We start from the raw sequence: 72089 nt of genomic DNA, 5'->3' as shown, positions 1-72089 counted from the left end.
ATTTCCATATTTGCCCAGATTGCAGTGTAGATATTTCCATCTTCACACAGATAGCGTTGTACATATTTCCATGTTTAAACAGACAGCTGTGTAGATGGTTAAATGTTTACACAGTTAGTGTTGTAGATATTTCCATTTTTATACAGAAAGCGGTGCAGACATTTCCATGTTTATGCAGATAGCGGTGTAGATATTTCCATGTTTATAAAGATATCGGTGTAGACATTTCCATGTTTATAGAGATGGCTGTGTAGATATTTCCATGTTTATACAGATGGCAGTGTTGATATTTCCATGATTATACAGATAGTGGTGCAGATATATCCATGTTTATACAGATAGCGGTGGAGATATTTCCATGTTTATGCAGAATTCGGTGGAGATATTTCCATGTTTATACAGATAGCGATGGAAATATTTACATGTTTATACAGATGGAGTTGTAGATATTTCCAAGGTTATGCAGATTGTGGTGGAGATATTTCCATGTTTATAGAGATAGCGGTGTAGATATTTCCATGTAGATACAGATATCCGTCTAGATATTTCCATGTTTATACAGATAGCGGAGTAGGTGTTTCCATGTTTATAGAGAAAGCGGTGATGTTATTTCCATGTTTATACAGATGGTATTGTAGATATTTCCATGTTTATACAGATAGTGGTGTAGATATTTCCATGTTTATACAGATGACTGTGTAGTTAATTCCATGTTTATAAAGATGGCGGTGTACATATTTCCATGTTTATAGAGATAGCCATGTAGATATTTCCATGTTTATACAGATAGCGGTGTAGATATTTCCATGTTAATACAGACAGCATTGGAGATATTTCCATATTTATACAGATATCGGTGTAGATATTTCCATGTTTATACAGATAGCGGTGTAGATGTTTCCATGTTAATACAGATAGCATTGGAGACATTTCCATGTTAATACAGATAGCATTGGAGATATTTCCATGTTTATACAAATACCGGTGTAGATATTTCCAAGTTTATACATATAGCGGTGTAGATATATCCATGTTGATACAGACCGTGTTGTAGACATTTCCATGTTTATACAGACCGAGGTGTAGACATTTCCATGTTTATACAGATAGCGGTGTAGATATTTTCATGTTTATACAGATAGCGTTGTAGATATTTCCATGTTTACAGAGATAGAGGTTTAGATATTTCCATATTTGCCCAGATTGCGGTGTAGATATTTCCATCTTCACACAGATAGCGTTGTACATATTTCCATGTTTACACAGAGAGCTGTGAAGATATTTCCATGTTTACAAAGTTATTGTTGTAGATATTTCCATTTCTATACAGATAGCGGTGCAGATATTTCCATGTTTATACAGATAGCGGTGGAGATATTTCCAAGTTTATACAGATAACGTTGTAGATATTTCCATGTTTATAAAGATAGCGGTGTAGATATTTCCATGTTTATACAGATATCGGTGGAGATATTTCCATGTTTATGCAGATTGTGTGGAGATAATACCATGGTTATATAGATAGCGGTGTAGATATTTCCATGTAGATTCAGATAGCGGTGAAGATATTTCCATGTTTATAGAGATAGCGGTGTAGATATTCCCATATTTATGCAGATAGCGATGTAGTTATTTCCATGTTTATACAGATTGCGGTGTGGCTATTTCCATGTTTATGCAGATGGCAGTGTAGATATATCCATGTTTATACACATGGATGTGTAGATATTTCCATGTTTACAGATGACTGTGTAGATATTTCCATGTTTTTACAGATGGCGGTGTAGATATTTCCATCTTCACACAGATAGCGGTGTACCTATTTCCATGTTCACACAGACAGCTCTGTAGATATTTCCATGTTTACACAGATATTGTTGTAGATATTTCCATGTTTATACAGATAGCAGTGGAGATATTTCCATGTTTATACAGATAGCGCTGTAGATATTTCCCTGTTTATGCAGATAGCGGTGTAGATATTTCCATGTTTATACAGATAGCGGTGTAAATATTTCCATGTTTATACAGATAGCTGTGTAGATATTTCCATGATTATACAGATAGCGGTGGAGATATTTCCATGTTTATACAGATAGCGGTGGAAATATTTACATGTTTAGACAGATGGAGGTGTAGATATTTCCAATGTTATGCAGATTGCGGTGGAGATATTTCCATGTTTATAGAGATAGCGGTGTAGATATTTCCATGTAGATACAGATAGCCGTGTAGATATTTCCATGTTTATAGAGATAGCGGTGAAGGTGTTTTCATATTTATACAGATAGCAGTGTAGATATTTCCATGTTTATTCAGATGTCGGTGTTGATATTTCCATGTTTGTACACATAGTGGTGTGGCTATTTCCATTTTTATACAGATGGCAGTGTAGATATTTCCATGTTTATACAGATGGAGGTGTAGATATATCCATGTTTATACAGATGACTGTGTAGATATTTCCATGTTTTTACAGATTGCGCTGTAGATATTTTCATGTTTATACAGACAGCGGTGTGGCTATTTCCATGTTTATGCAGATAGCGATGGAGATATTTCCATGTTTATAGAGATGGCTGTGTAGATATGTCCATGTTTATACAGATGGCAGTGTAGATATTTCCATGTTTATAGAGATAGTGGTGTAGACATTTCCATGTTTATACAGATGACGGTGTAGGTATTTCCATGTTTATACAGATGGCGGTGTAGATATTTCCATGTTTATAGAGATAGCCATGTTGATGTTTCCATGTTTAGACAGATCGCGGTGTAGACATTTCCATATTTATAGAGATAGCGGTGAAGATATTTCCATATTTGTACAGATAGCGGTGTAGATATTTCCAAGTTTATACAGATAGCGTTGGAGGTATTTCCATGTTTATACAGATAGTGGTGTAGATATTTCCATGTTTACACAGAGAGTGGTGGAGATATTTCCATGTTTATACAGATAGCGGTGGTAATATTTCCATGTTTATACAGATAGCGGTGTAGGTATTTCCATGATGATACAGATGGCATTGCAGATAATTCCATATTTATACAAATAGTTGTGTAGATATTGCCATGTGTATACAGATGACTGTGTAGTTAATTCCATGTTTATACAGATGGCGGTGTAGGTATTTCCATGTTTATAGAGATAGCCATGTAGATATTTCCATGTTTATACAGATAGCGGTGTCGATATTTCCATGTTTACAGAGATAAAGGTGTAGATATTTCCATATTTGCACCGATTGCCGTGTAGATATTTCCATCTTCACACAGATAACGGTGTACATATTTCCATGTTTACACAGACAGCTGTGTAGATATTTCCATGTTTACACAGATAGTGTTGTAGATATTTCCATGTTTATACAGATAGCGGTGTAGATATTTCCATGTTTATACTGATAGCGGTGTAGATATTTCCATGCTTATACAGATAGCAGTGGAGATATTTCCATGTTTATACAGATAGCGCTGTAGATATTTCCAGGTTTATACAGACAGCAGTGTAGATATTTCGATGTTTATACAGATAGCGGTGTAGATATTTCCGTGTTTATACAGATATCGGTGGAGATATTTCCATGTTTATACAGATAGCGGTGGAAATATTTACATGTTCCTACAGATGGAGGTGTAGATATTTCCAAGGTTATGCAGATTGCGGTGGAGATATTTCTATGTTTATAGAGATAGCGGTGTAGATATTTCAATGTAGATACAGATAGCCGTGTAGATATTTCCATGTTTATAGAGATAGCCAAGTAGTTATTTCCATGTTTATACAGATAGCGGTGTAGACATTTCCATGTTTATAGAGATAGCGGTGAAGTTATTTCCCTATTTATACAGATAGCGGTGTAGATATTTCTAAGTTTATACAGATAGCGGTGTAGATATTTCCATGTTTATACAGACAGCGGTGGACATATTTCCATGTTTATACAGATAGCGGTGTAGGTATTTCCATGTTTATAGAGATAGCGGTGATGTTATTTCCATGTTTATACAGATGGCATTGCAGATATTTCCATGTTTATACAGATAGTGGTGTAGATATTGCCATGTTTATACAGATGACTGTGTAGTTAATTCCATGTTTATAAAGATGGCGGTGTAGATATTTCCATGTTTATAGAGATAGCCATGAAGATATTTCCATGTTTATACAGATAGCGGTGTAGATATTTCCAAGTTTACAGAGATAGAGGTGTAGATATTTCCATATTTGCACAGATTGTGGGGAATATATTTCCATCTTCAACCAGACAGCGGTGTACCTATTTCCATGTTTACACAGACAGCTGTGTAGATATTTCCATGTTTACACAGATAGTGTTGTAGATATTTCCATGTTTATACAGATTGCGGTGTAGATATTTCCAAGTTTATACAGATAGCGTTGGAGATATTTCCATGTTTATACAGATACCGCTGTAGATATTTCCCTGTTTATACAGATAGCGGTGTAGATATTTCCATGTTTATACAGATAGCGGTGTAAATATTTCCATGTTTATACAAATAGCATTGGAGATATTTCCATGTTTATACAGATAGCGGTGGAGATATTTCCATGTTTATACAGATAGCGGTGGAAATGTTTGCATGTTTATACAGATGGAGGTGTAGATATTTCCAAGGTTATGCAGATTGCGGTGGAGATATTTCCATGTTTATAGAGATAGCGGTGTAGATATTTCCATGTAGATACAGATAGCCGTGTAGATATTTCCATGTTTATAGAGATAGCCATGTAGATATTTCCATGTTCATACAGATAGCGGTGTAGACATTTCCATGTTTATAGAGATAGCGGTGAAGTTATTTCCCTATTTATACAGTTAGCGGTGTAGATATTTCTTAGTTTTTACAGATAGCGGAGTAGATATTTCTATGTTTATACATATAGCGGTGGAGATATTTCCATGTTTATATAGATAGCGCTGTAGATATTTCCCTGTTTATGCAGATAGCGGTGTAGATATTTCCATGTTTATACAGATAGCGGTGTAAATATTTCCATGTTTATACAGATAGCGTTGGAGATATTTCCATGTTTATACAGATAGCGGTGGAGATATTTCCATGTTTATACAGATGATGGTGTAGGTATTTCCATGTTTATACAGATGGCGGTGTAGATATTTCCATGTTTATAGAGATAGCCATGTTGATGTTTCCATGTTTAGACAGATCGCGGTGTAGACATTTCCATATTTATAGAGATAGCGGTGAAGATATTTCCATATTTATACAGATAGCGGTGTAGATATTTCCAAGTTTATACAGATAGCGGTGGAGGTATTTCCATGTTTATACAGATAGCGGTGTAGATATTTTCATGTTTATACAGAGAGTGGTGGAGATATTTCCATGTTTATACAGATAGCGGTGGAGATATTTCCATGTTTATACAGATAGCGGTGTAGGTATTTCCATGTTTATAGAGATAGCGGTGATGTTATTTCCATGTTTATACAGATGGCATTGTAGATATTTCCATGTTTATAAAGATAGTGTTGTAGATATTTCCATGTTTATACAGATGACTGTGTAGTTAATTCCATGTTGATAAAGATGGCGGTGTAGATATTTCCATGTTTATAGAGATAGCCATGTAGATATTTCCATGTTTATACAGATAGCGATGTAGATATTTCCATGTTTACAGAGATAGAGTAGTAGATATTTCCATATTTGCACAGATTGCCATGTAGATATTTCCATCTTCACACAGATAGCGGTGTACATATTTCCATGTTTACACAGACAGCTGTGTAGATATTTCCAGGTTTACACAGATACTGTTGTGGATATTTCCATGTCTATAAATATAGCGGTGTAGATATTTCCATGTTCATAAAGATAGCGGTGTAGATATTTCCATGTTTATACAGATAGCGCTGTAGATATTTCCATGTTTATACAGACAGTGGTGGAGATATTTCCATGTTTATACAGATTGCGGTGTAGATATTTCCATGTTTATACAGATAGCGGTGTACGTAATTCCATGTTTATAGAGATAGCGGTGTAGATATTTACATGCTTATACAGATGGCTGTGAAGATATTTCCATGTTTATACAGATTGCAGTGAAGGTATTTCCATGTTTATACTGATGGAGGTGTAGATATTTCCATGTTTAGACCGATGACTGTGTAGATATTTCCAAGTTTATACAGATAGCGGTGTAGATATATCCATGTTTATACAGACCGTGGTGTAGATATTTCCATGTTTATACAGATAGCGCTGTAGATGTTTTCATGTTTATACAGATAGCGGTGTAGATATTTCCATGTTTACAGAGATAGAAGTGTAGATATTTCCATATTTGCTCGGATTGCGGTGTAGATATTTCCATCTTCACACAGATAGCGGTGTACCTATTTCCATGTTTACACAGACAGTTGTGTAGATATTTCCATGTTTATACAGATAGTGGTGTAGGTATTTCCAAGTTTATACAGATAGCGGTGGAGATACTTCCGTGTTTATACAGATAGCGTTGGAGAGAGTTCCATGTTTATACAGATAGCGGTGGAGATATTTCCATGATTATACAGATAGCGGTGTAGATTTTCCATGTTTATACAGATAGCGGTGTAGATATTTCCATGTTTATACAGATAGCGTTGGAGATATTTCCATGTTCATACAGATAGTGGTGGAGATATTCCCATGTTTATACAGATGGCTGTGGAGATATTTCCAAGTTTATGCTGATAGCGGTGGAGATATTTCCATTATTATAGATATAGCGGTGTAGATATTTCCATGTGGATACAGATAGCGGTGTAGATATTTCCATGTTTATAGAGATAGCGGTGAAGTTATTTTCATATTTATATAGATAGCGGTGTAGATATTTCCTTGTTTACAAAGATAGTGTTGAAGATATTTCCATGTTTATACAGATAGCGGTATAGATATTTCCATGTTTATAAAGATAGTGGTGGAGATATTTCCATGTTTATACAGATATCGGTGGAGATATTTCCACGTTCATACAGATAGTGGTGGAAATATTTACATGTTTATACAGATGGAGGTGTAGATATTTCTAAGTTTATGCAGATTTCGGTGGAGATATTTCCATGTTTATAGAGATAGCGGTGTAGATATTTCCATGTAGATACAGATAGCCCTGTAGATATTTCCATGTTTATAGAGATAGCCATGTAGATATTTCCATGTTTATACAGATAGCGGTGAAGACATTTCCATGTTTATAGAGATAGCCGTAAGGTTATTTCCCTATTTATACAGATAGCGGTGTAGATATTTCTAAGTTTATACAGATAGCGGTGTAGATATTTCCATGTTTATACAGTTAGCGGTGGAGATATTTCCATGTTTATACAGATAGCGGTGTATGTATTTCCATGTTTATAGAGATAGCGGTGATGTTATTTCCATGTTTATACAGATGGCATTGTAGATATTTCCATGTTTATACAGATAGTGGTGTAGATATTTCCATGTTTATACAGATGACTGTGTAGTTAATTCCATGTTTATAAAGATGGTGGTGTAGATATTTCCATGTTAATAGAGATAGCCATGTAGATATTTCCATGTTTATACAGATAGCGTTGGAGATATTTCCATGTTCATACAGATAGTGGTGGAGATATTCCCATGTTTATACAGATGGCTGTGGAGATATTTCCAAGTTTATGCAGATAGCGGTGGAGATATTTCCATTATTATAGAGATAGCGGTGTAGATATTTCCATGTGGATACAGATAGCGGTGTAGATATTTCCATGTTTATAGAGATAGCGGTGAAGTTATTTTCATATGTATATAGATAGCGGTGTAGATATTTCCATGTTTACAAAGATAGTGTTGTAGATATTTCCATTTTTATACAGATAGCGGTGCAGACATTTCCATGTTTATGCAGATAGCGGTGTAGATATTTCCATGTTTATAAAGATAGCGGTGTAGACATTTACATGTTTATAGAGATGGCTGTGTAGATATTTCCACGTTTATACAGATGGCAGTGTTGATATTTCCATGTTTATACAGATAGTGGTGCAGATATTTCCATGTTTATACAGATAGCGGTGGAGATATTTCCATGTTTATGCAGATATCGGTGGAGTTATTTCCATGTTTATACAGATAGCGGTGGAAATATTTACATGTTTATACAGATGGAGTTGTAGATATTTCCAAGGTTATGCAGATTGCGGTGGAGATATTTCCATGTTTATAGAGATAGCTGTGTAGATATTTCCATGTAGATAAAGATAGCCATGTAGATATTTCCATGTTTATACAGATAGCGGAGTAGGTATTTCCATGTTTATAGAGATAGCGGTGATGTTATTTCCATGTTTATACAGAAGGCATTGTAGATATTTCCGTGTTTATACAGATAGTGGTGTAGATATTTCCATGTTTATACAGATGACTGTGTAGTTAATTCCATGTTTATAAAGATGGCGGTGTAGATATTTCCATGTTTATAGAGATAGCCATGTAGATATTTCCATGTTTATACAGATAGCGGTGTAGATATTTCCATGTTAATACAGTTAGCATTGGAGATATTTCCATATTTATACAGATATCGGTGTAGATATTTCCATGTTTATACAGATAGCGGTGTAGATATTTCCATGTTAATACAGATAGCATTGGAGACATTTCGATGTTAATACAGATAGCATTGGAGATATTTCCATGTTTATACAGATATCGGTGTAGATATTTCCATGTTTATATAGATAGTGGTGTAGATATTTCCATGTTAATACAGATAGCATTGGAGACATTTCCATGTTTATACAGATATCGGTGTAGATATTTCCATGTTTATACAGATAGCGGTGTAGATATTTCCATGTTTATACAGATAGCGGTGTACGTACTTCCATGTTTATAGAGATAGCGGTGTAGATATTTACATGCTTATACAGATGGCTGTGTAGATATTTCCATGTTTATACAGATGGCAGTGTTGATATTTCCATGTTTATACAGATAGTGGTGCAGGTATTTCCATGTTTATACAGATAGCGGTGGAGATATTTCCATGTTTATGCAGATATCGGTGGAGAAATTTCCATGTTTATACAGATAGCGGTGGAAATATTTACATGTTAATACAGATGGAGTTGTAGATATTTCCAAGGATATGCGGATTGCGGTGGAGATATTTCCATGTTTATAGGGAAAGCAGTGTAGATATTTCCATGTAGATACAGATAGCCGTGTAGATATTTCCATGGTTATACAGATAGCGGAGTAGGTATTTCCATGTTTATAGAGATAGCGGTGATGTTATTTCCATGTTTATACAGAAGGCATTGTAGATATTTCCGTGTTTATACAGATAGTGGTGTAGATATTTCCATGTTTATACAGATGACTGTGTAGTTAATTCCATGTTTATAAAGATGGCGGTGTAGATATTTCCATGTTTATAGAGATAGCCATGTAGATATTTCCATGTTTATACAGATAGCGGTGTAGATATTTCCATGTTAATACAGTTAGCATTGGAGATATTTCCATATTTATACAGATATCGGTGTAGATATTTCCATGTTTATACAGATAGCGGTGTAGATATTTCCATGTTAATACAGATAGCATTGGAGACATTTCCATGTTAATACAGATAGCATTGGAGATATTTCCATGTTTATACAGATATCGGTGTAGATATTTCCATGTTTATATAGATAGCGGTGTAGATATTTCCATGTTAATACAGATAGCATTGGAGACATTTCCATGTTTATACAGATATCGGTGTAGATATTTCCATGTTTATACAGATAGCGGTGTAGATATTTAAATGTTTATACAGATAGCGGTGTACGTACTTCCATGTTTATAGAGATAGCGGTGTTGATATTTACATGCTTATACAGATGGCTGTGTAGATATTTCCAGGTTTATACAGATTGCATTGAAGGTATTTCCATGTTTATGCAGAAGGAGGTGTAGTTATTTCCATGTTTAGACAGATGACTGTGTAGATATTTCCAAGTTTATACAGATAGCGGTGTAGTTATATCCATGTTTATACAGACGGTGGTGTAGATATTTCCATGTTTATACAGATAGCGGTGTAGATATTTTCATGTTTATACAGATAGCGGTTTAGATATTTCCATGTTTACAGAGATAGAGTTGTAGATATTTCCATATTTGCCCTGATTGCAGTGTAGATATTTCCATCTTCACACAGATAGCGTTGTACATATTTCCATGTTTAAACAGACAGCTGTGTAGATGGTTAAATGTTTACACAGTTAGTGTTGTAGATATTTCCATTTTTATACAGAAAGCGGTGCAGACATTTCCATGTTTATGCAGATAGCGGTGTAGATATTTCCATGTTTATAAAGATATCGGTGTAGACATTTCCATGTTTATAGAGATGGCTGTATATATATTTCCATGTTTATACAGATGGCAGTGTTGATATTTCCATGATTATACAGATAGTGGTGCAGATATATCCATGTTTATACAGATAGCGGTGGAGATATTTCCATGTTTATGCAGATTTCGGTGGAGATATTTCCATGTTTATACAGATAGCGATGGAAATATTTACATGTTTATACAGATGGAGTTGTAGATATTTCCAAGGTTATGCAGATTGTGGTGGAGATATTTCCATGTTTATAGAGATAGCGGTGTAGATATTTCCATGTAGATACAGATAGCCGTCTAGATATTTCCATGTTTATACAGATAGCGGAGTAGGTGTTTCCATGTTTATAGAGAAAGCGGTGATGTTATTTCCATGTTTATACAGATGGTATTGTAGATATTTCCATGTTTATACAGATAGTGGTGTAGATATTTCCATGTTTATACAGATGACTGTGTAGTTAATTCCATGTTTATAAAGATGGCGGTGTACATATTTCCATGTTTATAGAGATAGCCATGTAGATATTTCCATGTTTATACAGATAGCGGTGTAGATATTTCCATGTTAATACAGACAGAATTGGAGATATTTCCATATTTATACAGATATCGGTGTAGATATTTCCATGTTTATACAGATAGCGGTGTAGATATTTCCATGTTAATACAGATAGCATTGGAGACATTTCCATGTTAATACAGATAGCATTGGAGATATTTCCATGTTTATACAAATACCGGTGTAGATATTTCCAAGTTTATACATATAGCGGTGTAGATATATCCATGTTGATACAGACCGTGTTGTAGACATTCCCATGTTTATACAGACCGAGGTGTAGACATTTCCATGTTTATACAGATAGCGGTGTAGATATTTTCATGTTTATACAGATAGCGTTGTAGATATTTCCATGTTTACAGAGATAGAGGTGTAGATATTTCCATATTTGCCCAGATTGCGGTGTAGATATTTCCATCTTCACACAGATAGCGTTGTACATATTTCCATGTTTACACAGAGAGCTGTGAAGATATTTCCATGTTTACAAAGATATTGTTGTAGATATTTCCATTTCTATACAGATAGCGGTGCAGATATTTCCATGTTTATACAGATAGCGGTGGAGATATTTCCAAGTTTATACAGATAACGTTGTAGATATTTCCATGTTTATAAAGATAGCGGTGTAGATATTTCCATGTTTATACAGATATCGGTGGAGATATTTCCATGTTTATGCAGATTGTGTGGAGATAATACCATGGTTATATAGATAGCGGTGTAGATATTTCCATGTAGATTCAGATAGCGGTGAAGATATTTCCATGTTTATAGAGATAGCGGTGTAGATATTCCCATATTTATGCAGATAGCGATGTAGTTATTTCCATGTTTATACAGATTGCGGTGTGGCTATTTCCATGTTTATGCAGATGGCAGTGTAGATATATCCATGTTTATACACATGGATGTGTAGATATTTCCATGTTTACAGATGACTGTGTAGATATTTCCATGTTTTTACAGATGGCGGTGTAGATATTTCCATCTTCACACAGATAGCGGTGTACCTATTTCCATGTTCACACAGACAGCTCTGTAGATATTTCCATGTTTACACAGATATTGTTGTAGATATTTCCATGTTTATACAGATAGCAGTGGAGATATTTCCATGTTTATACAGATAGCGCTGTAGATATTTCCCTGTTTATGCAGATAGCGGTGTAGATATTTCCATGTTTATACAGATAGCGGTGTAAATATTTCCATGTTTATACAGATAGCTGTGTAGATATTTCCATGATTATACAGATAGCGGTGGAGATATTTCCATGTTTATACAGATAGCGGTGGAAATATTTACATGTTTAGACAGATGGAGGTGTAGATATTTCCAAGGTTATGCAGATTGCGGTGGAGATATTTCCATGTTTATAGAGATAGCGGTGTAGATATTTCCATGTAGATACAGATAGCCGTGTAGATATTTCCATGTTTATAGAGATAGCGGTGAAGGTGTTTTCATATTTATACAGATAGCGGTGTAGATATTTCCATGTTTATTCAGATGTCGGTGTTGATATTTCCATGTTTGTACACATAGCGGTGTGGCTATTTCCATTTTTATACTGATGGCAGTGTAGATATTTCCATGTTTATACAGATGGAGGTGTAGATATATCCATGTTTATACAGATGACTGTGTAGATATTTCCATGTTTTTACAGATTGCGCTGTAGATATTTTCATGTTTATACAGACAGCGGTGTGGCTATTTCCATGTTTATGCAGATAGCGATGGAGATATTTCCATGTTTATAGAGATGGCTGTGTAGATATGTCCATGTTTATACAGATGGCAGTGTAGATATGTCCATGTTTATAGAGATAGTGGTGTAGACATTTCCATGTTTATACAGATGACGGTGTAGGTATTTCCATGTTTATACAGATGGCGGTGTAGATATTTCCATGTTTATAGAGATAGCCATGTTGATGTTTCCATGTTTAGACAGATCGCGGTGTAGACATTTCCATATTTATAGAGATAGCGGTGAAGATATTTCCATATTTGTACAGATAGCGGTGTAGATATTTCCAAGTTTATACAGATAGCGTTGGAGGTATTTCCATGTTTATACAGATAGTGGTGTAGATATTTCCATGTTTACACAGAGAGTGGTGGAGATATTTCCATGTTTATACAGATAGCGGTGGTAATATTTCCATGTTTATACAGATAGCGGTGTAGGTATTTCCATGATGATACAGATGGCATTGCAGATAATTCCATATTTATACAAATAGTTGTGTAGATATTGCCATGTGTATACAGATGACTGTGTAGTTAATTCCATGTTTATACAGATGGCGGTGTAGGTATTTCCATGTTTATAGAGATAGCCATGTAGATATTTCCATGTTTATACAGATAGCGGTGTCGATATTTCCATGTTTACAGAGATAAAGGTGTAGATATTTCCATATTTGCACCGATTGCCGTGTAGATATTTCCATCTTCACACAGATAACGGTGTACATATTTCCATGTTTACACAGACAGCTGTGTAGATATTTCCATGTTTACACAGATAGTGTTGTAGATATTTCCATGTTTATACAGATAGCGGTGTAGATATTTCCATGTTTATACTGATAGCGGTGTAGATATTTCCATGCTTATACAGATAGCAGTGGAGATATTTCCATGTTTATACAGATAGCGCTGTAGATATTTCCAGGTTTATACAGACAGCAGTGTAGATATTTCGATGTTTATACAGATAGCGGTGTAGATATTTCCGTGTTTATACAGATATCGGTGGAGATATTTCCATGTTTATACAGATAGCGGTGGAAATATTTACATGTTCCTACAGATGGAGGTGTAGATATTTCCAAGGTTTTGCAGATTGCGGTGGAGATATTTCTATGTTTATAGAGATAGCGGTGTAGATATTTCAATGTAGATACAGATAGCCGTGTAGATATTTCCATGTTTATAGAGATAGCCAAGTAGTTATTTCCATGTTTATACAGATAGCGGTGTAGACATTTCCATGTTTATAGAGATAGCGGTGAAGTTATTTCCCTATTTATACAGATAGCGGTGTAGATATTTCTAAGTTTATACAGATAGCGGTGTAGATATTTCCATGTTTATACAGACAGCGGTGGACATATTTCCATGTTTATACAGATAGCGGTGTAGGTATTTCCATGTTTGTAGAGATAGCGGTGATGTTATTTCCATGTTTATACAGATGGCATTGCAGATATTTCCATGTTTATACAGATAGTGGTGTAGATATTGCCATGTTTATACAGATGACTGTGTAGTTAATTCCATGTTTATAAAGATGGAGGTGTAGATATTTCCATGTTTATAGAGATAGCCATGAAGACATTTCCATGTTTATACAGATAGCGGTGTAGATATTTCCAAGTTTACAGAGATAGAGGTGTAGATATTTCCATATTTGCACAGATTGTGGGGAAGATATTTCCATCTTCAACCAGACAGCGGTGTACCTATTTCCATGTTTACACAGACAGCTGTGTAGATATTTCCATGTTTACACAGATAGTGTTGTAGATATTTCCATGTTTATACAGATTGCGGTGTAGATATTTCCAAGTTTATACAGATAGCGTTGGAGATATTTCCATGTTTATACAGATACCGCTGTAGATATTTCCCTGTTTATACAGATAGCGGTGTAGATATTTCCATGTTTATACAGATAGCGGTGTAAATATTTCCATGTTTATACAGATAGCATTGGAGATATTTCCATGTTTATACAGATAGCGGTGGAGATATTTCCATGTTTATACAGATAGCGGTGGAAATGTTTACATGTTTATACAGATGGAGGTGTAGATATTTCCAAGGTTATGCAGATTGCGGTGGAGATATTTCCATGTTTATAGAGATAGCGGTGTAGATATTTCCATGTAGATACAGATAGCCGTGTAGATATTTCCATGTTTATAGAGATAGCCATGTAGATATTTCCATGTTTATACAGATAGCGGTGTAGACATTTCCATGTTTATAGAGATAGCGGTGAAGTTATTTCCCTATTTATACAGTTAGCGGTGTAGATATTTCTTAGTTTTTACAGATAGCGGAGTAGATATTTCTATGTTTATACAGATAGCGGTGGAGATATTTCCATGTTTATATAGATAGCGCTGTAGATATTTCCCTGTTTATGCAGATAGCGGTGTAGATATTTCCATGTTTATACAGATAGCGGTGTAAATATTTCCATGTTTATACAGATAGCGTTGGAGATATTTCCATGTTTATACAGATAGCGGTGGAGATATTTCCATGTTTATACAGATGATGGTGTAGGTATTTCCATGTTTATACAGATGGCGGTGTAGATATTTCCATGTTTATAGAGATAGCCATGTTGATGTTTCCATGTTTAGACAGATCGCGGTGTAGACATTTCCATATTTATAGAGATAGCGGTGAAGATATTTCCATATTTATACAGATAGCGGTGTAGATATTTCCAAGTTTATACAGATAGCGGTGGAGGTATTTCCATGTTTATACAGATAGCGGTGTAGATATTTTCATGTTTACACAGAGAGTGGTGGAGATATTTCCATGTTTATACAGATAGCGGTGGAGATATTTCCATGTTTATACAGATAGCGGTGTAGGTATTTCCATGTTTATAGAGATAGCGGTGATGTTATTTCCATGTTTATACAGATGGCATTGTAGATATTTCCATGTTTATAAAGATAGTGTTGTAGATATTTCCATGTTTATACAGATGACTGTGCAGTTAATTCCATGTTGATAAAGATGGCGGTGTAGATATTTCCATGTTTATAGAGATAGCCATGTAGATATTTCCATGTTTATACAGATAGCGATGTAGATATTTCCATGTTTACAGAGATAGAGTAGTAGATATTTCCATATTTGCACAGATTGCCGTGTAGATATTTCCATCTTCACACAGATAGCGGTGTACATATTTCCATGTTTACACAGACAGCTGTGTAGATATTTCCAGGTTTACACAGATACTGTTGTGGATATTTCCATGTCTATAAATATAGCGGTGTAGATATTTCCATGTTCATAAAGATAGCGGTGTAGATATTTCCATGTTTATACAGATAGCGCTGTAGATATTTCCATGTTTATACAGACAGTGGTGGAGATATTTCCATGTTTATACAGATTGCGGTGTAGATATTTCCATGTTTATACAGATAGCGGTGTACGTACTTCCATGTTTATAGAGATAGCGGTGTAGATATTTACATGCTTATACAGATGGCTGTGAAGATATTTCCATGTTTATACAGATTGCAGTGAAGGTATTTCCATGTTTATACTGATGGAGGTGTAGATATTTCCATGTTTAGACAGATGACTGTGTAGATATTTCCAAGTTTATACAGATAGCGGTGTAGATATATCCATGTTTATACAGACCGTGGTGTAGATATTTCCATGTTTATACAGATAGCGCTGTAGATGTTTTCATGTTTATACAGATAGCGGTGTAGATATTTCCATGTTTACAGAGATAGAAGTGTAGATATTTCCATATTTGCTCGGATTGCGGTGTAGATATTTCCATCTTCACACAGATAGCGGTGTACCTATTTCCATGTTTACACAGACAGCTGTGTAGATATTTCCATGTTTATACAGATAGTGGTGTAGGTATTTCCAAGTTTATACAGATAGCGGTGGAGATACTTCCGTGTTTATACAGATAGCGTTGGAGAGAGTTCCATGTTTATACAGATAGCGGTGGAGATATTTCCATGATTATACAGATAGCGGTGTAGATTTTCCATGTTTATACAGATAGCGGTGTAGATATTTCCATGTTTATACAGATAGCGTTGGAGATATTTCCATGTTCATACAGATAGTGGTGGAGATATTCCCATGTTTATACAGATGGCTGTGGAGATATTTCCAAGTTTATGCTGATAGCGGTGGAGATATTTCCATTATTATAGATATAGCGGTGTAGATATTTCCATGTGGATACAGAAAGCGGTGTAGATATTTCCATGTTTATAGAGATAGCGGTGAAGTTATTTTCATATTTATATAGATAGCGGTGTAGATATTTCCTTGTTTACAAAGATAGTGTTGAAGATATTTCCATGTTTATACAGATAGCGGTATAGATATTTCCATGTTTATAAAGATAGTGGTGGAGATATTTCCATGTTTATACAGATATCGGTGGAGATATTTCCACGTTCATGCAGATAGTGGTGGAAATATTTACATGTTTATACAGATGGAGGTGTAGATATTTCTAAGTTTATGCAGACTTCGGTGGAGATATTTCCATGTTTATAGAGATAGCGGTGTAGATATTTCCATGTAGATACAGATAGCCCTGTAGATATTTCCATGTTTATAGAGATAGCCATGTAGATATTTCCATGTTTATACAGATAGCGGTGAAGACATTTCCATGTTTATAGAGATAGCGGTAAGGTTATTTCCCTATTTATACAGATAGCGGTGTAGATATTTCTAAGTTTATACAGATAGCGGTGTAGATATTTCCATGTTTATACAGAGAGTGGTGGTGATATTTCCATGTTTATAGAGATAGCTGTGGAGATATTTCCATGTTTATACAGATAGCGGTGGAGAGAGTTCCATGTTTATACAGAGAGCGGTGGAGATATTTCCATGTTTATACAGATAGCGGTGTAGATATTTCCATGTTTATACAGATAGCGGTGTAGATATTTCCATGTTTATAAAGATAGCGTTGGAGATATTTCCATGTTCATACAGATAGTGGTGGAGATATTCCCAAGTTTATACAGATGGCTGTGGAGATATTTCCAAGTTTATGCAGATAGCGGTGGAGATATTTCCATTATTATAGAGATAGCGGTGTAGATATTTCCATGTGGATACAGATAGCGGTGTAGATATTTCCATGTTTATAGAGATAGCGGTGAAGTTATTTTCATATTTATATAGATAGCGGTGTAGATATTTCCTTGTTTACAAATATAGTGTTGAAGATATTTCCATGTTTATACAGATAGCGGTATAGATATTTCCATGTTTATAAAGATAGTGGTGGAGATATTTCCATGTTTATACAGATATCGGTGGAGATATTTCCATGTTCATACAGATAGTGGTGGAAATATTTACATGTTTATACAGATGGAGGTGTAGATATTTCTAAGTTTATGCAGATTTCGGTGGAGATATTTCCATGTTTATAGAGATAGCGGTGTAGATATTTCCATGTAGATACAGATAGCCCTGTAGATATTTCCATGTTTATAGAGATAGCCATGTAGATATTTCCATGTTTATACAGATAGCGGTGAAGACATTTCCATGTTTATAGAGATAGCGGTAAAGTTATTTCCCTATTTATACAGATAGCGGTGTAGATATTTCTAAGTTTATACAGATAGCGGTGTAGATATTTTCATGTTTATACAGATAGCGTTGTAGATATTTCCATGTTTACAGAGATAGAGGTGTAGATATTTCCATATTTGCCCGGATTGCGGTGTAGATATGTCCATCTTCACACAGATAGCGTTGTACATACTTCCATGTTTACAAAGACAGTTGTGTAGATATTTCCATGTTTACACAGATAGTGTTGAAGATATTTCCATATTTATAGAGATAGCTGTGCAGATATTTCCATGTTTATACTGATAGCGGTGGAGATATTTCCAAGTTTATACAGATAACGTTGTAGATATATCCATGTTTATAAAGATAGCGGTGTAGATATTTCCATGTTTTTACAGATATCGGTGGAGATATTTCCATGTTTATGCAGACTGTGCGGAGATAAAACCATGGTTATAGAGATAGCAGTGTAGATATTTCCATGTAGATACAGATTGCGGTGTGGATATTTCCATGTTTATACAGATGGCAGTGTAGATATATCCATGTTTATACACATGGAGGTGTATATATTTCCATGTTTATACAGATGACTGTGTAGATATTTCCATGTTTTTACAGATGGCGGTGTAGATATTTCCATCTTCACACAGATAGCGGTGTACCTATTTCCAAGTTTACACAGACAGCTCTGTTGATATTTCCATGTTTACACAGATAGTGTTGTAGATATTTCCAAGTTTATACAGATAGCGGTGGAGATATTTCCATGTTTATATAGATAGCGCTGTAGATATTTCCCTGTTTATGCAGATAGCGGTGTAGATATTTCCATGTTTATACAGATAGCGGTGTAAATATTTCCATGTTTATACAGATAGCGTTGGAGATATTTCCATGTTTATACAGATAGCGGTGGAGATATTTCCATGCTTATACAGATGATGGTGTAGGTATTTCCATGTTTACAGATGGCGGTGTAGATATTTCCATGTTTATAGAGATAGCCATGTTGATGTTTCCATGTTTAGACAGATCGCGGTGTAGACATTTCCATATTTATAGAGATAGCGGTGAAGATATTTCCATATTTATACAGATAGCGGTGTAGTTATTTCCAAGTTTATACAGATAGCGGTGGAGGTATTTCCATGTTTATACAGATAGCGGTGGAGATATTTCCATGTTTATACAGATAGCGGTGTAGGTATTTCCATGTTTATAGAGATAGCGGTGATGTTATTTCCATGTTTATACAGATGGCATTGCAGATATTTCCATGTTTATAAAGATTGTGGTGTAGATATTTCCATGTTTATACAGATGACTGTGTAGTAAATTCCAAGTTTATAAAGATGGCGGTGTAGATATTTCCATGTTTATAGAGATAGCCATGTAGATATTTCCATGTTTATACAGATAGCGATGTAGATACTTCCACGTTTACAGAGATAGAGGAGTAGATATTTCCATATTTGCACAGATTGCCATGTAGATATTTCCATCTTCACACAGATAGCGGTGTACATATTTCCATGTTTACACAGACAGCTGTGTAGATATTTCCAGCTTTACACAGATACTGTTGTGGATATTTCCATGTCTATAAATATAGCGGTGTAGATATTTCCGTGTTCATAAAGATAGCGGTGTAGATATTTCCATGTTTATACAGATAGCGCTGTAGATATTTCCATGTTTATACAGACAGCGGTGTAGATATTTCCATGTTTATACAGATAGCGGTGTAGATATTTCCATGTTTATACAGATAGCGGTGTACGTACTTCCATGTTTATAGAGATAGCGGTGTAGATATTTACATGCTTATACAGATGGCTGTGTAGATATTTCCATGTTTATACAGATTTTAGTGAAGGTATTTCCATGTTTATACTGATGGAGGTGTAGATATTTCCATGTTTAGACAGATGACTGTGTAGATATTTCCAATTTTATACAGATAGCGGTGTAGATATATCCATGTTTATACAGACTGTGGTGTAGATATTTCCATGTTTATACAGATAGCGGTGTAGATATTTTCATGTTTATACAGATAGCGGTGTAGATATTTCCATGTTTACAGTGATAGAGTTGTAGATATTTCCATATTTGCCCAGATTGCAGTGTAGATATTTCCATCTTCACACAGATAGCGTTGTACATATTTCCATGTTTAAACAGACAGCTGTGTAGATACTTAAATGTTTACACAGGTAGTGTTGTAGATATTTCCATTTTTATACAGATAGCGGTGCAGACATTTCCATGTTTATGCAGATAGCGGTGTAGATATTTCCATGTTTATAAAGATAGCGGTGTAGACATTTCCATGTTTATAGAGATGGCTGTGTAGATATTTCCATGTTTATACAGATGGCAGTGTTGATATTTCCATGTTTATACAGATAGTGGTGCAGATATTCCATGTTCATACAGATAGCAGTGGAGATATTTCCATGTTTATGCAGATATCGGTGGAGATATTTCCATGTTTATACAGATAGCGATGGAAATATTTCCATGTTTATACAGATGGAGTTGTAGATATTTCCAAGGTTATGCAGATTGTGGTGGAGATATTTCCATGTTTATAGAGATAGCGGTGTAGATATTTCCATGTAGATACAGATAGCCGTCTAGATATTTCCATGTTTATACAGATAGCGGAGTAGGTATTTCCATGTTTATAGAGAAAGCGGTGATGTTATTTCCATGTTAATACAGATGGCATTGTAGATATTTCCATGTTTATACAGATAGTGGTGTAGATATTTCCATGTTTATACAGATGACTTTGTAATTAATTCCATGTTTATAAAGATGGCGGTGTAGATATTTCCATGTTTATAGAGATAGCCATGTAGATATTTCCATGTTTATACAGATAGCGGTGTAGATATTTCCATGTTTACAGAGATAGAGGTGTAGATATTTCCATATTTGCCCAGATTGCGGTGTAGATATTTCCATCTTCACACAGATAGCGTTGTACATATTTCCATGTTTACACAGAGAGCTGTGAAGATATTTCCATGTTTACAAAGATATTGTTGTAGATATTTCCATTTTTATACAGATAGCGGTGCAGATATTTCCATGTTTATACAGATAGCGGTGGAGATATTTCCAAGTTTATACAGATAACGTTGTAGATATTTCCATGTTTATAAAGATAGCGGTGTAGATATTTCCATGTTTATACAGATATCGGTGGAGATATTTCCATGTTTATGCAGATTGTGTGGAGATAATACCATGGTTATATAGATAGCGGTGTAGATATTTCCATGAAGATTCAGATAGCGGTGAAGATATTTCCATGTTTATAGAGATAGCGGTGTAGATATTTCCATATTTATGCAGATAGCGATGTAGATATTTCCATGTTTATTCAGATGGCGGTGTAGTGATTTCCATGTTTATAGAGATTGCGGTGTAGATATTTCTAAGTTTATACAGATAGCGGTGTAGATATTTCCATTTTTATACAGATGACTGTGTAGTTAATTCCATGTTTATAAATATGGCGTTGTAGATATTTCCATGTTTATAGAGATAGCCATGTAGATATTTCCATGTTTATACAGATAGCGGTGTAGATATTTCCAAGTTTACAGAGATAGAGGTGTAGATATTTCCATATTTGCACAGATTGTGGTGAAGATATTTCCATCTTCAACCAGACAGCGGTGTACCTATTTCCATGTTTACACAGACAGCTGTGTAGATATTTCCATGTTTACACATATAGTGTTGTAGATATTTCCATGTTTATACAGATTGCAGTGTAGATATTTCCAAGTTTATACAGATAGCGTTGGAGATATTTCCATGTTTATACAGATACCGCTGTAGATATTTCCCTGTTTATACAGATAGCGGTGAAGATATTTCCATATTTATACAGATAGCGGTGTAGATATTTCCAAGTTTATGCAGATAGCGGTGGAGGTATTTTAAATGTTTATACAGATAGCGGTGTAGATAGTTCCATGTTTATACAGAGAGTGGTGGAGATATTTCCATTTTTATACAGATAGCGGTGGAGATATTTCCATGTTTATACAGATGATGGTGTAGGTATTTCCATGTTTACAGATGGCGGTGTAGATATTTCCATGTTTATAGAGATAGCCATGTTGATGTTTCCATGTTTAGACAGATCGCGGTGTAGACATTTCCATATTTATAGAGATAGCGGTGAAGATATTTCCATATTTATACAGATAGCGGTGTAGATATTTCCAAGTTTATACAGATAGCGGTGGAGGTATTTCCATGTTTATACAGATAGCGGTGTAGATATTTCCATGTTTATACAGAGAGTGGTGGAGATATTTCCATGTTTATACAGATAGCGGTGGAGATATTTCCATGTTTATACAGATAGCGGTGTAGGTATTTCCATGTTTATAGAGATTGCGGTGATGTTATTTCCATGTTTATTCAGATGGCATTGTAGATATTTCCATGTTTATAAAGATAGTGTTGTAGATATTTCCATGTTTATACAGATGACTGTGTAGTTAATTCCATGTTTATAAAGATGGCGGTGTAGATATTTCCATGTTTATAGAGATAGCCATGTAGATATTTCCATGTTTATACAGATAGCGGTGTAGATATTTCCATGTTAATACAGTTAGCATTGGAGATATTTCCATATTTATACAGATATCGGTGTAGATATTTCCATGTTTATACAGATAGCGGTGTAGATATTTCCATGTTAATACAGATAGCATTGGAGACATTTCCATGTTAATACAGATAGCATTGGAGATATTTCCATGTTTATACAGATATCAGTGTAGATATTTCCATGTTTATATAGATAGCGGTGTAGATATTTCCATGTTAATACAGATAGCATTGGAGACATTTCCATGTTTATACAGATATCGGTGTAGATATTTCCATGTTTATACAGATAGCGGTGTAGATATTTAAATGTTTATACAGATAGCGGTGTACGTACTTCCATGTTTATAGAGATAGCGGTGTTGATATTTACATGCTTATACAGATGGCTGTGTAGATATTTCCATGTTTATACAGATTTTAGTGAAGGTATTTCCATGTTTATACTGATGGAGGTGTAGATATTTCCATGTTTAGACAGATGACTGTGTAGATATTTCCAATTTTATACAGATAGCGGTGTAGATATATCCATGTTTATACAGACTGTGGTGTAGATATTTCCATGTTTATACAGATAGCGGTGTAGATATTTTCATGTTTATACAGATAGCGGTGTAGATATTTCCATGTTTACAGTGATAGAGTTGTAGATATTTCCATATTTGCCCAGATTGCAGTGTAGATATTTCCATCTTCACACAGATAGCGTTGTACATATTTCCATGTTTAAACAGACAGCTGTGTGGATACTTAAATGTTTACACAGTTAGTGTTGTAGATATTTCCATTTTTATACAGATGGCGGTGCAGACATTTCCATGTTTATGCAGATAGCGGTGTAGATATTTCCATGTTTATAAAGATAGCGGTGTAGACATTTCCATGTTTATAGAGATGGCTGTGTAGATATTTCCATGTTTATACAGATGGCAGTGTTGATATTTCCATGTTTATACAGATAGTGGTGCAGATATTCCATGTTCATACAGATAGCAGTGGAGATATTTCCATGTTTATGCAGATATCGGTGGAGATATTTCCATGTTTATACAGATAGCGATGGAAATATTTCCATGTTTATACAGATGGAGTTGTAGATATTTCCAAGGTTATGCAGATTGTGGTGGAGATATTTCCATGTTTATAGAGATAGCGGTGTAGATATTTCCATGTAGATACAGATAGCCGTCTAGATATTTCCATGTTTATACAGATAGCGGAGTAGGTATTTCCATGTTTATAGAGAAAGCGGTGATGTTATTTCCATGTTAATACAGATGGCATTGTAGATATTTCCATGTTTATACAGATAGTGGTGTAGATATTTCCATGTTTATACAGATGACTTTGTAGTTAATTCCATGTTTATAAAGATGGCGGTGTAGATATTTCCATGTTTATAGAGATAGCCATGTAGATATTTCCATGTTTATACAGATAGCGGTGTAGATATTTCCATGTTTACAGAGATAGAGGTGTAGATATTTCCATATTTGCCCAGATTGCGGTGTAGATATTTCCATCTTCACACAGATAGCGTTGTACGTATTTCCATGTTTACACAGAGAGCTGTGAAGATATTTCCATGTTTACAAAGATATTGTTGTAGATATTTCCATTTCTATACAGATAGCGGTGCAGATATTTCCATGTTTATACAGATAGCGGTGGAGATATTTCCAAGTTTATACAGATAACGTTGTAGATATTTCCATGTTTATAAAGATAGCGGTGTAGATATTTCCATGTTTATACAGATATCGGTGGAGATATTTCCATGTTTATGCAGATTGTGTGGAGATAATACCATGGTTATAAAGATAGCGGTGTAGATATTTCCATGTAGATTCAGATAGCGGTGAAGATATTTCCATGTTTATAGAGATAGCGGTGTAGATATTTCCATATTTATGCAGATAGCGATGTAGTTATTTCCATGTTTATACAGATTGCGGTGTGGCTATTTCCATGTTTATGCAGATGGCAGTGTAGATATATCCATGTTTATACACATGGATGTGTAGATATTTCCATGTTTACAGATGACTGTGTAGATATTTCCATGTTTTTACAGATGGCGGTGTAGATATTTCCATCTTCACACAGATAGCGGTGTACCTATTTCCATGTTCACACAGACAGCTCTGTAGATATTTCCATGTTTACACAGATATTGTTGTAGATATTTCCATGTTTATACAGATAGCAGTGGAGATATTTCCATGTTTATACAGATAGCACTGTAGATATTTCCCTGTTTATGCAGATAGCGGTGTAGATATTTCCATGTTTATACAGATAGCGGTGTAAATATTTCCATGTTTATACAGATAGCTGTGTAGATATTTCCATGATTATACAGATAGCGGTGGAGATATTTCCATGTTTATACAGATAGCGGTGGAAATATTTACATGTTTAGACAGATGGAGGTGTAGATATTTCCAAGGTTATGCAGATTGCGGTGGAGATATTTCCATGTTTATAGAGATAGCGGTGTAGATATTTCCATGTAGATACAGATAGCCGTGTAGATATTTCCATGTTTATAGAGATAGCGGTGAAGGTGTTTTCATATTTATACAGATAGCGGTGTAGATATTTCCATGTTTATTCAGATGTCGGTGTTGATATTTCCATGTTTGTACACATAGCGGTGTGGCTATTTCCATTTTTATACTGATGGCAGTGTAGATATTTCCATGTTTATACAGATGGAGGTGTAGATATATCCATGTTTATACAGATGACTGTGTAGATATTTCCATGTTTTTACAGATTGCGCTGTAGATATTTTCATGTTTATACAGACAGCGGTGTGGCTATTTCCATGTTTATGCAGATAGCGATGGAGATATTTCCATGTTTATAGAGATGGCTGTGTAGATATGTCCATGTTTATACAGATGGCAGTGTAATTATTTCCATGTTTATAGAGATAGTGGTGTAGACATTTCCATGTTTATACAGATGACGGTGTAGGTATTTCCATGTTTATACAGATGGCGGTGTAGATATTTCCATGTTTATAGAGATAGCCATGTTGATGTTTCCATGTTTAGACAGATCGCGGTGTAGACATTTCCATATTTATAGAGATAGCGGTGAAGATATTTCCATATTTGTACAGATAGCGGTGTAGATATTTCCAAGTTTATACAGATAGCGTTGGAGGTATTTCCATGTTTATACAGATAGTGGTGTAGATATTTCCATGTTTATACAGAGAGTGGTGGAGATATTTCCATGTTTATACAGATAGAGGTGGTAATATTTCCATGTTTATACAGATAGCGGTGTAGGTATTTCCATGATGATACAGATGGCATTGCAGATATTTCCATATTTATACAAATAGTTGTGTAGATATTTCCATGTGTATACAGATGACTGTGTAGTTAATTCCATGTTTATACAGATGGCGGTGTAGGTATTTCCATGTTTATAGAGATAGCCATGTAGATATTTCCATGTTTATACAGATAGCGGTGTCGATATTTCCATGTTTACAGAGATAAAGGTGTAGATATTTCCATATTTGCACAGATTGCCGTGTAGATATTTCCATCTTCACACAGATAACGGTGTACATATTTCCATGTTTACACAGACAGCTGTGTAGATATTTCCATGTTTACACAGATAGTGTTGTAGATATTTCCATGTTTATACAGATAGCGGTGTAGATATTTCCATGTTTATACAGATAGCGGTGTAGATATTTCCATGCTTATACAGATAGCAGTGGAGATATTTCCATGTTTATACAGATAGCGCTGTAGATATTTCCATGTTTATACAGACAGCAGTGTAGATATTTCGATGTTTATACAGAAAGCGGTGTAGATATTTCTGTGTTTATACAGATATCGGTGGAGATATTTCCATGTTTATACAGATAGCGGTGGAAATATTTACATGTTCCTACAGATGGAGGTGTAGATATTTCCAAGGTTATGCAGATTGTGGTGGAGATATTTCTATGTTTATAGAGATAGCGGTGTAGATATTTCAATGTAGATACAGATAGCCGTGTAGATATTTCCATGTTTATAGAGATAGCCAAGTAGTTATTTCCATGTTTATACAGATAGCGGTGTAGACATTTCCATGTTTATAGAGACAGCGGTGAAGTTATTTCCCTATTTATACAGATAGCGGTGTAGATATTTCTAAGTTTATACAGATAGCGGTGTAGATATTTCCATGTTTATACAGACAGCGGTGGACATATTTCCATGTTTATACAGATAGCGGTGTAGGTATTTCCATGTTTATAGAGATAGCGGTGATGTTATTTCCATGTTTATACAGATGGCATTGTAGATATTTCCATGTTTATACAGATAGTGGTGTAGATATTGCCATGTTTATACAGATGACTGTGTAGTTAATTCCATGTTTATAAAGATGGCGGTGTAGATATTTCCATGTTTATAGAGATAGCCATGAAGATATTTCCATGTTTATACAGATAGCGGTGTAGATATTTCCATGTTTATAGAGATAGCCATGTAGATATTTCCATGTTTATACAGATAGCGGTGTAGACATTTCCATGTTTATAGAGATAGCGGTGAAGTTATTTCCCTATTTATACAGTTAGCGGTGTAGATATTTCTTAGTTTTTACAGATAGCGGAGTAGATATTTCTATGTTTATACAGATAGCGGTGGAGATATTTCCATGTTTATATAGATAGCGCTGTAGATATTTCCCTGTTTATGCAGATAGCGGTGTAGATATTTCCATGTTTATACAGATAGCGGTGTAAATATTTCCATGTTTATACAGATAGCGTTGGAGATATTTCCATGTTTATACAGATAGCGGTGGAGATATTTCCATGTTTATACAGATGATGGTGTAGGTATTTCCATGTTTATACAGATGGCGGTGTAGATATTTCCATGTTTATAGAGATAGCCATGTTGATGTTTCCATGTTTAGACAGATCGCGGTGTAGACATTTCCATATTTATAGAGATAGCGGTGAAGATATTTCCATATTTATACAGATAGCGGTGTAGATATTTCCAAGTTTATACAGATAGCGGTGGAGGTATTTCCATGTTTATACAGATAGCGGTGTAGATATTTTCATGTTTATACAGAGAGTGGTGGAGATATTTCCATGTTTATACAGATAGCGGTGGAGATATTTCCATGTTTATACAGATAGCGGTGTAGGTATTTCCATGTTTATAGAGATAGCGGTGATGTTATTTCCATGTTTATACAGATGGCATTGTAGATATTTCCATGTTTATAAAGATAGTGTTGTAGATATTTCCATGTTTATACAGATGACTGTGTAGTTAATTCCATGTTGATAAAGATGGCGGTGTAGATATTTCCATGTTTATAGAGATAGCCATGTAGATATTTCCATGTTTATACAGATAGCGATGTAGATATTTCCATGTTTACAGAGATAGAGTAGTAGATATTTCCATATTTGCACAGATTGCCGTGTAGATATTTCCATCTTCACACAGATAGCGGTGTACATATTTCCATGTTTACACAGACAGCTGTGTAGATATTTCCAGGTTTACACAGATACTGTTGTGGATATTTCCATGTCTATAAATATAGCGGTGTAGATATTTCCATGTTCATAAAGATAGCGGTGTAGATATTTCCATGTTTATACAGATAGCGCTGTAGATATTTCCATGTTTATACAGACAGTGGTGGAGATATTTCCATGTTTATACAGATTGCGGTGTAGATATTTCCATCTTTATACAGATAGCGGTGTACGTACTTCCATGTTTATAGAGATAGCGGTGTAGATATTTACATGCTTATACAGATGGCTGTGAAGATATTTTCATGTTTATACAGATTGCAGTGAAGGTATTTCCATGTTTATACTGATGGAGGTGTAGATATTTCCATGTTTAGACAGATGACTGTGTAGATATTTCCAAGTTTATACAGATAGCGGTGTAGATATATCCATGTTTATACAGACCGTGGTGTAGATATTTCCATGTTTATACAGATAGCGCTGTAGATGTTTTCATGTTTATACAGATAGCGGTGTAGATATTTCCATGTTTACAGAGATAGAAGTGTAGATATTTCCATATTTGCTCGGATTGCGGTGTAGATATTTCCATCTTCACACAGATAGCGGTGTACCTATTTCCATGTTTACACAGACAGCTGTGTAGATATTTCCATGTTTATACAGATAGTGGTGTAGGTATTTCCAAGTTTATACAGATAGCGGTGGAGATACTTCCGTGTTTATACAGATAGCGTTGGAGAGAGTTCCATGTTTATACAGATAGCGGTGGAGATATTTCCATGATTATACAGATAGCGGTGTAGATATTTCCATGTTTATACAGATAGCGGTGTAGATATTTCCATGTTTATACAGATAGCGTTGGAGATATTTCCATGTTCAAACAGATAGTGGTGGAGATATTCCCATGTTTATACAGATGGCTGTGGAGATATTTCCAAGTTTATGCTGATAGCGGTGGAGATATTTCCATTATTATAGATATAGCGGTGTAGATATTTCCATGTGGATACAGATAGCGGTGTAGATATTTCCATGTTTATAGAGATAGCGGTGAAGTTATTTTCATATTTATATAGATAGCGGTGTAGATATTTCCTTGTTTACAAAGATAGTGTTGAAGATATTTCCATGTTTATACAGATAGCGGTATAGATATTTCCATGTTTATAAAGATAGTGGTGGAGATATTTCCATGTTTATACAGATATCGGTGGAGATATTTCCACGTTCATACAGATAGTGGTGGAAATATTTACATGTTTATACAGATGGAGGTGTAGATATTTCTAAGTTTATGCAGACTTCGGTGGAGATATTTCCATGTTTATAGAGATAGCGGTGTAGATATTTCCATGTAGATACAGATAGCCCTGTAGATATTTCCATGTTTATAGAGATAGCCATGTAGATATTTCCATGTTTATACAGATAGCGGTGAAGACATTTCCATGTTTATAGAGATAGCGGTAAGGTTATTTCCCTGTTTATACAGATAGCGGTGTAGATATTTCTAAGTTTATACAGATAGCGGTGTAGATATTTCCATGTTTATACAGTTAGCGGTGGAGATATTTCCATGTTTATACAGATAGCGGTGTATGTATTTCCATGTTTAGAGAGATAGCGGTGATGTTATTTCCATGTTTATACAGATGGCATTGTAGATATTTCCATGTTTATACAGATAGTGGTGTAGATATTTCCATGTTTATACAGATGACTGTGTAGTTAATTCCATGTTTATAAAGATGGTGGTGTAGATATTTCCATGTTAATAGAGATAGCCATGTAGATATTTCCATGTTTATACAGATAGCGATGTAGATACTTCCATGTTTACAGAGATAGAGGAGTAGATATTTCGATATTTGCACAGATTGCCATGTAGATATTTCCATCTTCACACAGATAGCGGTGTACATATTTCCATGTTTACACAGACAGCTGTGTAGATATTTCCATGTTTACACATATAGTGTTGTGGATATTTCCATGTTTATACAGATAGCGGTGTAGGTATTTCCATGTTTATACAGATAGCGGTGGAGATATTTCCATGTTTATACAGATAGCGCTGTAGATATTTCCATGTTTATACAGACAGCGCTGTAGATATTTCCATGTTTATACAGATAGCGGTGTACATATTTCCATGTTTATACAGATAGCGGTGTACGTACTTCCATGTTTATAGAGATAGCGTTGTAGAGATTTAGGTGCTTATACAGATGGCTGTGTAGATATTTCCATGTTTATACAGATTGCAGTGAAGGTATTTCCATGTTTATACAGATGGAGGTGTAGATATTTCCATGTATAGACAGATGACTGTGTAGATATTTCCAAGTTTATACATATAGCGGTGTAGATATATCCATGTTTATACAGACCGTGTTGTAGACATTTCCATGTTTATACAGATAGCGGTGTACATATTTTCATGTTGATAGAGATAGCGGTGTAGATATTTCCATGTTTACAGAGATAGAGGTGTAGATATTTCCATATTTGCCCAGATTGCGGTGTAGATATTTCCATCTTCACACAGATAGCGTTGTACATATTTCCATGTTTACACAGATAGCGGTGTACCTATTTCCATGTTTACACAGACAGCTGTGTAGATATTTCCATGTTTACACAGATAGTGTTGTAGATATTTCAATGTTTATACAGATAGCGGTGTAGATATTTCCAAGTTTATACAGATAGCGGTGTAGATATGTCCATGTTTATACAGACCGAGGTGTACATATTTCCATGTTTATACAGATAGCGGTGTAGATATTTCCATGTTTATACAGATAGTGGTGTAGATATTTCCATGTTTATACAGATGACTGTGTAGTTAATTCCATGTTTATAAAGATGGCGGTGTAGATATTTCCATGTTTATAGAGATAGCCATGTAGATATTTTCATGTTTATACAGATAGCGGTGTAGATATTTCCATGTTTACAGAGATAGAGGTGTAGATATTTCCATATTTGCCCAGATTGCGGTGTAGATATTTCCATCTTCACACGGATAGCGGTGTATATATTTCCATGTTTACACAGACAGCGGTGTAGATATTTCCATGTTTACACAGATAGTGTTGTAGATATTTCCAGGTTTATACATATAGCGGTGGAGAGAGTTCCATGTTTATACAGATAGCGCTGGAGATATTTCCATGTTTATACAGATAGCGGTGTAGATATTTCCATGTTTATACAGATAGCGGTGTAGATATTTCCATGTTTATAAAGATAGCGTTGGAGATATTTCCATGTTCATACAGATAGTGGTGGAGATACTTCCATGTTTATACAGATGGCTGTGGAGATATTTCCAAGTTTATGCAGATAGCGGTGGAGATATTTCCATTATTATAGAGATAGCGGTGTAGATATTTCCATGTGGATACAGATAGCGGTGTAGATATTTCCATGTTTATAGAGATAGCGGTGAAGTTATTTTCATATTTATATAGATAGCGGTGTAGATATTTCCATGTTTACAAAGATAGTGTTGTAGATATTTCCATTTTTATACAGATAGCGGTGCAGACATTTCCATGTTTATGCAGATAGCGGTGTAGATATTTCCATGTTTATAAAGATAGCGGTGTAGACATTTACATGTTTATAGAGATGGCTGTGTAGATATTTCCACGTTTATACAGATGGCAGTGTTGATATTTCCATGTTTATACAGATAGTGGTGCAGATATTTCCATGTTTATACAGATAGCGGTGGAGATATTTCCATGTTTATGCAGATATCGGTGGAGTTATTTCCATGTTTATACAGATATCGGTGGAGTTATTTCCATGTTTATACAGATGGAGTTGTAGATATTTCCAAGGTTATGCAGATTGCGGTGGAGATATTTCCATGTTTATAGAGATAGCTGTGTAGATATTTCCATGTAGATAAAGATAGCCATGTAGATATTTCCATGTTTATACAGATAGCGGAGTAGGTATTTCCATGTTTATAGAGATAGCGGTGATGTTATTTCCATGTTTATACAGAAGGCATTGTAGATATTTCCGTGTTTATACAGATAGTGGTGAAGATATTTCCATGTTTATACAGATGACTGTGTAGTTAATTCCATGTTTATAAAGATGGCGGTGTAGATATTTCCATGTTTATAGAGATAGCCATGTAGATATTTCCATGTTTATACAGATAGCGGTGTAGATATTTCCATGTTAATACAGTTAGCATTGGAGATATTTCCATATTTATACAGATATCGGTGTAGATATTTCCATGTTTATACAGATAGCGGTGTAGATATTTCCATGTTAATACAGATAGCATTGGAGACATTTCGATGTTAATACAGATAGCATTGGAGATATTTCCATGTTTATACAGATATCGGTGTAGATATTTCCATGTTTATATAGATAGTGGTGTAGATATTTCCATGTTAATACAGATAGCATTGGAGACATTTCCATGTTTATACAGATATCGGTGTAGATATTTCCATGTTTATACAGATAGCGGTGTAGATATTTCCATGTTTATACAGATAGCGGTGTACGTACTTCCATGTTTATAGAGATAGCGGTGTAGATATTTACATGCTTATACAGATGGCTGTGTAGATATTTCCATGTTTATACAGATGGCAGTGTTGATATTTCCATGTTTATACAGATAGTGGTGCAGGTATTTCCATGTTTATACAGATAGCGGTGGAGATATTTCCATGTTTATGCAGATATCGGTGGAGAAATTTCCATGTTTATACAGATAGCGGTGGAAATATTTACATGTTAATACAGATGGAGTTGTAGATATTTCCAAGGTTATGCAGATTGCGGTGGAGATATTTCCATGTTTATAGGGAAAGCAGTGTAGATATTTCCATGTAGATACAGATAGCCGTGTAGATATTTCCATGGTTATACAGATAGCGGAGTAGGTATTTCCATGTTTATAGAGATAGCGGTGATGTTATTTCCATGTTTATACAGAAGGCATTGTAGATATTTCCGTGTTTATACAGATAGTGGTGTAGATATTTCCATGTTTATACAGATGACTGTGTAGTTAATTCCATGTTTATAAAGATGGCGGTGTAGATATTTCCATGTTTATAGAGATAGCCATGTAGATATTTCCATGTTTATACAGATAGCGGTGTAGATATTTCCATGTTAATACAGTTAGCATTGGAGATATTTCCATATTTATACAGATATCGGTGTAGATATTTCCATGTTTATACAGATAGCGGTGTAGATATTTCCATGTTAATACAGATAGCATTGGAGACATTTCCATGTTAATACAGATAGCATTGGAGATATTTCCATGTTTATACAGATATCGGTGTAGATATTTCCATGTTTATATAGATAGCGGTGTAGATATTTCCATGTTAATACAGATAGCATTGGAGACATTTCCATGTTTATACAGATATCGGTGTAGATATTTCCATGTTTATACAGATAGCGGTGTAGATATTTAAATGTTTATACAGATAGCGGTGTACGTACTTCCATGTTTATAGAGATAGCGGTGTTGATATTTACATGCTTATACAGATGGCTGTGTAGATATTTCCAGGTTTATACAGATTGCAGTGAAGGTATTTCCATGTTTATACAGAAGGAGGTGTAGATATTTCCATGTTTAGACAGATGACTGTGTAGATATTTCCAAGTTTATACAGATAGCGGTGTAGATATATCCATGTTTATACAGACGGTGGTGTAGATATTTCCATGTTTATACAGATAGCGGTGTAGATATTTTCATGTTTATACAGATAGCGGTTTAGATATTTCCATGTTTACAGAGATAGAGTTGTAGATATTTCCATATTTGCCCAGATTGCAGTGTAGATATTTCCATCTTCACACAGATAGCGTTGTACATATTTCCATGTTTAAACAGACAGCTGTGTAGATGGTTAAATGTTTACACAGTTAGTGTTGTAGATATTTCCATTTTTATACAGAAAGCGGTGCAGACATTTCCATGTTTATGCAGATAGCGGTGTAGATATTTCCATGTTTATAAAGATATCGGTGTAGACATTTCCATGTTTATAGAGATGGCTGTGTAGATATTTCCATGTTTATACAGATGGCAGTGTTGATATTTCCATGATTATACAGATAGTGGTGCAGATATATCCATGTTTATACAGATAGCGGTGGAGATATTTCCATGTTTATGCAGATTTCGGTGGAGATATTTCCATGTTTATACAGATAGCGATGGAAATATTTACATGTTTATACAGATGGAGTTGTAGATATTTCCAAGGTTATGCAGATTGTGGTGGAGATATTTCCATGTTTATAGAGATAGCGGTGTAGATATTTCCATGTAGATACAGATAGCCGTCTAGATATTTCCATGTTTATACAGATAGCGGAGTAGGTGTTTCCATGTTTATAGAGAAAGCGGTGATGTTATTTCCATGTTTATACAGATGGTATTGTCGATATTTCCATGTTTATACAGATAGTGGTGTAGATATTTCCATGTTTATACAGATGACTGTGTAGTTAATTCCATGTTTATAAAGATGGCGGTGTACATATTTCCATGTTTATAGAGATAGCCATGTAGATATTTCCATGTTTATACAGATAGCGGTGTAGATATTTCCATGTTAATACAGACAGCATTGGAGATATTTCCATATTTATACAGATATCAGTGTAGATATTTCCATGTTTATACAGATAGCGGTGTAGATATTTCCATGTTAATACAGATAGCATTGGAGACATTTCCATGTTAATACAGATAGCATTGGAGATATTTCCATGTTTATACAAATACCGGTGTTGATATTTCCAAGTTTATACATATAGCGGTGTAGATATATCCATGTTGATACAGACCGTGTTGTAGACATTTCCATGTTTATACAGACCGAGGTGTAGACATTTCCATGTTTATACAGATAGCGGTGTAGATATTTTCATGTTTATACAGATAGCGTTGTAGATATTTCCATGTTTACAGAGATAGAGGTGTAGATATTTCCATATTTGCCCAGATTGCGGTGTAGATATTTCCATCTTCACACAGATAGCGTTGTACATATTTCCATGTTTACACAGAGAGCTGTGAAGATATTTCCATGTTTACAAAGATATTGTTGTAGATATTTCCATTTCTATACAGATAGCGGTGCAGATATTTCCATGTTTATACAGATAGCGGTGGAGATATTTCCAAGTTTATACAGATAACGTTGTAGATATTTCCATGTTTATAAAGATAGCGGTGTAGATATTTCCATGTTTATACAGATATCGGTGGAGATATTTCCATGTTTATGCAGATTGTGTGGAGATAATACCATGGTTATATAGATAGCGGTGTAGATATTTCCATGTAGATTCAGATAGCGGTGAAGATATTTCCATGTTTATAGAGATAGCGGTGTAGATATTTCCATATTTATGCAGATAGCGATGTAGTTATTTCCATGTTTATACAGATTGCGGTGTGGCTATTTCCATTTTTATGCAGATGGCAGTGTAGATATATCCATGTTTATACACATGGATGTGTAGATATTTCCATGTTTACAGATGACTGTGTAGATATTTCCATGTTTTTACAGATGGCGGTGTAGATATTTCCATCTTCACACAGATAGCGGTGTACCTATTTCCATGTTCACACAGACAGCTCTGTAGATATTTCCATGTTTACACAGATATTGTTGTAGATATTTCCATGTTTATACAGATAGCGCTGTAGATATTTCCCTGTTTATGCAGATAGCGGTGTAGATATTTCCATGTTTATACAGATAGCGGTGTAAATATTTCCATGTTTATACAGATAGCTGTGTAGATATTTCCATGATTATACAGATAGCGGTGGAGATATTTCCATGTTTATACAGATAGCGGTGGAAATATTTACATGTTTAGACAGATGGAGGTGTAGATATTTCCAAGGTTATGCAGATTGCGGTGGAGATATTTCCATGTTTATAGAGATAGCGGTGTAGATATTTCCATGTAGATACAGATAGCCGTGTAGATATTTCCATGTTTATAGAGATAGCGGTGAAGGTGTTTTCATATTTATACAGATAGCGGTGTAGATATTTCCATGTTTATTCAGATGTCGGTGTTGATATTTCCATGTTTGTACACATAGCGGTGTGGCTATTTCCATTTTTATACAGATGGCAGTGTAGATATTTCCATGTTTATACAGATGGAGGTGTAGATATATCCATGTTTATACAGATGACTGTGTAGATATTTCCATGTTTTTACAGATTGCGCTGTAGATATTTTCATGTTTATACAGACAGCGGTGTGGCTATTTCCATGTTTATGCAGATAGCGATGGAGATATTTCCATGTTTATAGAGATGGCTGTGTAGATATGTCCATGTTTATACAGATGGCAGTGTAGATATTTCCATGTTTATAGAGATAGTGGTGTAGACATTTCCATGTTTATACAGATGACGGTGTAGGTATTTCCATGTTTATACAGATGGCGGTGTAGATATTTCCATGTTTATAGAGATAGCCATGTTGATGTTTCCATGTTTAGACAGATCGCGGTGTAGACATTTACATATTTATAGAGATAGCGGTGAAGATATTTCCATATTTGTACAGATAGCGGTGTAGATATTTCCAAGTTTATACAGATAGCGTTGGAGGTATTTCCATGTTTATACAGATAGTGGTGTAGATATTTCCATGTTTATACAGAGAGTGGTGGAGATATTTCCATGTTTATACAGATAGAGGTGGTAATATTTCCATGTTTATACAGATAGCGGTGTAGGTATTTCCATGATGATACAGATGGCATTGCAGATATTTCCATATTTATACAAATAGTTGTGTAGATATTTCCATGTGTATACAGATGACTGTGTAGTTAATTCCATGTTTATACAGATGGCGGTGTAGGTATTTCCATGTTTATAGAGATAGCCATGTAGATATTTCCATGTTTATACAGATAGCGGTGTCGATATTTCCATGTTTACAGAGATAAAGGTGTAGATATTTCCATATTTGCACAGATTGCCGTGTAGATATTTCCATCTTCACACAGATAACGGTGTACATATTTCCATGTTTACACAGACAGCTGTGTAGATATTTCCATGTTTACACAGATAGTGTTGTAGATATTTCCATGTTTATACAGATAGCGGTGTAGATATTTCCATGTTTATACAGATAGCGGTGTAGATATTTCCATGCTTATACAGATAGCAGTGGAGATATTTCCATGTTTATACAGATAGCGCTGTAGATATTTCCATGTTTATACAGACAGCAGTGTAGATATTTCGATGTTTATACAGATAGCGGTGTAGATATTTCCGTGTTTATACAGATATCGGTGGAGATATTTCCATGTTTATACAGATAGCGGTGGAAATATTTACAAGTTCCTACAGATGGAGGTGTAGATATTTCCAAGGTTATGCAGATTGCGGTGGAGATATTTCTATGTTTATAGAGATAGCGGTGTAGATATTTCAATGTAGATACAGATAGCCGTGTAGATATTTCCATGTTTATAGAGATAGCCAAGTAGTTATTTCCATGTTTATACAGATAGCGGTGTAGACATTTCCATGTTTATAGAGATAGCGGTGAAGTTATTTCCCTATTTATACAGATAGCGGTGTAGATATTTCTAAGTTTATACAGATAGCGGTGTAGATATTTCCATGTTTATACAGACAGCGGTGGACATATTTCCATGTTTATACAGATAGCGGTGTAGGTATTTCCATGTTTATAGAGATAGCGGTGATGTTATTTCCATGTTTATACAGATGGCATTGCAGATATTTCCATGTTTATACAGATAGTGGTGTAGATATTGCCATGTTTATACAGATGACTGTGTAGTTAATTCCATGTTTATAAAGATGGCGGTGTAGATATTTCCATGTTTATAGAGATAGCCATGAAGATATTTCCATGTTTATACAGATAGCGGTGTAGATATTTCCAAGTTTACAGAGATAGAGGTGTAGATATTTCCATATTTGCACAGATTGTGGGGAAGATATTTCCATCTTCAACCAGACAGCGGTGTAAATATTTCCATGTTTACACAGACAGCTGTGTAGATATTTCCATGTTTACACAGATAGTGTTGTAGATATTTCCATGTTTATACAGATTGCGGTGTAGATATTTCCAAGTTTATACAGATAGCGTTGGAGATATTTCCATGTTTATACAGATACCGCTGTAGATATTTCCCTGTTTATACAGATAGTGGTGTAGATATTTCCATGTTTATACAGATAGCGGTGTAAATATTTCCATGTTTATACAGATAGCATTGGAGATATTTCCATGTTTATACAGATAGCGGTGGAGATATTTCCATGTTTATACAGATAGCGGTGGAAATGTTTACATGTTTATACAGATGGAGGTGTAGATATTTCCAAGGTTATGCAGATTGCGGTGGAGATATTTCCATGTTTATAGAGATAGCGGTGTAGATATTTCCATGTAGATACAGATAGCCGTGTAGATATTTCCATGTTTATAGAGATAGCCATGTAGATATTTCCATGTTTATACAGATAGCGGTGTAGACATTTCCATGTTTATAGAGATAGCGGTGAAGTTATTTCCCTATTTATACAGTTAGCGGTGTAGATATTTCTTAGTTTTTACAGATAGCGGAGTAGATATTTCTATGTTTATACAGATAGCGGTGGAGATATTTCCATGTTTATATAGATAGCGCTGTAGATATTTCCCTGTTTATGCAGATAGTGGTGTAGATATTTCCATGTTTATACAGATAGCGGTGTAAATATTTCCATGTTTATACAGATAGCGTTGGAGATATTTCCATGTTTATACAGATAGCGGTGGAGATATTTCCATGTTTATACAGATGATGGTGTAGGTATTTCCATGTTTATACAGATGGCGGTGTAGATATTTCCATGTTTATAGAGATAGCCATGTTGATGTTTCCATGTTTAGACAGATCGCGGTGTAGACATTTCCATATTTATAGAGATAGCGGTGAAGATATTTCCATATTTACACAGATAGCGGTGTAGATATTTCCAAGTTTATACAGATAGCGGTGGAGGTATTTCCATGTTTATACAGATAGCGGTGTAGATATTTTCATGTTTATACAGAGAGTGGTGGAGATATTTCCATGTTTATACAGATAGCTGTGGAGATATTTCCATGTTTATACAGATAGCTGTGTAGGTATTTCCATGTTTATAGAGATTGCGGTGATGTTATTTCCATGTTTATTCAGATGGCATTGTAGATATTTCCATGTTTATAAAGATAGTGTTGTAGATATTTCCATGTTTATACAGATGACTGTGTAGTTAATTCCATGTTTATAAAGATGGCGGTGTAGATATTTCCATGTTTATAGAGATAGCCATGTAGATATTTCCATGTTTATACACATAGCGATGTAGATATTTCCATGTTTACAGAGATAGAGTAGTAGATATTTCCATATTTGCACAGATTGCCGTGTAGATATTTCCATCTTCACACAGATAGCGGTGTACATATTTCCATGTTTACACAGACAGCTGTGTAGATATTTCCAGGTTTACACAGATACTGTTGTGGATATTTCCATGTCTATAAATATAGCGGTGTAGATAATTCCATGTTCATAAAGATAGCGGTGTAGATATTTCCATGTTTATACAGATAGCGCTGTAGATATTTCCATGTTTATACAGACAGTGGTGTAGATATTTCCATGTTTATACAGATAGCGGTGTACGTACTTCCATGTTTATAGAGATAGCGGTGTAGATATTTACATGCTTATACAGATGGCTGTGTAGATATTTCCATGTTTATACAGATTGCAGTGAAGGTATTTCCATGTTTATACTGGTGGAGGTGTAGATATTTCCATGTTTAGACAGATGACTGTGTAGATATTTCCAAGTTTATACAGATAGCGGTGTAGATATATCCATGTTTATACAGACCGTGGTGTAGATATTTCCATGTTTATACAGATAGCGCTGTACATGTTTTCATGTTTATACAGATAGCGGTGTAGATATTTCCATGTTTACAGAGATAGAGGTGTAGATATTTCCATATTTGCTCAGATTGCGGTGTAGATATTTCCATCTTCACACAGATAGCGGTGTACCTATTTCCATGTTTACACAGACAGCTGTGTAGATATTTCCATGTTTATACAGATAGTGGTGTAGGTATTTCCAAGTTCATACAGATAGCGGTGGAGATATTTCCATGTTTATACAGATAGCGTTGGAGAGAGTTCCATGTTTATACAGATAGCGGTGGAGATATTTCCATGATTATACAGATAGCGGTGTAGATTTTCCATGTTTATACAGATAGCGGTGTAGATATTTCCATGTTTATACAGATAGCGTTGGAGATATTTCCATGTTCATACAGATAGTGGTGGAGATATTCCCATGTTTATACAGATGGCTGTGGAGATATTTCCAAGTTTATGCAGATAGCGGTGGAGATATTTCCATTATTATAGAGATAGCGGTGTAGATATTTCCATGTGGATACAGATAGCGGTGTAGATATTTCCATGTTTATAGAGATAGCGGTGAAGTTATTTTCATATTTATATAGATAGCGGTGTAGATATTTACTTGTTTACAACGATAGTGTTGAAGATATTTCCATGTTTATACAGATAGCGGTATAGATATTTCCATGTTTATAAAGATAGTGGTGGAGATATTTCCATGTTTATACAGATATCGGTGGAGATATTTCCATGTTCATACAGATAGTGGTGGAAATATTTACATGTTTATACAGATGGATGTCTAGATATTTCTAAGTTTATGCAGATTTCGGTGGAGATATTTCCATGTTTATAGAGATAGTGGTGTAGATATTTCCATGTAGATACAGATAGCCCTGTAGATATTTCCATGTTTATAGAGATAGCCATGTAGATATTTCCATGTTTATACAGATAGCGGTGAAGACATTTCCATGTTTATAGAGATAGCGGTGAAGTTATTTCCCTATTTATACAGATAGCGGTGTAGATATTTCTAAGTTTATACAGATAGCGGTGTAGATATTTCCATGTTTATACAGATAGCGGTGGAGATATTTCCATGTTTATACAGATAGCGGTGTAGGTATTTCCATGTTTATAGAGATAGCGGTGATGTTATTTCCATGTTTATACAAATGGCATTGTAGATATTTCCATGTTTATACAGATAGTGGTGTAGATATTTCCATGTTTATACAGAAGACTGTGTAGTTAATTCCATGTTTATAAAGATGGCGGTGTAGATATTTCCATGTTTATAGAGATAGCCATGTAGATATTTTCATGTTTATACAGATAGCGGTGTAGATATTTCCATGTTTACAGAGATAGAGGTGTAGATATTTCCATATTTACCCAGATTGCGGTGTAGATATTTCCATCTTCACACAGATAGCGTTGTACATATTTCCATGTTTACACAGAGAGCTGTGAAGATATTTCCATGTTTACAAAGATATTGTTGTAGATATTTCCATTTTTATACAGATAGCGGTGCAGATATTTCCATGTTTATACAGATATCGGTGGAGATATTTCCATGTTCATACAGATAGTGGTGGAAATATTTACACGTTTATACAGATGGAGGTGTAGATATTTCCAAGTTTATGCAGATTTCGGTGGAGATATTTCCATGTTTACAGATAGCGGTGTAGATATTTCCATGTAGATACAGATGGCCCTGTAGATATTTCCATGTTTAAAGAGATAGCCATGTAGATATTTCCATGTTTATACAGATAGCGGTGAAGACATTTCCATGTTTATAGAGATAGCGGTGAAGTTATTTCCCTATTTATACAGATAGCGGTGTAGATATTTCTAAGTTTATACAGATAGCGGTGTAGATATTTCCATGTTTATACAGTTAGCGGTGGAGATATTTCCATGTTTATACAGATAGCGGTGTATGTATTTCCATGTTTATAGAGATAGCGGTGATGTTATTTCCATGTTTATACAGATGGCATTGTAGATATTTCCATGTTTATACAGATAGTGGTGTAGATATTTCCATGTTTATACAGATGACTGTGTAGTTAATTCCATGTTTATAAAGATGGCGGTGTAGATATTTCCATGTTTATAGAGATAGCCATGTAGATATTTCCATGTTTATACAGATAGCGATGTAGATACTTCCATGTTTACAGAGATAGAGGAGTAGATATTTCGATATTTGCACAGATTGCCATGTAGATATTTCCATCTTCACACAGATAGCGGTGTACATATTTCCATGTTTACACAGACAGCTGTGTAGATATTTCCATGTTTACACATATAGTGTTGTGGATATTTCCATGTTTATACAGATAGCGGTGTAGGTATTTCCATGTTTATACAGATAGCGGTGGAGATATTTCCATGTTTATACAGATAGCGCTGTAGATATTTCCATGTTTATACAGACAGCGCTGTAGATATTTCCATGTTTATACAGATAGCGGTGTACATATTTCCATGTTTATACAGATAGCGGTGTACGTACTTCCATGTTTATAGAGATAGCGTTGTAGAGATTTAGGTGCTTATACAGATGGCTGTGTAGATATTTCCATGTTTATACAGATTGCAGTGAAGGTATTTCCATGTTTATACAGATGGAGGTGTAGATATTTCCATGTATAGACAGATGACTGTGTAGATATTTCCAAGTTTATACATATAGCGGTGTAGATATATCCATGTTTATACAGACCGTGTTGTAGACATTTCCATGTTTATACAGATAGCGGTGTACATATTTTCATGTTTATAGAGATAGCGGTGTAGATATTTCCATGTTTACAGAGATAGAGGTGTAGATATTTCCATATTTGCCCAGATTGCGGTGTAGATATTTCCATCTTCACACAGATAGCGTTGTACATATTTCCATGTTTACACAGATAGCGGTGTACCTATTTCCATGTTTACACAGACAGCTGTGTAGATATTTCCATGTTTACACAGATAGTGTTGTAGATATTTCCATGTTTATACAGATAGTGCTGTAGATATTTCCAAGTTTATACAGATAGCGGTGTAGATATGTCCATGTTTATACAGACCGAGGTGTAGATATTTCCATGTTTATACAGATAGCGGTGTAGATATTTTCATGTTTATACAGATAGCGTTGTAGATATTTCCATGTTTACAGAGATAGAGGTGTAGATATTTCCATAATTGCCCAGATTGCGGTGTAGATATGTCCATCTTCACACAGATAGCGTTGTACATACTTCCATGTTTACACAGACAGCTGTGTAGATATTTCCATGTTTACACAGATAGTGTTGAAGATATTTCCATTTTTATACAGATAGCTGTGCAGATATTTCCATGTTTATACTGATAGCGTTGGAGATATTTCCAAGTTTATACAGATAACGTTGTAGATATATCCATGTTTATAAAGATAGCGGTGTAGATATTTCCATGTTTTTACAGATATCGGTGGAGATATTTCCATGTTTATGCAGATTGTGTGGAGATAAAACCATGGTTATAGAGATAGCGGTGTAGATATTTCCATGTAGATACAGATTGCGGTGTGGCTATTTCCATGTTTATACAGATGGCAGTGTAGATATATCCATGTTTATACACATGTAGGTGTAGATATTTCCATGTTTATACAGATGACTGTGTAGATATTTCCATGTTTTTACAGATGGCGGTGTAGATATTTCCATCTTCACACAGATAGCGGTGTACCTATTTCCAAGTTTACACAGACAGCTCTGTTGATATTTCCATGTTTACACAGATAGTGTTGTAGATATTTCCAAGTTTATACACATAGCGGTGGAGATATTTCCATGTTTATATAGATAGCGCTGTAGATATTTCCCTGTTTATGCAGATAGCGGTGTAGATATTTCCATGTTTATACAGATAGCGGTGTAAATATTTCCATGTTTATACAGATAGCGTTGGAGATATTTCCATGTTTATACAGATAGCGGTGGAGATATTTCCATGTTTATACAGATGATGGTGTAGGTATTTCCATGTTTATACAGATGGCGGTGTAGATATTTCCATGTGTATAGAGATAGCCATGTTGATGTTTCCATGTTTAGACAGATCGCGGTGTAGACATTTCCATATTTATAGAGATAGCGGTGAAGATATTTCCATATTTATACAGATAGCGGTGTAGATATTTCCAAGTTTATACAGATAGCGGTGGAGGTATTTCCATGTTTATACAGATAGCGGTGTAGATATTTTCATGTTTATACAGAGAGTGGTGGAGATATTTCCATGTTTATAGAGATAGCGGTGGAGATATTTCCATGTTTATACAGATAGCGGTGTAGGTATTTCCATGTTTATAGAGATAGCGGTGATGTTATTTCCATGTTTATACAGATGGCATTGTAGATATTTCCATGTTTATAAAGATAGTGGTGTAGATATTTCCATGTTTATACAGATGACTGTGTAGTTAATTCCATGTTTATAAAGATGGCGGTGTAGATATTTCCATGTTTATAGAGATAGCCATGTAGATATTTCCATGTTTATACAGATAGCGATGTAGATATTTCCATGTTTACAGAGATAGAGTAGTAGATATTTCCATATTTGCACAGATTGCCGTGTAGATATTTCCATCTTCACACAGATAGCGGTGTACATATTTCCATGTTTACACAGACAGCTGTGTAGATATTTCCAGGTTTACACAGATACTGTTGTGGATATTTCCATGTCTATAAATATAGCGGTGTAGTTATTTCCATGTTCATAAAGATAGCGGTGTAGATATTTCCATGTTTATACAGATAGCGCTGTAGATATTTCCATGTTTATACAGACAGTGGTGTAGATATTTCCATGTTTATACAGATTGCGGTGTAGATATTTCCATGTTTATACAGATAGCGGTGTACGTACTTCCATGTTTATAGAGATAGCGGTGTAGATATTTACATGCTTATACAGATGGCTGTGAAGATATTTCCATGTTTATACAGATTGCAGTGAAGGTATTTCCATGTTTATACTGATGGAGGTGTAGATATTTCCATGTTTAGACAGATGACTGTGTAGATATTTCCAAGTTTATACAGATAGCGGTGTAGATATATCCATGTTTATACAGACCGTGGTGTAGATATTTCCATGTTTATACAGATAGCGCTGTAGATGTTTTCATGTTTATACAGATAGCGGTGTAGATATTTCCATGTTTACAGAGATAGAGGTGTAGATATTTCCATATTTGCTCAGATTGCGGTGTAGATATTTCCATCTTCACACAGATAGCGGTGTACCTATTTCCATGTTTACACAGACAGCTGTGTAGATATTTCCATGTTTATACAGATAGTGGTGTAGGTATTTCCAAGTTTATACAGATAGCGGTGGAGATATTTCCATGTTTATACAGATAGCGTTGGAGAGAGTTCCATGTTTATACAGATAGCGGTGGAGATATTTCCATGATTATACAGATAGCGGTGTAGATTTTCCATGTATATACAGATAGCGGTATAGATATTTCCATGTTTATACAGATAGCGTTGGAGATATTTCCATGTTCATACAGATAGTGGTGGAGATATTCCCATGTTTATACAGATGGCTGTGGAGATATTTCCAAGTTTATGCAGATAGCGGTGGAGATATTTCCATTATTATAGAGATAGCGGTGTAGATATTTCCATGTGGATACAGATAGCGGTGTAGATATTTCCATGTTTATAGAGATAGCGGTGAAGTTATTTTCATATTTATATAGATAGCGGTGTAGATATTTCCTTGTTTACAACGATAGTGTTGAAGATATTTCCATGTTTATACAGATAGCGGTATAGATATTTCCATGTTTATAAAGATAGTGGTGGAGATATTTCCATGTTTATACAGATATCGGTGGAGATATTTCCATGTTCATACAGATAGTGGTGGAAATATTTACATGTTTATACAGATGGATGTCTAGATATTTCTAAGTTTATGCAGATTTCGGTGGAGATATTTCCATGTTTATAGAGATAGTGGTGTAGATATTTCCATGTAGATACAGATAGCCCTGTAGATATTTCCATGTTTATAGAGATAGCCATGTAGATATTTCCATGTTTATACAGATAGCGGTGAAGACATTTCCATGTTTATAGAGATAGCGGTGAAGTTATTTCCCTATTTATACAGATAGCGGTGTAGATATTTCTAAGTTTATACAGATAGCGGTGTAGATATTTCCATGTTTATACAGATAGCGGTGGAGATATTTCCATGTTTATACAGATAGCGGTGTAGGTATTTCCATGTTTATAGAGATAGCGGTGATGTTATTTCCATGTTTATACAGATGGCATTGTAGATATTTCCATGTTTATACAGATAGTGGTGTAGATATTTCCATGTTTATACAGAAGACTGTGTAGTTAATTCCATGTTTATAAAGATGGCGGTGTAGATATTTCCATGTTTATAGAGATAGCCATGTAGATATTTTCATGTTTATACAGATAGCGGTGTAGATATTTCCATGTTTACAGAGATAGAGGTGTAGATATTTCCATATTTACCCAGATTGCGGTGTAGATATTTCCATCTTCACACAGATAGCGTTGTACATATTTCCATGTTTACACAGAGAGCTGTGAAGATATTTCCATGTTTACAAAGATATTGTTGTAGATATTTCCATTTTTATACAGATAGCGGTGCAGATATTTCCATGTTTATACAGATATCGGTGGAGATATTTCCATGTTCATACAGATAGTGGTGGAAATATTTACACGTTTATACAGATGGAGGTGTAGATATTTCCAAGTTTATGCAGATTTCGGTGGAGATATTTCCATGTTTACAGATAGCGGTGTAGATATTTCCATGTAGATACAGATGGCCCTGTAGATATTTCCATGTTTAAAGAGATAGCCATGTAGATATTTCCATGTTTATACAGATAGCGGTGAAGACATTTCCATGTTTATAGAGATAGCGGTGAAGTTATTTCCCTATTTATACAGATAGCGGTGTAGATATTTCTAAGTTTATACAGATAGCGGTGTAGATATTTCCATGTTTATACAGTTAGCAGTGGAGATATTTCCATGTTTATACAGATAGCGGTGTATGTATTTCCATGTTTATAGAGATAGCGGTGATGTTATTTCCATGTTTATACAGATGGCATTGTAGATATTTCCATGTTTATACAGATAGTGGTGTAGATATTTCCATGTTTATACAGATGACTGTGTAGTTAATTCCATGTTTATAAAGATGGCGGTGTAGATATTTCCATGTTTATAGAGATAGCCATGTAGATATTTCCATGTTTATACAGATAGCGATGTAGATACTTCCATGTTTACAGAGATAGAGGAGTAGATATTTCGATATTTGCACAGATTGCCATGTAGATATTTCCATCTTCACACAGATAGCGGTGTACATATTTCCATGTTTACACAGACAGCTGTGTAGATATTTCCATGTTTACACATATAGTGTTGTGGATATTTCCATGTTTATACAGATAGCGGTGTAGGTATTTCCATGTTTATACAGATAGCGGTGGAGATATTTCCATGTTTATACAGATAGCGCTGTAGATATTTCCATGTTTATACAGACAGCGCTGTAGATATTTCCATGTTTATACAGATAGCGGTGTACATATTTCCATGTTTATACAGATAGCGGTGTACGTACTTCCATGTTTATAGAGATAGCGTTGTAGAGATTTAGGTGCTTATACAGATGGCTGTGTAGATATTTCCATGTTTATACAGATTGCAGTGAAGGTATTTCCATGTTTATACAGATGTAGGTGTAGATATTTCCATGTATAGACAGATGACTGTGTAGATATTTCCAAGTTTATACATATAGCGGTGTAGATATATCCATGTTTATACAGACCGTGTTGTAGACATTTCCATGTTTATAGAGATAGCGGTGTACATATTTTCATGTTTATAGAGATAGCGGTGTAGATATTTCCATGTTTACAGAGATAGAGGTGTAGATATTTCCATATTTGCCCAGATTGCGGTGTAGATATTTCCATCTTCACACAGATAGCGTTGTACATATTTCCATGTTTACACAGATAGCGGTGTACCTATTTCCATGTTTACACAGACAGCTGTGTAGATATTTCCATGTTTACACAGATAGTGTTGTAGATATTTCCATGTTTATACAGATAGTGCTGTAGATATTTCCAAGTTTATACAGATAGCGGTGTAGATATGTCCATGTTTATACAGACCGAGGTGTAGATATTTCCATGTTTATACAGATAGCGGTGTAGATATTTTCATATTTATACAGATAGCGTTGTAGATATTTCCATGTTTACAGAGATAGAGGTGTAGATATTTCCATAATTGCCCAGATTGCGGTGTAGATATGTCCATCTTCACACAGATAGCGTTGTACATACTTCCATGTTTACACAGACAGCTGTGTAGATATTTCCATGTTTACACAGATAGTGTTGAAGATATTTCCATTTTTATACAGATAGCTGTGCAGATATTTCCATGTTTATACTGATAGCGTTGGAGATATTTCCAAGTTTATACAGATAACGTTGTAGATATATCCATGTTTATAAAGATAGCGGTGTAGATATTTCCATGTTTTTACAGATATCGGTGGAGATATTTCCATGTTTATGCAGATTGTGTGGAGATAAAACCATGGTTATAGAGATAGCGGTGTAGATATTTCCATGTAGATACAGATTGCGGTGTGGCTATTTCCATGTTTATACAGATGGCAGTGTAGATATATCCATGTTTATACACATGTAGGTGTAGATATTTCCATGTTTATACAGATGACTGTGTAGATATTTCCATGTTTTTACAGATGGCGGTGTAGATATTTCCATCTTCACACAGATAGCGGTGTACCTATTTCCAAGTTTACACAGACAGCTCTGTTGATATTTCCATGTTTACACAGATAGTGTTGTAGATATTTCCAAGTTTATACACATAGCGGTGGAGATATTTCCATGTTTATATAGATAGCGCTGTAGATATTTCCCTGTTTATGCAGATAGCGGTGTAGATATTTCCATGTTTATACAGATAGCGGTGTAAATATTTCCATGTTTATACAGATAGCGTTGGAGATATTTCCATGTTTATACAGATAGCGGTGGAGATATTTCCATGTTTATACAGATGATGGTGTAGGTATTTCCATGTTTATACAGATGGCGGTGTAGATATTTCCATGTTTATAGAGATAGCCATGTTGATGTTTCCATGTTTAGACAGATCGCGGTGTAGACATTTCCATATTTATAGAGATAGCGGTGAAGATATTTCCATATTTATACAGATAGCGGTGTAGATATTTCCAAGTTTATACAGATAGCGGTGGAGGTATTTCCATGTTTATACAGATAGCGGTGTAGATATTTTCATGTTTATACAGAGAGTGGTGGTGATATTTCCATGTTTATAGAGATAGCTGTGGAGATATTTCCATGTTTATACAGATAGCGGTGGAGAGAGTTCCATGTTTATACAGAGCGCGGTGGAGATATTTCCATGTTTATACAGATAGCGGTGTAGATATTTCCATGTTTATACAGATAGCGGTGTAGATATTTCCATGTTTATAAAGATAGCGTTGGAGATATTTCCATGTTCATACAGATAGTGGTGGAGATATTCCCAAGTTTATACAGATGGCTGTGGAGATATTTCCAAGTTTATGCAGATAGCGGTGGAGATATTTCCATTATTATAGAGATAGCGGTGTAGATATTTCCATGTGGATACAGATAGCGGTGTAGATATTTCCATATTTATAGAGATAGCGGTGAAGTTATTTTCATATTTATATAGATAGCGGTGTAGATATTTCCTTGTTTACAAAGATAGTGTTGAAGATATTTCCATGTTTATACAGATAGCGGTATAGATATTTCCATGTTTATAAAGATAGTGGTGGAGATATTTCCATGTTTATACAGATATCGGTGGAGATATTTCCACGTTCATACAGATAGTGGTGGAAATATTTACATGTTTATACAGATGGAGGTGTAGATATTTCTAAGTTTATGCAGATTTCGGTGGAGATATTTCCATGTTTATAGAGATAGCGGTGTAGATATTTCCATGTAGATACAGATAGCCCTGTAGATATTTCCATGTTTATAGAGATAGCCATGTAGATATTTCCATGTTTATACAGATAGCGGTGAAGACATTTCCATGTTTATAGAGATAGCGGTAAAGTTATTTCCCTATTTATACAGATAGCGGTGTAGATATTTCTAAGTTTATACAGATAGCGGTGTAGATATTTTCATGTTTATACAGATAGCGTTGTAGATATTTCCATGTTTACAGAGATAGAGGTGTAGATATTTCCATATTTGCCCGGATTGCGGTGTAGATATGTCCATCTTCACACAGATAGCGTTGTACATACTTCCATGTTTACAAAGACAGTTGTGTAGATATTTCCATGTTTACACAGATAGTGTTGAAGATATTTCCATATAGATAGTGATAGCTGTGCAGATATTTCCATGTTTATACTGATAGCGGTGGAGATATTTCCAAGTTTATACAGATAACGTTGTAGATATATCCATGTTTATAAAGATAGCGGTGTAGATATTTCCATGTTTTTACAGATATCGGTGGAGATATTTCCATGTTTATGCAGATTGTGCGGAGATAAAACCATGGTTATAGAGATAGCGGTGTAGATATTTCCATGTAGATACAGATTGCGGTGTGGATATTTCCATGTTTATACAGATGGCAGTGTAGATATATCCATGTTTATACACATGGAGGTGTATATATTTCCATGTTTATACAGATGACTGTGTAGATATTTCCATGTTTTTACAGATGGCGGTGTAGATATTTCCATCTTCACACAGATAGCGGTGTACCTATTTCCAAGTTTACACAGACAGCTCTGTTGATATTTCCATGTTTACACAGATAGTGTTGTAGATATTTCCAAGTTTATACAGATAGCGGTGGAGATATTTCCATGTTTATATAGATAGCGCTGTAGATATTTCCCTGTTTATGCAGATAGCGGTGTAGATATTTCCATGTTTATACAGATAGCGGTGTAAATATTTCCATGTTTATACAGATAGCGTTGGAGATATTTCCATGTTTATACAGATAGCGGTGGAGATATTTCCATGCTTATACAGATGATGGTGTAGGTATTTCCATGTTTACAGATGGCGGTGTAGATATTTCCATGTTTATAGAGATAGCCATGTTGATGTTTCCATGTTTAGACAGATCGCGGTGTAGACATTTCCATATTTATAGAGATAGCGGTGAAGATATTTCCATATTTATACAGATAGCGGTGTAGTTATTTCCAAGTTTATACAGATAGCGGTGGAGGTATTTCCATGTTTATACAGATAGCGGTGGAGATATTTCCATGTTTATACAGATAGCGGTGTAGGTATTTCCATGTTTATAGAGATAGCGGTGATGTTATTTCCATGTTTATACAGATGGCATTGCAGATATTTCCATGTTTATAAAGATTGTGGTGTAGATATTTCCATGTTTATACAGATGACTGTGTAGTAAATTCCAAGTTTATAAAGATGGCGGTGTAGATATTTCCATGTTTATAGAGATAGCCATGTAGATATTTCCATGTTTATTCAGATAGCGATGTAGATACTTCCATGTTTACAGAGATAGAGGAGTAGATATTTCCATATTTGCACAGATTGCCGTGTAGATATTTCCATCTTCACACAGATAGCGGTGTACATATTTCCATGTTTACACAGACAGCTGTGTAGATATTTCCAGCTTTACACAGATACTGTTGTGGATATTTCCATGTCTATAAATATAGCGGTGTAGATATTTCCGTGTTCATAAAGATAGCGGTGTAGATATTTCCATGTTTATACAGATAGCGCTGTAGATATTTCCATGTTTATACAGACAGCGGTGTAGATATTTCCATGTTTATACAGATAGCGGTGTAGATATTTCCATGTTTATACAGATAGCGGTGTACGTACTTCCATGTTTATAGAGATAGCGGTGTAGATATTTACATGCTTATACAGATGGCTGTGTAGATATTTAAATGTTTATACAGATTTTAGTGAAGGTATTTCCATGTTTATACTGATGGAGGTGTAGATATTTCCATGTTTAGACAGATGACTGTGTAGATATTTCCAATTTTATACAGATAGCGGTGTAGATATATCCATGTTTATACAGACTGTGGTGTAGATATTTCCATGTTTATACAGATAGCGGTGTAGATATTTTCATGTTTATACAGATAGCGGTGTAGATATTTCCATGTTTACAGTGATAGAGTTGTAGATATTTCCATATTTGCCCAGATTGCAGTGTAGATATTTCCATCTTCACACAGATAGCGTTGTACATATTTCCATGTTTAAACAGACAGCTGTGTAGATACTTAAATGTTTACACAGGTAGTGTTGTAGATATTTCCATTTTTATACAGATAGCGGTGCAGACATTTCCATGTTTATGCAGATAGCGGTGTAGATATTTCCATGTTTATAAAGATAGCGGTGTAGACATTTCCATGTTTATAGAGATGGCTGTGTAGATATTTCCATGTTTATACAGATGGCAGTGTTGATATTTCCATGTTTATACAGATAGTGGTGCAGATATTCCATGTTCATACAGATAGCGGTGGAGATATTTCCATGTTTATGCAGATATCGGTGGAGATATTTCCATGTTTATACAGATAGCGATGGAAATATTTCCATGTTTATACAGATGGAGTTGTAGATATTTCCAAGGTTATGCAGATTGTGGTGGAGATATTTCCATGTTTATAGAGATAGCGGTGTAGATATTTCCATGTAGATACAGATAGCCGTCTAGATATTTCCATGTTTATACAGATAGCGGAGTAGGTATTTCCATGTTTATAGAGAAATCGGTGATGTTATTTCCATGTTAATACAGATGGCATTGTAGATATTTCCATGTTTATACAGATAGTGGTGTAGATATTTCCATGTTTATACAGATGACTGTGTAGTTAATTCCATGTTTATAAAGATGGCGGTGTAGATATTTCCATGTTTATAGAGATAGCCATGTAGATATTTCCATGTTTATACAGATAGCGGTGTAGATATTTCCATGTTTACAGAGATAGAGCTGTAGATATTTCCATATTTGCCCAGATTGCGGTGTAGATATTTCCATCTTCACACAGATAGCGTTGTACATATTTCCATGTTTACACAGAGAGCTGTGAAGATATTTCCATGTTTACAAAGATATTGTTGTAGATATTTCCATTTTTATACAGATAGCGGTGCAGATATTTCCATGTTTATACAGATAGCGGTGGAGATATTTCCAAGTTTATACAGATAACGTTGTAGATATTTCCATGTTTATAAAGATAGCGGTGTAGATATTTCCATGTTTATACAGATATCGGTGGAGATATTTCCATGTTTATGCAGATTGTGTGGAGATAATACCATGGTTATATAGATAGCGGTGTAGATATTTCCATGAAGATTCAGATAGCGGTGAAGATATTTCCATGTTTATAGAGATAGCGGTGTAGATATTTCCATATTTATGCAGATAGCGATGTAGATATTTCCATGTTTATTCAGATGGCGGTGTAGTGATTTCCATGTTTATAGAGATTGCGGTGTAGATATTTCTAAGTTTATACAGATAGCGGTGTAGATATTTCCATGTTTATACAGATGACTGTGTAGTTAATTCCATGTTTATAAATATGGCGTTGTAGATATTTCCATGTTTATAGAGATAGCCATGTAGATATTTCCATGTTTATACAGATAGCGGTGTAGATATTTCCAAGTTTACAGAGATAGAGGTGTAGATATTTCCATATTTGCACAGATTGTGGTGAAGATATTTCCATCTTCAACCAGACAGCGGTGTACCTATTTCCATGTTTACACAGACAGCTGTGTAGATATTTCCATGTTTACACATATAGTGTTGTAGATATTTCCATGTTTATACAGATTGCAGTGTAGATATTTCCAAGTTTATACAGATAGCGTTGGAGATATTTCCATGTTTATACAGATACCGCTGTAGATATTTCCCTGTTTATACAGATAGCGGTGAAGATATTTCCATATTTATACAGATAGCGGTGTAGATATTTCCAAGTTTATGCAGATAGCGGTGGAGGTATTTTAAATGTTTATACAGATAGCGGTGTAGATAGTTCCATGTTTATACAGAGAGTGGTGGAGATATTTCCATGTTTATACAGATAGCGGTGGAGATATTTCCATGTTTATACAGATGATGGTGTAGGTATTTCCATGTTTACAGATGGCGGTGTAGATATTTCCATGTTTATAGAGATAGCCATGTTGATGTTTCCATGTTTAGACAGATCGCGGTGTAGACATTTCCATATTTATAGAGATAGCGGTGAAGATATTTCCATATTTATACAGATAGCGGTGTAGATATTTCCAAGTTTATACAGATAGCGGTGGAGGTATTTCCATGTTTATACAGATAGCGGTGTAGATATTTCCATGTTTATACAGAGAGTGGTGGAGATATTTCCATGTTTATACAGATAGCGGTGGAGATATTTCCATGTTTATACAGATAGCGGTGTAGGTATTTCCATGTTTATAGAGATAGCGGTGATGTTATTTCCATGTTTATACAGATGGCATTGCAGATATTTCCATGTTTATAAAGATTGTGGTGTAGATATTTCCATGTTTATACAGATGACTGTGTAGTAAATTCCAAGTTTATAAAGATGGCGGTGTAGATATTTCCATGTTTATAGAGATAGCCATGTAGATATTTCCATGTTTATACAGATAGCGATGTAGATACTTCCATGTTTACAGAGATAGAGGAGTAGATATTTCCATATTTGCACAGATTGCCGTGTAGATATTTCCATCTTCACACAGATAGCGGTGTACATATTTCCATGTTTACACAGACAGCTGTGTAGATATTTCCAGCTTTACACAGATACTGTTGTGGATATTTCCATGTCTATAAATATAGCGGTGTAGATATTTCCATGTTCATAAAGATAGCAGTGTAGATATTTCCATGTTTATACAGATAGCGCTGTAGATATTTCCATGTTTATACAGACAGCGGTGTAGATAATTCCATGTTTATACAGATAGCGGTGTAGATATTTCCATGTTTATACAGATAGCGGTGTACGTACTTCCATGTTTATAGAGATAGCGGTGTAGATATTTACATGCTTATACAGATGGCTGTGTAGATATTTCCATGTTTATACAGATTGCAGTGAAGGTATTTCCATGTTTATACTGATGGAGGTGTAGATATTTCCATGTTTAGACAGATGACTGTGTAGATATTTCCAATTTTATACAGATAGCGGTGTAGATATATCCATTTTTATACAGACTGTGGTGTAGATATTTCCATGTTTATACAGATAGCGGTGTAGATATTTTCATGTTTATACAGATAGCGGTGTAGATATTTCCATGTTTACAGTGATAGAGTTGTAGATATTTCCATATTTGCCCAGATTGCAGTGTAGATATTTCCATCTTCACACAGATAGCGTTGTACATATTTCCATGTTTAAACAGACAGCTGTGTAGATACTTAAATGTTTACACAGGTAGTGTTGTAGATATTTCCATTTTTATACAGATAGCGGTGCAGACAATTCCATGTTTATGCAGATAGCGGTGTAGATATTTCCATGTTTATAAAGATAGCGGTGTAGACATTTCCATGTTTATAGAGATGGCTGTGTAGATTTTTCCATGTTTATACAGATGGCAGTGTTGATATTTCCATGTTTATACAGATAGTGGTGCAGATATTTCCATGTTCATGCAGATAGCGGTGGAGATATTTCCATGTTTATACAGATATCGGTGGAGATATTTCCATGTTTATACAGATAGCGATGGAAATATTTCCATGTTTATACAGATGGAGTTGTAGATATTTCCAAGGTTATGCAGATTGTGGTGGAGATATTTCCATGTTTATAGAGATAGTGGTGTAGATATTTCCATGTAGATACAGATAGCCGTCTAGATATTTCCATGTTTATACAGATAGCGGAGTAGGTATTTCCATGTTTATAGAGAAAGCGGTGATGTTATTTCCATGTTAATACAGATGGCATTGTAGATATTTCCATGTTTATACAGATAGTGGTGTAGATATTTCCATGTTTATACAGATGACTGTGTAGTTAATTCCATGTTTATAAAGATGGCGGTGTACATATTTCCATGTTTATAGAGATAGCCATGTAGATATTTCCATGTTTATACAGATAGCGGTGTAGATATTTCCATGTTAATACAGACAGCATTGGAGATATTTCCATATTTATACAGATATCGGTGTAGATATTTCCATGTTTATACAGATAGCGGTGTAGATATTTCCATGTTAATACAGATAGCATTGGAGACATTTCCATGTTAATACAGATAGCATTGGAGATATTTCCGTGTTTATACAGATATCGGTGTAGATATTTCCAAGTTTATACATATAGCGGTGTAGATATATCCATGTTTATACAGACCGTGTTGTAGACATTTCCATGTTTATACAGACCGAGGTGTAGACATTTCCAAGTTTATACAGATAGCGGTGTAGATATTTTCATGTTTATACAGATAGCGGTGTAGATATTTCCATGTTTACAGAGATAGAGGTGTAGATATTTCCATATTTGCCCAGATTGCGGTGTAGATATTTCCGTCTTCACACAGATAGCGTTGTACATATTTCCATGTTTACACAGAGAGCTGTGAAGATATTTCCATGTTTACAAAGATATTGTTGTAGATATTTCCATTTTTATACAGATAGCGGTGCAGATATTTCCATGTTTATACAGACAGCGGTGGAGATATTTCCAAGTTTATACAGATAACGTTGTAGATATTTCCATGTTTATAAAGATAGCGGTGTAGATATTTCCATGTTTATACAGATATCGGTGGAGATATTTCCATGTTTATGCAGATTGTGTGGAGATAATACCATGGTTACATAGATAGCGGTGTAGATATTTCCATGTAGATTCAGATAGCGGTGAAGGTATTTCAATGTTTATAGAGATAGCGGTGTAGATATTTCCATATTTATGCAGATAGCGATGTAGATATTTCCATGTTTATTCAGATGGCGGTGTAGTTATTTCCATGTTTATAGAGATTGCGGTGTAGATATTTCTAAGTTTATACAGATAGCGGTGTAGATATTTCCATGTTTATACAGATGACTGTGTAGTTAATTCCATGTTTATAAATATGGCGTTGTAGATATTTCCATGTTTATAGAGATAGCCATGTAGATATTTCCATGTTTATACAGATAGCGGTGTAGATATTTCCAAGTTTACAGAGATAGAGGTGTAGATATTTCCATATTTGCACAGATTGTGGTGAAGATATTTCCATCTTCAACCAGACAGCGGTGTACCTATTTCCATGTTTACACAGACATCTGTGTAGATATTTCCATGTTTACACAGATAGTGTTGTAGATATTTCCATGTTTATACAGATTGCGGTGTAGATATTTCCAAGTTTATACAGATAGCGTTGGAGATATTTCCATGTTTATACAGATACCGCTGTAGATATTTCCCTGTTTATACAGATAGCGGTGAAGATATTTCCATATTTATACAGATAGCGGTGTAGATATTTCCAAGTTTATACAGATAGCGGTGGAGGTATTTTAAATGTTTATACAGATAGCGGTGTAGATAGTTCCATGTTTATACAGAGAGTTGTGGAGATATTTCCATGTTTATACAGATAGCGGTGGTAATATTTCCATGTTTATACAGATAGCAGTGTAGGTATTTCCATGATGATACAGATGGCATTGCAGATATTTCCATATTTATACAAATAGTTGTGTAGATATTTCCATGTTTATACAGATGACTGTGTAGTTAATTCCATGTTTATACAGATGGCGGTGTAGCTATTTCCATGTTTATAGAGATAGCCATGTAGATATTTCCATGTTTATACAGATAGCGGTGTCGATATTTCCATGTTTACAGAGATAAAGGTGTAGATATTTCCATATTAGCACAGATTGCCGTGTAGATATTTCCATCTTCACACAGATAACGGTGTACATATTTCCATGTTTACACAGACAGCTGTGTAGATATTTCCATGTTTACACAGATAGTGTTGTAGATATTTCCATGTTTATACAGATAGCGGTGTAGATATTTCCATGTTTATACAGATGACTGTGTAGTTAATTCCATGTTTATAAAGATGGCGGTGTACATATTTCCATGTTTATAGAGATAGCCATGTAGATATTTCCATGTTTATACAGATAGCGGTGTAGATATTTCCATGTTAATTCAGACAGCATTGGAGATATTTCCATATTTATACAGATATCGGTGTAGATATTTCCATGTTTATACAGATAGCGGTGTAGATATTTCCATGTTAATACAGATAGCATTGGAGACATTTCCATGTTAATACAGATAGCATTGGAGATATTTCCATGTTTATACAGATATCGGTGTAGATATTTCCAAGTTTATACATATAGCGGTGTAGATATATCCATGTTTATACAGACCGTGTTGTAGAAATTTCCATGTTTATACAGATAGCGGTGTAGACATTTCCATGTTTATACAGATAGCGGTGTAGATATTTTCATGTTTATACAGATAGCGGTGTAGATATTTCCATGTTTACAGAGATAGAGTTGTAGATATTTCCATATTTGCCCAGATTGCGGTGTAGATATTTCCATCTTCACACAGATAGCGTTGTACATATTTCCATGTTTACACAGAGAGCTGTGAAGATATTTCCATGTTTACAAAGATATTGTTGTAGATATTTCCATTTTTATACAGATAGCGGTGCAGATATTTCCATGTTTATACAGATAGCGGTGGAGATATTTCCAAGTTTATACAGATAACGTTGTAGATATTTCCATGTTTATAAAGATAGCGGTGTAGATATTTCCATGTTTATACAGATATCGGTGGAGATATTTCCATGTTTATGCAGATTGTGTGGAGGTAATACCATGGTTATATAGATAGCGGTGTAGATATTTCCATGAAGATTCAGATAGCGGTGAAGATATTTCAATGTTTATAGAGATAGCGGTGTAGATATTTCCATATTTATGCAGATAGCGATGTAGATATTTCCATGTTTATTCAGATGGCGGTGTAGTGATTTCCATGTTTATAGAGATTGCGGTGTAGATATTTCTAAGTTTATACAGATAGCGGTGTAGATATTTCCATGTTTATACAGATGACTGTGTAGTTAATTCCATGTTTATAAATATGGCGTTGTAGATATTTCCATGTTTATAGAGATAGCCATGTAGATATTTCCATGTTTATACAGATAGCGGTGTAGATATTTCCAAGTTTACAGAGATAGAGGTGTAGATATTTCCATATTTGCACAGATTGTGGTGAAGATATTTCCATCTTCAACCAGACAGCGGTGTACCTATTTCCATGTTTACACAGACAGCTGTGTAGATATTTCCATGTTTACACAGATAGTGTTGTAGATATTTCCATGTTTATACAGATTGCGGTGTAGATATTTCCAAGTTTATACAGATAGCGTTGGAGATATTTCCATGTTTATACAGATACCGCTGTAGATATTTCCCTGTTTATACAGATAGCGGTGAAGATATTTCCATATTTATACAGATAGCGGTGTAGATATTTCCAAGTTTATACAGATAGCGGTGGAGGTGTTTTAAATGTTTATACAGATAGCGGTGTAGATAGTTCCATGTTTATACAGAGAGTGGTGGAGATATTTCCATGTTTATACAGATAGTGGTGGTAATATTTCCATGTTTATACAGATAGCAGTGTAGGTATTTCCATGATGATACAGATGGCATTGCAGATATTTCCATATTTATACAAATAGTTGTGTAGATATTTCCATGTTTATACAGATGACAGTGTAGTTAATTCCATGTTTATACAGATGGCGGTGTAGGTATTTCCTTGTTTATAGAGATAGCCATGTAGATATTTCCATGTTTATACAGATAGCGGTGTCGATATTTCCATGTTTACAGAGATAAAGGTGTAGATATTTCCATATTTGCACAGATTGCCGTGTAGATATTTCCATCTTCACACAGATAACGGTGTACATATTTCCATGTTTACACAGACAGCTGTGTAGATATTTCCATGTTTACACAGATAGTGTTGTAGATATTTCCATGTTTATACAGATAGCGGTGTAGATAATTCCATGTTTATACAGATAGCGGTGTAGATATTTCCATGCTTATACAGATAGCAGTGGAGATATTTCCATGTTTATACAGATAGCACTGTAGATATTTCCATGTTTATACAGACAGCAGTGTAGATATTTCGATGTTTATACAGATAGCGATGGAGATATTTCCATGTTTATACAGATATCGGTGGAGATATTTCCATGTTTATAGAGATAGCGGTGTAGATATTTCAATGTAGATACAGATAGTCGTGTAGATATTTCCATGTTTATAGAGATAGCCATGTAGTTATTTCCATGTTTATACAGATAGCGGTGTAGACATTTCCATGTTTATAGAGATAGCGGTGAAGTTATTTCCCTATTTATACAGATAGCGGTGTAGATATTTCTAAGTTTATACAGATAGCGGTGTAGATATTTCCATGTTTATACAGACAGCGGTGGACATATTTCCATGTTTATACAGATAGCGGAGTAGGTATTTCCATGTTTATAGAGAAAGCGGTGATGTTATTTCCATGTTTATACAGATGGCATTGTAGATATTTCCATGTTTATACAGATAGTGGTGTAGATATTTCCATGTTTATTCAGATGACTGTGTAGTTAATTCCATGTTTATAAAGATGGCGGTGTAGATATTTCCATGTTTATAGAGATAGCCATGTAGATATTTCCATGTTTATACAGATAGCGGTGTAGATATTTCCATGTTAATACAGACAGCATTGGAGATATTTCCATATTTATACAGATATCGGTGTAGATATTTCCATGTTTATACAGATAACGGTGTAGATATTTCCATGTTAATACAGATAGCATTGGAGACATTTCCATGTTAATACAGATAGCATTGGAGATATTTCCATGTTTATACAGATATCGGTGTAGATATTTCCAAGTTTATACATATAGCGGTGTAGATATATCCATGTATATACAGACCGTGTTGTAGATATTTCCTTGTTTATACAGACCGAGGTGTAGACATTTCCATGTTGATACAGATAGCGGTGTAGATATTTTCATGTTTATACAGATAGCGGTGTAGATATTTCCATGTTTACAGAGATAGAGGTGTAGATATTTCCATATTTGCCCAGATTGCGGTGTAGATATTTCCATCTTCACACAGATAGCGTTGTACATATTTCCATGTTTACACAGAGAGCTGTGAAGATATTTCCATGTTTACAAAGATATTGTTGTAGATATTTCCATTTTTATACAGATAGCGGTGCAGATATTTCCATGTTTATACAGATAGCGGTGGAGATATTTCCAAGTTTATACAGATAACGTTGTAGATATTTCCATGTTTATAAAGATAGCGGTGTAGATATTTCCATGTTTATACAGATATCGGTGGAGATATTTCCATGTTTATGCAGATTGTGTGGAGATAATACCATGGTTATATAGATAGCGGTGTAGATATTTCCATGTAGATTCAGATAGCGGTGAAGATATTTCCATGTTTATAGAGATAGCGGTGTAGATATTTCCATATTTATGCAGATAGCGATGTAGATATTTCCATGTTTATTCAGATGGCGGTGTAGTTATTTCCATGTTTATACAGATTGCGGTGTGGCTATTTCCATGTTTATGCAGATGGCAGTGTAGATATATCCATGTTTATACACATGGATGTGTAGATATTTCCAAGTTTACAGATGACTGTGTAGATATTTCCATGTTTTTACAGATGGCGGTGTAGATATTTCCATCTTCACACAGATAGCGGTGTACCTATTTCCATGTTTACACAGACAGCTCTGTAGATATTTCCATGTTTACACAGATTGTGTTGTAGATATTTCCATGTTTATACAGATAGCAGCGGAGATACTTCCATGTTTATACAGATAGCGCTGTAGATATTTCCCTGTTTATGCAGATAGCGGTGTAGATATTTCCATGTTTATACAGATAGCGGTGTACATATTTCCATGTTTATACAGATAGCTGTGTAGATATTTCCATGATTATACAGATAGCGGTGGAGATATTTCCATGTTTATACAGATAGCGGTGGAAATATTTCCATGTTTATACAGATAGCGGTGGAAATATTTACATGTTTATACAGATGGAGGTGTAGATATTTCCAAGGTTATGCAGATTGCGGTGGACATATTTCCATGTTTATAGAGATAGCGGTGTAGATATTTCCATGTAGATACAGATAGCCGTGTAGATATTTCCATGTTTATAGAGATAGCGGTGAAGGTGTTTTCATATTTATACAGATAGCGGTGTAGATATTTCCATGTTTATTCAGATGTCGGTGTTGATATTTCCATGTTTGTACACATAGCGGTGTGGCTATTTCCATTTTTATACAGATGGCAGTGTAGATATTTCCATGTTTATACAGATGGAGGTGTAGATATATCCATGTTTATACAGATGACTGTGTAGATATTTCCATGTTTTTACAGATTGCGCTGTAGATATTTTCATGTTCATACAGACAGCGGTGTGGCTATTTCCATGTTTATGCAGATAGCGATGGAGATATTTCCATGTTTATAGAGATAGTGGTGTAGATATTTCCATGTTTATACAGATGACGGTGTAGGTATTTCCATGTTTATACAGATGGCGGTGTAGATATTTCCATGTTTATACAGATGGCTGTGTAGATATTTCCATGTGCATGCAGATGGCAGTGTAGGTATTTCCATGTGTATACAGATGGAGGTGTAGATATTTCCATGTTTATACAGATGACTGTGTAGATATTTCAATGTTTTTACCGATGGCGGTGTAGATATTTCCATGTTTATACAGATAGCGGTGTAAATATTTCCATGTTAATTCAGATAGCAGTGTAGATATTTCCATGATTATACAGATAGCGGTGGAGATATTTCCATGTTTATACAGATAGCGGTGGAAATATTTACATGTTTATACAGATGGAGGTGTAGATATTTCCAAGGTTATGCAGATTGCGGTGGAGATATTTCCATGTTTATAGAGATAGCGGTGTAGATATTTCCATGTAGATACAGATAGCCGTGTAGATATTTCCATGTTTATAGAGATAGCGGTGAAGGTGTTTTCATATTTATACAGATAGCTGTGTAGATATTTCCATGTTTATTCAGATGTCGGTGTTGGTATTTCCATGTTTGTACACATAGCGGTGTGGCTATTTCCATTTTTATACAGATGGCAGTGTAGATATTTCCATGTTTATACAGATGGAGGTGTAGATATATCCATGTTTATACAGATGACTGTGTAGATATTTCCATGTTTTTACAGATTGCGCTGTAGATATTTTCATGTTCATACAGACAGCCGTGTGGCTATTTCCATGTTTATGCAGATAGCGATGGAGATATTTCCATGTTTATAGAGATGGCTGTGTAGATATTTCCATGTTTATACAGATGGCAGTGTAGATATTTCCATGTTTATAGAGATAGTGGTGTAGATATTTCCATGTTTATACAGATGACGGTGTAGGTATTTCCATGTTTATACAGATGGCGGTGTAGATATTTCCATGTTTATAGAGATAGCCATGTTGATGTTTCCATGTTTAGACAGATCGCGGTGTAGACATTTCCATATTTATAGAGATAGCGGTGAAGATATTTCCATATTTATACAGATAGCGGTGTAGATATTTCCAAGTTAATACAGATAGCGGTGGAGGTATTTCCATGTTTACAGATAGCGGTGTAGATATTTCCATGTTTATACAGAGAGTGGTGGAGATATTTCCATGTTTATACAGATTGCGGTGGTAATATTTCCATGTTTATACAGATAGCGGTGTAGGTATTTCCATGATGATACAGATGGCATTGCAGATATTTCCATATTTATACAAATATTTGTGTAGATATTTCCATGTTTATACAGATGACTGTGTAGTTAATTCCATGTTTATACAGATGGCGGTGTAGCTATTTCCATGTTTATAGAGATAGCCATGTAGATATTTCCATGTTTATACAGATAGCGGTGTCGATATTTCCATGTTTACAGAGATAAAGGTGTAGATATTTCCATATTAGCACAGATTGCCGTGTAGATATTTCCATCTTCACACAGATAACGGTGTACATATTTCCATGTTTACACAGACAGCTGTGTAGATATTTCCATGTTTACACAGATAGTGTTGTAGATATTTCCATGTTTATACAGATAGCGGTGTAGATATTTCCATGTTTATACAGATAGCGGTGTAGATATTTCCATGCTTATACAGATAGCAGTGGAGATATTTCCATGTTTATACAGATAGCGCTGTAGATATTTCCATGTTTATACAGACAGCAGTGTAGATATTTTGATGTTTATATAGATAGCGGTGTAGATATTTCCGTGTTTATACAGATAGCGGTGGAGATATTTCCATGTTTATACAGATAGCGGTGGAGATATTTCCATGTTTATACAGATATCGGTGGAGATATTTCCATGTTTATACAGATAGCGGTGGAAATATTTACATGTTCCTACAGATGGAGGTTTAGATATTTCCAAGGTTATGCAGATTGCGGTGGAGATATTTCCATGTTTATAGAGATAGCGGTGTAGATATTTCAATGGAGATGTAGATAGCCCTGTAGTTATTTCCATGTTTATACAGATAGCGGTGTAGACATTTCCATGTTTATAGAGATAGCGGTGAAGTTTTTCCTTATTTATACAGATTGCGGTGTAGATATTTCTAAGTTTATACAGATAGCGGTGTAGATATTTCCATGTTTATACAGACAGCGGTGGACATATTTCCATGTTTATACAGATAGCGTTGTAGGTATTTCCATGTTTATAGAGATAGCGGTGATGTTATTTCCATGTTTATACAGATGGCATTGTAGATATTTCCATGTTTATACAGATAGTGGTGTAGATATTTCCATGTTTATACAGATGACTGTAGTTAATTCCATGTTTATAAAGATGGCGGTGTAGATATTTCCATGTTTATACAGATAGAGCTGTAGATATTTTCATGTTTATACAGACTGCGGTGTAGATATTTCCATGTTTATACAGATAGCGGTGGAGATATTTCCATGTTTATACAGATATCGGTGGAGATATTTCCATGTTTATACAGATAGAGGTGTAAATATTTACATGTTTATACAGATGGAGGTGTAGATATTTCCAAGGTTATGCTGATTGCGGTGGAGATATTTCCATGTTTATAGAGATAGCGGTGTAGATATTTCAATGTTGATACAGATAGCCGTGTAGATATTTCCATGTTTATAGAGATAGCCATGTAGTTATTTCCATGTTTATACAGATAGCGGTGTAGACATTTCCATGTTTATAGAGATAGCGGTGAAGCTATTTCCCTATTTATACAGATAGCAGTGTAGATATTTCTAAGTTTATACAGATAGCGGTGTAGATATTTCCATCTTTATACAGACAGCGGTGGACATATTTCCATGTTTATACAGATAGCGGTGTAGGTATTTCCATGTTTATAGAGATAGCGGTGATGTTATTTCCATGTTTATACAGTTGGCATTGTAGATATTTCCATGTTTATACAGACAGTGGTGTAGATATTTTCATGTTTATACAGATGTCTGTGTAGTTAATTCCATGTTTATAAAGATGGCGGTGTAGATATTTCCATGTTTATACAGATAGCCATGTAGATATTTACAAGTTTATACAGATAGCGGTGTAGGTATTTCCATGATTATACAGATGTCATTGCAGATATTTCCATATTTATACAGATATTTCTGTAGATATTTCCATGTTTATACAGATGTCTGTGTAGTTAATTCCATGTTTATAAAGATGGCGGTGTAGATATTTCCATGTTTATACAGATAGCCATGTAGATATTTCCATGTTTTTACAGATAGCGGTGTAGATATTTCCATGTTTACAGAGATAGAGAAGTAGATATTTCCATATTTGCACAGATTGCCGTGTAGATATTTCCATCTTCACACAGATAGCGGTGTACATATTTCCATGTTTACACAGACAGCTCTGTAGATATTTCCATGTTTACTCATATAGTGTCGTGGATATTTCCATGTTTATACAGATAGCGGTGTAGGTATTTCCATGTTTATACAGATAGCGGTGGAGATATTTCCATGTTTATACAGATAGCGCTGTAGATATTTCCATGTTTATACAGACAGCGGTGTAGATATTTCCATGTTTATTCAGATAGCGGTGTACATATTTCCATGTTTATACAGATAGCGGTGTACGTACTTCCATGTTTATACTGATAGCCTTGTAGACATTTAGGTGCTTATACAGATGGCTGTGTAGATATTTCCATGTTTATACAGATTGCAGTGAAGGTATTTCCATGTTTATACAGATGGAGGTGTAGATATTTCCATGTATAGACAGATGACTGTGTAGATATTTCCAAGTTTATACATATAGCGGTGTAGATATATCCATGTTTACAGAGATAGAGGTGTAGATATTTCCATATTTGCCCATATTGCGGTGTAGATATTTCCATCTTCACACAGATAGCATTGTACATATTTCCATGTTTACAAAGATAGCGGTGTACGTATTTCCATGTTTACACAGACAGCTGTGTAGATATTTCCATGTTTACACAGATAGTGTTGTAGATATTTCCATGTTTATACAGATAGCGGTGTAGATATTTCCAAGTTTATACAGATAGCGGTGTAGATATGTCCATGTTTATACAGACCGAGGTGTACATATTTCCATGTTTATACAGATAGCGGTGTAGATATTTTCCTGTTTTTACAGATAGCGTTGTAGATATTTCCATGTTCACAGAGATAGAGGTGTAGATATTTCCATATTTGCCCAGATTGCGGTGTAGATATTTCCATCTTCACACAGAGAGCGTTGTACATACTTCCATGTTTACACAGACAGCTGTGTAGATATTTCCATATTTACACAGATAGTGTTGTAGATATTTCCATTTTTATACAGATAGCTGTGCAGATATTTCCATGCTTATACTGATAGCGGTGGAGATATTTCCAAGTTTATACAGATAACGTTGTAGATATTTCCATGTTTATATAGATAGCGGTGTAGATATTTCCATGTTTTTACAGATATCGGTGGAGATATTTCCATGTTTATGCAGATTGTGTGGAGATAAAACCATGGTTATAGAGATAGCGGTGTAGATATTTCCATGTAGATACAGATTGCGGTGCGGCTATTTCCATGTTTATGCAGATGGCAGTGTAGATATATCCATGATTATACACATGGAGGTGTAGATATTTCCATGTTTATACAGATGACTGTGTAGATATTTCCATGTTTTTACAGATGGCGGTGTAGATATTTCCATCTTCACACAGATAGCGGTGTACCTATTTCCAAGTTTACACAGACAGCTCTGTTGATATTTCCATGTTTGCACAGATAGTGTTGTAGATATTTCCATTTTTATACAGATTGCGGTGTAGATATTTCCAAGTTTATACACATAGCGGTGGAGATATTTCCATGTTTATATAGAGAGCGCTGTAGATATTTCCCTGTTTATGCAGATAGCGGTGTAGATATTTCCATGTTTATACAGATAGCGGTGTAAATATTTCCATGTTTATACAGATAGCGTTGGAGATATTTCCATGTTTATACAGATAGCGGTGTAGATATTTCCATGCTTATACAGATAGCAGTGGAGATATTTCCATGTTTATACAGATAGCGCTGTAGATATTTCCATGTTTATACAGACAGCAGTGTAGATATTTCGATGTTTATATAGATAGCGGTGTAGATATTTCCGTGTTTATACAGATAGCGGTGGAGATATTTCCATGTTTATACAGATATCGGTGGAGATATTTCCATGTTTATAGAGATAGCGGTGTAGATATTTCAATGTAGATACAGATAGCCGTGTAGATATTTCCATGTTTATAGAGATAGCCATGTAGTTATTTCCATGTTTATACAGATAGCGGTGTAGACATTTCCATGTTTATAGAGATAGCGGTGAAGTTATTTCCCTATTTATACAGATAGCGGTGTAGATATTTCTAAGTTTATACAGATAGCGGTGTAGATATTTCCATGTTTATACAGACAGCGGTGGACATATTTCCATGTTTATACAGATAGCGGTGTAGGTATTTCCATGTTTATAGAGATAGCGGTGATGTTATTTCCATGTTTATACAGATGGCATTGTAGATATTTCCATGTTTATACAGATAGTGGTGTAGATATTTACATGTTTATACAGATGACTGTGTAGTTAATACCATGTTTATAAAGATGGCGGTGCAGATATTTCCATGTTTATAGAGATAGCCATGTAGATATTTCCATGTTTATACAGATAGCGGTGTAGATATTTCCAAGTTTACAGAGATAGAGGTGTAGATATTTCCATATTTGCACAGATTGTGGTGAAGATATTACCATCTTCAACCAGACAGCGGTGTACCTATTTCCATGTTTACACAGACAGCTGTGTAGATATTTCCATGTTTACACAGATAGTGTTGTAGATATTTCCATGTTTATACAGATAGTGTGGAGATATTTCCAAGTTTATGCAGATTGTGTGGAGATATTACCATGTTTATAGAGATAGCGGTATAGATATTTCCATGTAGATACAGATAGCTGTGTAGATATTTCCATGTTTATAGAGATAGCGGTGTAGTTATTTCCATATTTATGCAGATAGCGCTGTAGATATTTCCATGTTTATTCAGATGGCGGTGTTGATATTTCCATGTTTGTACACATAGCGGTGTGGCTATTCCCATTTTTATACAGATGGCAGTGTAGATATTTCCATGTTTATACAGATGGAGGTGTAGATATATCCATGTTTATACAGATGACTGTGTAGAGATTTCCATGTTTTTACAGATGGCGCTGTAGATATTTTCATGTTCATACAGACAGCCGTGTGGCTATTTCCATGTTTATGCAGATAGCGATGGAGATATTTCCATGTTTATAGAGATGGCTGTGTAGATATTTCCATGTTTATACAGATGGCAGTGTAGATATTTCCATGTTTATAGAGATAGTGGTGTAGATATTTCCATGTTTATACAGATGACGGTGTAGGTATTTCCATGTTTATACAGATGGCTGTGTAGATATTTCCATGTTTATAGAGATAGCCATGAAGTTATTTCCATGTTTATACAGATAGCGGTGTAGATATTTCCATGTTTATACAGATAGCGTTGTAGATATTTACATGTTTATACAGATAGCGGTGTAGATATTTCCATGTTTATACAGATCGCGGTGTAGATATTCCCATCTTTCTACAGATGGCAGTGTAGATATTTCCATGTTTACCCAGATGGCTGTGTAGATATTTCCATGTTTATACAGATAGCGGTGTAGATATTTCCATGATTATATAGATAGCGGTGGAGATATTTCCATGTTTATACAGATATCGTTGGACATATTTCCATGTTTATACAGATAGCGGTGGAAATATTTACATGTTTATACAGATGGAGGTGTAGATATTTCCAAGGTTATGCAGATTGCGGTGGAGATATTTCCATGTTTATAGAGATAGCGGTGTAGATATTTCCATGTAGATACAGATAGCCATGTAGATATTTCCATGTTTATAGAGATAGCCATGTAAATATTTCCATGTTTATACAGATAGCGGTGTAGACATTTCCATGTTTATAGAGATAGCGGTGAAGTTATTTCCCTATTTATACAGATAGCGGTGTAGTTATTTCTAAGTTTATACAGACGGCGGTGTACATATTTCCATGTATATACAGACAGCGGTGGACATATTTCCATGTTTATACAGATAGCGGTGTAGGTATTTCCATGTTGATAGAGATAGTGGTGATGCTATTTCCATGTTTAAACAGATGGCATTGTAGATATTTCCATGTTTATACAGATAGTGGTGTAGATATTTCCATGTTTACACAGATAGCGGTGTAGATATTTCCATGTTTATACAGATAGCGGTGTACGTACTTCCATGTTTATAGAGATAGCGGTGTAGATATTTACATGCTTATACAGATGGCTGTGTAGATATTTCCATGTTTATACAGATTGCAGTGAAGGTATTTCCATGTTTATACAGATGGAGGTGTAGATATTTCCATGTTTAGACAGATGACTGTGTAGATATTTCCAAGTTTATACATATAGCGGTGTAGATATATCCATGTTTATACAGACCGTGGTGTAGATATTTCCATGTTTATACAGATAGCGGTGTAGATATTTTCAAGTTTATAGAGATAGCGGTGTAGATATTTCCATGTTTACAGAGATAGAGGTGTAGATATTTCCATATTTGTCCAGATTGCGTTGTAGATATTTCCATCTTCACACAGATAGCGTTTTACATATTTCCATGTTTACACAGATAGCGGTGTACCTATTTCCATGTTTACACAGACAGCTCTGTAGATATTTCCATGTTTACCCAGATAGTGTTGTAGATATTTCCATTTTTATACAGATAGCAGTGTAGATATTTCCAAGATTATGCAGATAGCGGTTTAGATATATCCATGTTTATACAGACCGTGGTGTAGATATTTCCATGTTTATACAGATAGCAGTGTAGATATTTCCATGTTTATAGAGATAGTAGTGATGTTATTTCCATGTTTATACAGATGGCATAGTAGATATTTCCATGTTTATACAGATAGTGGTGTAGATATATCCATGTTTATACAGATGACTCTGTAGTTAGTTCCACGTTTATAAAGATGGCGGTGTAGATATTTCCATGTTTATATAGATAGTCATGTAGGTATTTCCATGTTTATACAGATAGCGGTGTTGACATTTCCATGTTTATAGAGATAGCGGTGAAGTTGTTTCCCTATTTATACAGATAGCGGTGTAGATATTTCTAAGTGTATACAAATATCGGTGTAGATGTTTCCATGTTTATACAGAGAGCGTTGGAGATATTTCCATGTTTCTACGGATAGCGGTGTAGGTATTTCCATGTTTATAGAGATAGCGCTGATGTTATTTCCATGTTTATACAGATGGCACTGTAGATATTTCCATGTTTATACACATAGTGGTGTAGATATTTCCATGTTTATACAGATGACTGTGTAGTTAATTCCATGTTTATAAAGATGTCTGTGTAGATATTTCCATGTTTGTTTATAGAGATGGCTTTGTAGTTATTTCCATGTTTATACAGATTGCGGAGTAGATATT

The sequence above is a fragment of the Pan paniscus genome, chromosome 12, assembly GCF_029289425.2.
Source record: "Pan paniscus chromosome 12, NHGRI_mPanPan1-v2.0_pri, whole genome shotgun sequence".
In the NCBI taxonomy this organism is placed as follows: domain Eukaryota; kingdom Metazoa; phylum Chordata; class Mammalia; order Primates; family Hominidae; genus Pan; species Pan paniscus.
Note: the sequence above shows the minus strand (reverse complement) of the source record.